This window comes from Corylus avellana, chromosome 4 (genome assembly GCF_965113065.1).
Source record: "Corylus avellana chromosome 4, dhCorAvel1.hap1.2, whole genome shotgun sequence".
Classification (NCBI taxonomy): Eukaryota; Viridiplantae; Streptophyta; class Magnoliopsida; order Fagales; family Betulaceae; genus Corylus; species Corylus avellana.
In genome coordinates this window covers 22,400,794-22,469,432 of record NC_142493.1, presented here as the reverse complement: position 1 = coordinate 22,469,432, position 68,639 = coordinate 22,400,794, and the positions used below count along the sequence as shown (strand labels likewise).

At 35.8% G+C, this 68,639-nt stretch overlaps 8 protein-coding genes, 1 non-coding gene and 1 pseudogene across 9 annotated transcripts; 2 read left to right on the top strand and 8 right to left on the bottom strand.

Annotated features, from left to right (window-relative positions):
• Nucleotides 1–885: 885 nt before the first annotated feature.
• Nucleotides 886–6,384, bottom strand: OEP37 (chloroplast outer envelope protein 37). The gene is made up of 6 exons (XM_059592810.2): nt 5,885–6,384; nt 5,192–5,281; nt 4,922–5,092; nt 4,635–4,729; nt 2,553–2,673; nt 886–1,180 (listed from the first exon to the last, which is right to left on the bottom strand). Exons 1-6 carry the CDS (start codon nt 6,278–6,280, stop codon nt 1,049–1,051), a joined length of 1,005 nt encoding a protein of 334 aa, XP_059448793.2. The 5' UTR covers nt 6,281–6,384; the 3' UTR covers nt 886–1,048.
• Nucleotides 6,385–6,482: 98 nt separating this feature from the next.
• TRNAI-AAU (transfer RNA isoleucine (anticodon AAU)) lies at nt 6,483–6,556 on the bottom strand. Its single transcript has one exon. It is a non-coding gene; the product is annotated as a tRNA-Ile (tRNA).
• Nucleotides 6,557–7,918: 1,362 nt separating this feature from the next.
• Nucleotides 7,919–15,611, bottom strand: LARP6B (RNA-binding protein). Its single transcript, XM_059592809.2, has 10 exons — nt 15,104–15,611; nt 12,954–13,035; nt 12,621–12,715; nt 12,444–12,515; nt 12,067–12,146; nt 11,866–11,965; nt 9,558–9,605; nt 9,402–9,470; nt 8,655–8,804; nt 7,919–8,529 (listed from the first exon to the last, which is right to left on the bottom strand). The coding sequence occupies exons 1-10, from the start codon at nt 15,509–15,511 to the stop codon at nt 8,278–8,280; spliced, it is 1,356 nt and encodes a 451-aa protein (XP_059448792.2). The 5' UTR covers nt 15,512–15,611; the 3' UTR covers nt 7,919–8,277.
• Nucleotides 15,612–17,014: 1,403 nt separating this feature from the next.
• On the bottom strand, nt 17,015–28,153 carry ITPK4 (inositol 1,3,4-trisphosphate 5/6-kinase 4). The gene is made up of 13 exons (XM_059591687.2): nt 27,842–28,153; nt 27,092–27,127; nt 26,548–26,746; nt 26,016–26,042; nt 25,704–25,789; nt 23,880–23,948; nt 23,243–23,445; nt 22,569–22,722; nt 21,317–21,430; nt 19,798–19,860; nt 19,371–19,516; nt 18,986–19,142; nt 17,015–17,585 (listed from the first exon to the last, which is right to left on the bottom strand). Exons 1-13 carry the CDS (start codon nt 27,983–27,985, stop codon nt 17,448–17,450), a joined length of 1,536 nt encoding a protein of 511 aa, XP_059447670.1. The 5' UTR covers nt 27,986–28,153; the 3' UTR covers nt 17,015–17,447.
• Nucleotides 28,154–28,525: 372 nt separating this feature from the next.
• Nucleotides 28,526–33,137, bottom strand: URH2 (uridine-ribohydrolase 2). Its single transcript, XM_059590175.2, has 9 exons — nt 32,967–33,137; nt 32,347–32,462; nt 32,106–32,165; nt 31,297–31,482; nt 31,110–31,214; nt 30,531–30,627; nt 29,658–29,765; nt 29,262–29,397; nt 28,526–28,948 (listed from the first exon to the last, which is right to left on the bottom strand). The coding sequence occupies exons 1-9, from the start codon at nt 33,013–33,015 to the stop codon at nt 28,840–28,842; spliced, it is 966 nt and encodes a 321-aa protein (XP_059446158.1). The 5' UTR covers nt 33,016–33,137; the 3' UTR covers nt 28,526–28,839.
• A 1,487-nt stretch (nt 33,138–34,624) lies between these two features.
• LOC132178227 (uncharacterized) lies at nt 34,625–35,059 on the bottom strand. The gene has a single exon (XM_059590675.2). It carries the CDS (start codon nt 35,057–35,059, stop codon nt 34,625–34,627), a length of 435 nt encoding a protein of 144 aa, XP_059446658.2.
• A 623-nt stretch (nt 35,060–35,682) lies between these two features.
• On the bottom strand, nt 35,683–49,471 carry LOC148586464 (protein FAR1-RELATED SEQUENCE 6-like; annotated as a pseudogene).
• LOC148586465 (uncharacterized) lies at nt 40,657–41,655 on the bottom strand. Its single transcript, XM_088515205.1, has one exon. It carries the CDS (start codon nt 41,653–41,655, stop codon nt 40,657–40,659), a length of 999 nt encoding a protein of 332 aa, XP_088371331.1.
• A 3,342-nt stretch (nt 49,472–52,813) lies between the features above and the next one.
• On the top strand, nt 52,814–56,405 carry LOC132178804 (GPI-anchored adhesin-like protein). The gene is made up of 2 exons (XM_059591359.2): nt 52,814–54,989; nt 56,128–56,405. The coding sequence occupies exon 1, from the start codon at nt 52,890–52,892 to the stop codon at nt 54,948–54,950; it is 2,061 nt and encodes a 686-aa protein (XP_059447342.2). The 5' UTR covers nt 52,814–52,889; the 3' UTR covers nt 54,951–54,989; nt 56,128–56,405.
• Nucleotides 56,406–61,112: 4,707 nt separating this feature from the next.
• On the top strand, nt 61,113–61,647 carry LOC132179660 (uncharacterized). Its single transcript, XM_059592415.2, has one exon. The coding sequence runs from the start codon at nt 61,191–61,193 to the stop codon at nt 61,530–61,532; it is 342 nt and encodes a 113-aa protein (XP_059448398.1). The 5' UTR covers nt 61,113–61,190; the 3' UTR covers nt 61,533–61,647.
• The last annotated feature ends 6,992 nt before the right edge of the window (nt 61,648–68,639 follow it).

The window sequence follows — 68,639 nt, the reverse complement described above, 5'->3', positions numbered from 1 at the left end:
TTTTTCAATGTAATGATGAGCATTATTTTAATCTTGTAAACTTTATTGCTGAAGAACAGCTTTCTGAAATGGAAAGTGAAACTTTTTAATAAAAAAAATCACAATAATCTCTTTTTTTTTCTTTTTTTTTTTGTTTAGTAGGGTGCCAAAAAATAGCTTTGAGGATCCCTTTATACAAAACAAAAGCTAGTTATTATGATGTATTTTTTAACTTTATGCAATCTGCCAGGTGACAGTAAAAAACACATGGATTTACTATTTGTTAGGGCAAAGATTCTGCATACTTGTTTCCCGTTGCCTTCTCTTCTTCTAGTATTTCTATCTAAAATCAATATGAAAACAACTCTTCTGCCTCTGAAATTTCGAGCTCCACCCACTTTTGGGGTTTCTTATCTATTTCCTTTGCTGTAAGGTCCAAGTTTTAGTTGGGATTCTCAAGTATGACAATTGGTTGACATTTGACTAGATTTAACGTTATTTGCTAAGTGGTTGTATTAGCTACCATTTGGTTATGGTGGGCGACAATAAGTACCTTGTATGTTTCCTTCTGGAATAAACAGGTACAGCTAGGGCATCATAGAATTAATGTACGGATTTATTTTATGAGTTTTTTTTTTTTTTAAATAAAAAAACTATAAGAAATCTTGTGAGGCAAAGTGGGCATGAATGGTGGAAACTTTTGAATCTTTGATTGCCTTAAAAGGAGAGGTAAACCAAGCACAACCTTCTGTAAGTGAGCTGTCCATCCCTACCACAATGCTGCAAATATATTAGTTTGAAGAGAAATGATCAGATAGAAAATGTCATGCAGCAAAAATAAGCACTCAACATTGCAGCAGGAGACAGCCTTCCAAGGAATCTTCCTGTCACGACTCACGTGGTGGCTACTAGAATTATGATTTTGAAATAGAAACTTAACGTATTGATGTGCATTATGTAGCAATAAGCATCAGTACAACGGGAGATATGTCCCAAAACTGCACTACCATATAGAACCAACAAGTCTAATGTATAAGAAAGAAGAAGAGGCCATCAAGAAACAGACTTATCATATGTCCCATCTCTTTTTAACCCGGAACATTAAGGCTGCAGATTTAATGTCATCTTGTGGCACTTGGAGCATGAATTGAACTTTCATCTTCATTGGAGCTGTCTTTGCTTTTCCAGCTTCATCTCCAACCTGAAACCAGATCATTAGGAAGCCATGAAAAAACTGAGCTCAAAGTTCCAGACAAAATATATATATATCCAGCAATTTTTTAACATGGCTGAGAATTGATAAACCCTTTGGTATTTTTTTCACTTTACATGCACTCCCAAAACACTCTTAGAGAACATCTTAGTAAAGGGTAAAGTCAAGAGGTGAAGAAATAAATAAAATGGTCAAAGCTGGCCACCTTTCTCATTACCACTTAAGCCAGTGCTTTAAAAAGAAGTGAACAAAAGAATCTCAACCATCCATCCATAAAAATAAGCCAATCATCAAAAGACATCAGAAAATTATCTATCAAAGAGTCCACAGTCCTAACACCATTTTGGAGGGAGAGGAAGAGGTGAAATTCATCTTTATGGTAGGACAGAAAAATCGAGGAAGGGGTGGCAAAACAAAACCTCCCAGGCCCACCAAAATCAATCTGCCCAAAATGGGCAGATTGGTGACCAGAGAAAGAGGGGGGAGGGGGGGCTTAATGTGAAATTGCACTTTTGTCCCCCACTTTAAAGTTCTAAACCATTTGAATGAGAATGTAATGTTAAATTTGATTTTTCACTCTCTCCTTCCCTCCTACCAAATGACATTAGAGGGAAGTGGACACCTCTCCCTTCCCTATCCTTTAGGCTCCCCACTCCACTGTTTTTATTTTCTAACCATCATACCAACCATGGTGTAATAATGCCTAATGAGGCCATATCCCAACCAAAGGATTCAAGACTAGGCTATCGAGATTAGATAATAATTATTAAGATATTCTACAAACATTTATAAGAGGATATGAAACTGGTCTAGGAGCACATCATCCTATGTCTACATCGATCACAGAAAAGCAAGTAATTCTTAGAGTGGAAGCAGTAACACGTGGCATCTAATACTGTCAACAAACTTAGAATGTGTCCCACTTGAGAGCAAGGGGGGGACATTGAGAAAATCTTTTTAAAGCAAGATAGAACTCGGTAAGAGAAAATATTTTTAGAGCAAAATAGAACTCGGTAAGGCCAAGTCAACTATCAGCGATGGCAGCCCTTCTCACATTATTACACAGAAAGATTATACATTGGTTACAACAGCATAGGCATAATTGATCATACTAACATAAGGATGCGATCGACCCTATATCTGTGCTCATAATGTTTATTTGCAATATAATTAAATCAACAGAATAATAGCACCAAAGGTTTGTGAACATCAAATATTTGATATATAATGCTCATAACAAGTATCACTCTGGTAAGCATATTATCAGCTGTAAATTCTCTATACCCCTCAATTAAATTAAAGAACAAGAAAAAAGAGATGTTTTAGCATCAGAAAGCAATGAAGCCTAGCAAACACTTACCCAAAGAGATGCCCAGCCAAGCCGCACCTCCGAATCATAACCAGCTTTAAACTTGAAGTCCTTGCCATACGTGTGCTTGTACACCGCACTCCAAAAGTTGGAATCAAAATTGTACCAGTAGCTGGCCATTAAATTATTATAACAAATCAGGATTTTTACAACCAAGCTGGAAATAGATGGATGGAGAAAAAAGAACAGGAAACAATGAAGTCCAATGAACAATTTACAATAACAATCTGCATCCATTCTCCAATACCATAAGAGATTTTGTATTACTATCTTGTGGTGCAAAAGTATCCTAGCGTGTTGCAAATTAGCAGACTTTAAAAATTAACGCTTAATTCATGGAGTACGTGTCCAATATGTATCAGAGGTAAATACTTTAGCCCTTTTTAACCATCCGAGCTTCCTAAGGATATGTTTTTCCACTTTTGTGATTTAATTTTTCTCAACTGATGTTTTTATAGGTAAAGACAACTCACAAACTCATATGGGATTGAAATCCTTATTTATTAAGGGAGAAGATGTCATTGGTCCAAGGACCACTGCCATTGAATTCAGTCCTGGAACATGTAAATATTAAATGTACGCCATTAAATTCCAACCTCCCTTATGGTTTGGGGCTAACATTTTTTTTTTAATGAATAATAATTTATTTATTTGATAAGTAATCAACATGTATATAAAAAGCATAAGGCGATACGAATAATAATTTATTGAAAGAAAAGGGCAGAGCCCTCGTACACAAAAAACTATAACCACCCTAAAGGCGTCTGAAATCAAAAAAGCTAACAAGATCTACAATATTCGAAAAAACACATTGTTTTGCTTTCATTGAGAGTCAAAATCAAGACCTCCTGCTTACATCCTATTTTCAATATTTTCAAAACAACACTCTGCACCTGAGACTTGTGTTCCACATAGCAGGTATACCCTAACAACAACCCATGCTTACATGTCACTACAAACTGCGACACTATCTTCTTCCTTTCTGTTCAAATTAGATTCCCATCCAAAATAACCTCAAGTTATTTTTTACAAATCACATGGGTTAAATCATACAAAAAAATAAAAATAAAAAGAACTTGGTAGCCGTTGCTAGAGAGTGAGAAATAGTGATCAAAAGGCCCAGGTTTATTGTTTCTTCTTTAAGAATGAGTGTACACTGAATGACCCTAGTACAAGTCTAGCATATAGAAGAGGTGTTCAGCTAAATGTTCAAATATGTTCTTTTATCATTCTAATTAGGGTTACACTTTTAGCAACCTTAGGGCACAAAGTGTCGTTTATGAAAACATGAGGTAAGTCCTAAATATTTTCTAAACCTCATGGCAGCATACAGTAATTTACCCTTATAAATAAGAAATTAAGGATGACAGAAGCCACAAATCAATTAATCTCAAAGCACGTATTGCATTCACCATTTCATGGTCTTTATAGAGAATATTCATACCAATTATGCAAATGAACCAACAATATTAAACACATAATTTAGTAATCCACAATTTGAGAGATGAACTTAATCTCAGGCCATGTCAGCAAGAACAGGTGGGACAGGTGGGCATCTAAATCAGATGTGTTTGGCATTGCCACAGAAGTAAAAAATCACTAGTGCTTTTCCAATGTGCTAAGCCCTGCCTAACACTGCCTATGTACATAGTATAGTGTCTATTTTCATTGGTTGTTTCACATACATCTCATCATTGCAATTTAGTGACAATGAATGGTTTCCATACAAGATTTTTTTGAGCTCTCAGGGCTAAAGACTACATGGTGATTTGAGAATCATCAACCCCATCGTGAGAGACATAATTGCAGCTAAAATTGGTATGGAAAGGGTTTTGAGAGTACTGCACATATGCATCGTCTTATAAGCTTGATCATTAAGGTATTAGTAAGATACTTTTTGCATCCAGGCATAACACAGCACACCTAGTGTGAAAGCTAAGTACAGTGAATAAAACCAAATAAGAAGCATATATATCAGTTAATAATGAGACCACCAGTGAATCATGGGCCACAGAAAGAAAAAATTTCGGTAAGTGGAGGGAGGTATGGAGAGAGAGAGGAAGAGCCTCTAACCTTAATTTGTCTGAAGGACCAAACCGACGCTTGAATGCAAACGAAAATGCATTTGAAGGCAAAGAAATACTTGGGATAAATGACATTTCCTCATCCTGAAATAAGCTCGAACTTTATAGTTTGAAAAAATGAAACCAAGAAAAGATGAAAAAATTTAAAAAGAGCTAAATTCAAACAACCCCACCATTTTCCAGAAGGGTACTGCACAATAGCACACTTCTAGCCATCTGGCACTTGTGTCACTTGGAATTATGGGGGGAAAAGGCAAATTTTTAAAAAAGGCCAACCTTGTAGATGTATCTTAGTTTCAAATCTTCATCGCTGTATTGAGCAGTGCAAACTCCATTCAAAATTTGGCCTTTAAGAATCCCATTTATAGACAATGTTCTCTTTACTTCCTCGTCTTCTCGTTCCAATAACGATACTTCACCAAGGGGAAATTTAAGGGTCGCTCTTGGCTGCAGAATCAGGAAACTAATCAATGCCCTACAACACAAAACTTCAAAACTTTGCTCAAATGAGAAGATGACACAAATTTTGCTAAGGATCATACTCACCGGACCAACGGATGGAACTAGAGATGACAATTCCAGTGCATAGCCGGGATCTGCAAGGTTTGCAACCATGGACAGCTCTCCTTGTTGTGCCTAAAAGTTATGACATGTTAAAGAGATGGAAGAAAAGCATAAAACAGTTTAAATAAATTACAGCAATCCTAGCAAAATGAAAGAAATTCAGCTCAAGAAGCATTAGTTAAAGGATAATTATAAAATATCACGTCAATGTTTTCCTTAAAGAAATTCTTATAAGAAAGGAAAAATCAGGGTTCAAACTTTAAACACCAACAAATTGTATCTTGCATACGAAAAAGCTCTTGAAAGTGAACAATCAATGTCTATGAAGCCAGAACCACATCCTAAGACATTACAACATGGGGCAAGAAACAAAGATCTCCGCTTTTTCAATAAATCTGAAAATCAGAGTCAGCAATCAATCCCACTTGAATCCAAACTTCAATTCTGCGAGGAATTACACTCGAACAAACAAAAACCCATATTTCAAAACGACATATTAAACACCTAACTATAATATAAAAGAAAGAACAGACTCAAATTAAACCCAATCAAGCATAAACCTTTTGAACATTTCCATCAAAGAAACCCAACAAGAAACAACACCCATCTCCAGAAGCCACCCAATATACCATAAAACCACAATTTTAGACAAAAAAGAAGAAGTGTGTTTTGGACCTTGACATCATGGAAAGCTCTGAGCTGCAACCTGGGGCCGACCTCGAGAGAGGTATTGAGAAGGGCATTCTGCTCCTCGATATCATAGTGGATGGAGAGGTACTTGGAGACGAAGGTGACTTGAGGCTGGATGATCTCCCCCTTGCTGTCGTTCTGGAAGGAGAACTTGAGCTTGGCGAGGGAGTTGAGGAACTTGCAGGAGATTTTGTGGAAGAAAACGGAGCTGTCGCTGTCGAACTGGGTGGTCACTCTTACGGGGGGCCTCTGAGGGAAGGTGAATGCGGGTTTGGCGGGTGTGGAGGGCGGTGGCGGTGGTGGTTGTGGTGGTGGTTGCGGCGGTGGGGTTCGTAGGACCAGCTGGTTAGAGTTGGGAGTGGGTGGGTCTGAGTCCACCATTGCTTTGGGCCTTGCGGTGCTTTTTGTTTGTTTTTGAAAGTGGGAACTGGGAAGTGAAGAAATCAAGGAAGGTGGAGAAAGAGAGTGGGCGAGTTTTACGGGGTTGTGGTTTTTAGGCGGAGATTTTAATTATAAAAATAGATTTTCTTTATTTTATTGATTTTTAAAATAAAAATTAAAAAAAAAAAAAAAAAATTCAAATTGGCCCATGCAGGTCTCGAACCTGCGACCTTCGCGTTATTAGCACGACGCTCTAACCAACTGAGCTAATAGGCCGGTTGATGATTTTACGTATGAAAGTAATTATAAAACAAATATACTTTACTTTTGGTGGAAAAGTTTGATTCTAAAGCTCAGGTGTGTTTTTTAACTGGAAGTAGCCTTCCTTGAGAAATATCTTAGTATTACACAAAACTGAATTTGTTTGTATTTGGAAGAGTGATGAGTTGTGGACCACCTTATCCTATAGTCACCTCTTCAACAGAGCTCTCACAAAAGAAGCAAAATTGTACCTAAAGCAACGGAGAAAGGTGTGTGGCTTACAAGCACAAGAGAAGGTTAGGTCTAAAGCAAAGCAAAGCAAAGAAACATATCACATTCATTGCCCTTTTTCCAAACGGGGCCAATTGAAATCTATATATTGAAATTGAAGACATGATAATAAACTTCAAATTAAATTCAAAGTAATTGACTTCAAAGTTGAATTTGGAATGCCGGAGAATAGCATTAGTCTGGAAAACATAGGATACATGAAAAACTTTCTAAAGAGTATTTTTGGCGATACCTAAAACTTTACTAAGAGTTTTCTTAAATAGAAAAGACAATTTGTCTTTAAACGCTGACGACGGCATTGTTAATGAATAGTTGCTTTGTCAGTGTGACACTATTTACTCGTCTTTTTTTTTTTTTTTTTTTCTTCTGAAACTTCATTATTTACTTTAGTATTTTCTTCTGAAACTTCACATAGATTTGTGACTTTACAACTTAAAATTGAAACTTCACATTTCGACAAGGTCATAAGGATTTTGAGAATCTTTGTAAATTAAACTGAGATAGGGATTGATCTCAACCTTTGTATGATGATTTGTGGATGATGAGGTTGAAGAAGTTAGTAAAACTTGAACCTGATCATCAAACTGATTAACTTATAACATCCATTCTTTGCACACGTCTTTTAATTTATCTTTTGTTTTCACTTGAGACATAGCATAAACTACTGCAGTTTGCATGCTAGATTTGTTTGCCAAAAAATGCTCCTGGGTCACTTGCGAGGAAAATTCCTTCTAGACTTGGACAATAATTCCTTCATTATTGAACTTATCCCAACATTTGACATAAAATTTTCTGATACAAATATTTAGTTAAACCATTTGAGAATCCACAGAACTTTGTACTTTCTAGAGAAATTGAGTAATGCCAGAAAATGGGCATTATGTTAATCTACTTGGAAAACAATTGAGAACTGTCTTGTTCCAAAAATGATTAGGGATTACTTTACATACTCATAGTCTTTCATAAAAACACTTTCCTGCTACTTGAGTTTAGTTGAATTCTAAGATTTGGGATCTTGTGAAAACTGGGTTTCAGAATCCAGGGGATGTGAGAGAGAGACAGAGACAGAGAGACAGAGAGCCGGGGAAAGAGAAATGTAATGAACAGTTTATATTGCAATCTTCTTTCTTCCTCACTCACATTTACCTATAGGTATTGCTGGCTCCCCACTATTTTTTTTTTTTCTCCTTTCTACATTAAAAGAAAAAAAAAAAAACAGCATCTTGTTTCTTAATCATTCTTAGTGAATTACATAAGCAAACGGAATGAAGTACTCGGCTTATACTGCTAACTTGACCCCTCTTTCAAACTACAATGGATTGACAGCCCTTGTAAAACCCTGCCATCAACACCACACAAGAAGACAGTTCCCCATCCAAACACACACTTTTGCAGGCACAGATACAAGAAAACCCTGTTAATAATATATGTAGAATGCCGAGTGATTATGCAATATTCACAGCAACTGGCTTTCCCCGACCCATTGAAAATCCTCTCGTGCCGTCTGGCATACGGGGCCCTGGAGGCTGCTTGGCTACTGTTGGCAGCTCATTATTGCATATATTACTTGAAGGGGGGGTTCCCACATGATTTCCGCGATTATTGTGGTGGTGCTGACCCCGCCCGCGTCCCTTGCCCCGGCCACGGCTTCGACCTCTCCTCTGTCCGCCATCCTTCTCATTGACATGCTCCTCCCCCTACACGAAAGAAAAAAAAAAAATCATTATATGCGAAAAAGGGGGCAGGGGGGAGGAAATGTGTCATCCATATTTCTGACTAAAATATTTGAATGTCATGTCATGAACAATACGCTAGCACTTACTGTATATTCATATGGAGGGGCATCAGACTGCTGGTGAGGATACTCCAATTGTTTTTCATTTTGCTGCTGATCAGACGTAGAAGTATCATCGTCCTCAAAGTTCACTTCCCCATCATGCCCTTTTTTCGCTCGCGATGAAGAAGCTTTTGACTGGAAATGGAAAATTTGCAAAGAACATCAATGGACTAATCCCGTAATTGGATACACTAGAATTTCATTCACACCAAACTAGCTCTATCAACTATGACTAGAATTGCATTCCATGGAGCAGAAACTGGACAGAAACTACAGGTACAAACCTTCCTGGTTTTGGGACCAACCAAGATTGCACATACAAGTTCAATTTTTCATACACGCAAACACACTCTTTGTTTCAATTTCTGCATCTCATGACTTGTGTTAGATTATGCCCTTACTGCAGGAAAGATAATTAGGTTAAGATGGACATGATTTTTGGCAAATGAACTACCCTCCTATATTTTTTGTTCATTCATTATTTTTTTTTTAATGAATAATAATTTATTAAAAGAAAAAAAGGCAAAGCCCCTGTACACGAATTGCTCATTCATTATTATTATTTTACAAGTATGAATTGTTCATTTGTTATTATTTGTATTTCAATAATGAATAACCACTTTAGTTATTTGTTTATTATCTTTTATATTTAAGTGGGCGAATTAGTGAATACACTCAGCTGGATTGCAAACAAAGGATGAAGAAGAAAATAGTTCAATATTTGGCATATACCGTGCGTCTAAGCATTAAGCGGACCCTAAGGCCACTCCTCCAGTTTCCCTCATCATTTAGCTCCGCAACCTGGAAAAATATAATTTACTCATATGCATGCTATAATGAGCAAGGAAGAGAAATTACTGTTATATACCAGAAAATAAGAGTACTCACTGCTTTCTCAGCCAGCTCAACAGATTCATATTCCACAAAAGCATGCCACTACATACGAAATGAAGAGTTCCGATATTAGATTCTCATAGCCAACTGATTATTGTTTGTGGATCAAAATCAAAAGAATAAAAAAAAAATGCAACAATTGCACTAAATGCCAAATTAGTTCACCGAGTACGTTTCCTCATAATCTGAAGTTTAGATGACAGTTTATTGTAAACTAGCATAGCTTCCTCAAAAGAGTTGGATACATTTAGTAATGGCAATCATGTAGGGCAAAAGGTGACACATTTACATGAGGACATCATAACAACCACTGAAATGCTCTAGTAAAAAATGCATGGGTGCATAGAGAAGCTTCTTTAAAGCCCAATGAACCCATGGGTCATTGTATCATCAGCACAGATGCACTGATGAACAGGAAAATCAAAATATAAATCTTAAATCTGAATAATTAGGACAAGCATCTTTAATAAAAGGACAAGCCTCAAAGTTTTGCTCATAATTAACATGCAATTCAAACCAGTGACTTTTAAACTGCTACTCAAAACCATATAGTATGAGCCACAACCCAACCAGTCACCAGACAAGCATGTACCTCGTGCCACCAAACAGAACTCACAGTAAATACTTTCCTTTGGGAGATTCCCAGCAGTTACCCTAAAGGTGGTTCCATCTCCTAAATAAAGGGAAAATCGAAAGAAAAAAAATCACAAAAACCTACCTACTGCAGCTTCCCCATAGCTTCCCTATACCTTGGAAATGCTATAGTTGGGTAGAATTGTAGCATTCCCAATGCTTATTATAATCATAAAACTCAATGCTCTCTCTCCTCTCACCTCTCTTATTCTTCTCCACGCAGCCCAACCCTTCTTCTTCCCCTACCCTTTTTCTTCTTCTTCTTCACCTTTGTTCAACCAATTCCCCCCTCCCCTTTGGTTCTTGTAAAGAGAGATTGCACAGGAGGAGGTGAGGTGGAAGGCAGAGAGCTCATTGGAGTCGATGGTGGGAGATGTAATTGTCTTTTCATTCTCAGCCCTTAAGCCAGAGAATCAAAAGAAAGAGAAATTAGTTTTGACCATCAGAACAGGTAGATCGAGCACTCCAAACTAAAATACAAACATAATCAAATAAAAATATTAACCCCGATGATCAAAATGAAAGGCTAGATCTGACCCTCATACCACGAAATCAAAGATACAAAGGTAGAAATATGAGCAAGGATTTACCTTCTCCTGTCTTCTACTATTATATGGGGGGTTAGAGACATGGCGCGAGAGAAGGAAGATAAAGAATCGAGGCAAGTAGGGTTGGGAAAGAGAGAAGCCCATGGTGGAGCAGTCGAATCTGGCTGTTAGCAGGTTGGATACAGCATTATAGTTTGAAGGAGAAGAGGGTGAAAGATGCGAACTTTGTTGAGGAGAGAGAAGGAAGATAAAGAATCGAGGCAAGTAGGGTCAGGAAAGAGAGAAGCCCGTGGTGGAGCAGTCGAATCTGGCTGTTAGCAGGTTGGATACGGCATTATAGTTTGAAGGAGAAGAGGGTGAAAGATGCGAACTTTGTTGAGGAGAGAGAAGGTGAGCATTAAGTGAGTCTAGCAAGACAAGTAATCATTCACCAATGAACAAGCTCGATCTCGCCGATGGGAGAAATGGAAATAAAGCCTCAGGCAGCAAATTAGATCTCCAAAACAGCAAGAAGGAGGATCCAAAACAGCGAGAATGAGGATCTGAAAAAAGGCGTTGATTGGAGCTACTGGTGCTTGGATTCGTCAAAATGAGGAGAATGATCAATACCCAGAAGGTCAAGAAGATGAAATTAAATTTTCCTAAATGTCAGAGAAGGTTAAGATGGCTGTAAAAAAGAAATGAATAAAACTAAATAAAAAAAATATATTTTAATGATATAGAGAATGATAAGGGAAGCCTATTGTAGAGTGTATTTAGATATGAAAGCAAAAAGTATTTTGGTTTCCTATATTTAGGAAAATCATTGGATAGCTGCTTGGAATGCTGTAATAGTAACCCAATGTACCGTACACTTGGACCACCCCCCCACCCCCCACCTCTCTTTTTTTACCGTGAAAGTCCACCATGTGGCATGTCATTGGCAACTAGAATGCTTGGATATTACCCCATTTATATTCAGGAAAAAATGGCATCAATGTTGTCAAAGCTATAAAAAAAACATAATTTCTGACAGAACAGAATGACTGCCACCTTAAAGTTGATGAAGCAGTAGTAAAACTTAACACCAGAACCACAAAAAATAACCTGCTCCAAGGCAAAATGTTGTTTTGCCTGCTTACCTTGTTACTGAAAAGCATACCATCAGATTTTCCTGATCTGGATGCGGAAGAAGCTCCACCATTGGATGTTTGAGGCTGACAGGTACGAATTGTCTTGACACTGCCAAAGGACAACTCAACATCAAGGACAATTATTGCTAAAGTTTTTTTAACAAGCAAGGTATTAGTTTAATATTTTTCTAGTAGAAATGATCTTGGTACCTTCCCACGGCAGAGAAAACTTTCATGAGATTTTGGTGGCAATGATCCTCAGGCAAGTTTTCAGCTACAATTATGCGAGACTGCAAATCAAAATAAGTATTAGATAATAAGTAATAACAAGGTTCAGTTGTTGAGAACTTTAAGAAAAATCAATTTGAACAACAAAGATCTAGCATGAAACTTACCAGACATTGACAAGATAAATGATAACTTTGCAGCAAAATACATGCCATTTTGCAATATATTCAAGTTTTTCAAATTAATCACTCAGGAAGTGGTTGGCTTAAAAGTAACAGAAGAATATTACAAATGAGGAAGCCAATTATCTCTGACGACAAAAAGTACAATGAGAATAAACCAAATGGAATAAAACTTACTTGCAACTCCTCCATGTCCGACTCAGTTAAGGGATGCTGGCGTTTAACTCTCTTTCCATCTTCACTGACCACCTGCATAGCATCAAGGAAATATTAACAAACAAAGGCAAAAATAAATGGATATGAAGAGTCAACAACAGAAAAGTCTATGAAGCAAGAGTGTATGAAGGAACTCACAAGCTTTGATGAGTTCCGCAAAATAGTCGCCAGCTGGGAATGACTATTTATGAGAGCCTTAATCTTCTTGAAAGATCCAACTACAGATATAGGCACTATATAATGACAGAAGTATTAGAAGCTTAAAATGCTTTATGAACTTCCAAAATGGCAAACATTAAGCAAAGTTTACTTAAATTATTACCCTGCAATCAATTGCTTCACCCCAAAAAAATACGTGTATAGTTTGAGTTTATTTGTGTGTTAGCAATTGCAGAAAGATACAGAACTTCCTGTGTAGCATGTATTATGGTAGAAAGCATATCAAGTATATAAGGGGGCAGAGGATATTACCAAATCCTTCAGGATCTTTGTTAATGAACCTCATCAAATGATCAGTAGTAGCCAAGTTTACGTCACTGAAATAATACTCCACCTACAGATTAATATGCCATACAGAAAGATCAGACAGAAAGATTAGAATCAAAGAAATGATTAGATTATTAGAGAAGTTAATAACATAATTTTTAATTCGAAAACACACATAACCATGGCCATTACTAAGAAAATAGAAACATCATCTCAATAAGGAGTCTTACATCATCAAGCCAATTTCATAGTGCAAAACCCGATATCAAATACAATTAAGTACACAAAATATTCTCATTAAATTCCTCCCTCATATAACAACTCTTGCTGGCTTATCGTCCATATCAAAACACGGAGCCCTGAACATAACTTACTTACGGCACCAATGGAAGTCCAAAAGTATTATTTATTGCGTCTCTGTTTTCCCTCCCAACAGGTGTAGAGGAAAACATACAGGAGAATAATACTTTCGTCCTACTTTGGACTCCTGTGCATTAAATTTACTATCAAGTTTTCAAAAAGTTTCAATAGTAGTTTCCGAATTTTCCCTCTAATTTATGAATTCTTTCAACATATAAAAAATGTTGATAAATGAGGTATCGACATTTCTCCCAATTATTTTTCTCAAACCTACTTGTCTACAATATTAGGTTTCAAGATTGATATCTTGAAAAGTTGGAGGGGTCAATTGGGTAATACGCATGCTTTGCATATGTGGAGGCTCGTCCCATTATGTGTGATGTGGTGTTTATGGCGAAAACGGAATGCACGCAGCTTTGAGAATAATGAGAGTGGCATGATTGAGTTGAGGAAGTTGGCGTTACATACTTTGTTCTCTTGGAGCGGGACTTGGTTGAACTCGCATGAATCCACCTTTTCTGATTTCTTAGAGCTCTGTAAATCTTTTTCTAATCAATAGGAGTTTCCCTATATACCTCTTGTATACATGGGTTGCGCCCCTCTACGCCGCTTGCTAATATACTTGTTACTTATCAAAAAAAAAAAAAAAAGATTGCGCCAAGAAGTATGTCCTAAATCCAAAATATCCCCCATAATTAAAGAAGAGCACAGGAACATGCATTCATACACTGAAACTGTACACCTCACGTTAGCTTTGTGAATTATCATAGGACCATTCTATTAACATGTGCGCCTTGCAACTCTTGCCTTATCCTGTAGCAGATACAAACCTCCAGTGTGTAGGCTAATTGCCCTTTAAATCCCAGCAGAAGGTTATCGTAATAAATTTTCTTAGATGTGGAGATGACACAAAACAATTTTCAGCCTACAAAACAGACATCTCGGCTAACTGGGATTCCAAGAATATATAGATAATCTCTTGCTTGAAACTATACAGAAACTAATAGTACTTAAAACTTGATACCAAAGAGCCACTTACTCTGTACATAGAAAAATCAAGTCCGGCCACCATTATCTTTGCAGTACATGATGTACAATTCCATTGTCCAGCACGGCCACTTTCATGTGCCAGAATGATCCTCCGTATTTAAAAAAACAAAAAAAAAAACAAAAAAAAACAAAAGAAAACAAAAATCTGACAACCAACATCAACTTGATGGTATGGTGTCACCAGGCTACCTTCCATAATATCCCCCAAAATATCACATAACTTAATATTTACGTGCTGTATCACCCTTAAAATCTCGTTGTTAAACGAAGCTCTCACACGTGGTTTGCTCCTCATTTCAAATTTGACTACTTGACAACAAACCCAACAGGGGTCTGAACTTCTACAGAAGCATTACCGAAATCCCCTTGAAGATATATAATATAAGATTTGTCCAGAAACAAATACAAGAGCACATCTTTGCTTTGCTAACATCCTAATTCCACAGCCAATATTTACCCGTGTCGACTTGCTGGCTAAAGCACATTTCAACATTATCTATGTCTATATTTCAGTTCTTTAATTACGCTAGTAGAGAGTCAAAAAATAATAATTTTTGAGACAGAAAACAGAGTTTGATGCAATGCCAAGTATTCCATTCATATACACCATCCATGTAACATTACTCTGTGCCGAAAAACAAATATGATTGAAGAAACATAATGCAGCAAAACACGAATCGAAAAAGAAAAAAGCAATTGGGAATTGGTATTTAGATTCAGAGTACCTGATTCAAAACCTTGACAGTAGCCTCCTCGGAGAGTTTGTTTTTGTTGGAAGAAGCGGGAGCGTGATCCGACTCAATCTGAGCTTGCGGAGCCACCTCTTGCTCATAGAACTGATGATGATTATGGTGATGATGCGGATGATGAGGATGAGGCTGGTACTGAACCTGAACCGGAACATGGTGGGGATGAGGATGGTGGACAGGGATCACGTGGGCCTGAATCGGAACATGATGATGAAAGGGCGGAGGCGGAGGCGGCGGCGGGACGAGGAGGCGGGGTGGCTGAGCGGAAGCGCGAGGCGTGGGGACGAACTCCGGGGCCTGCGCGTTCAGGCGGCTAAACGAAACGTTTCGGGACAGCGATGGATCTGAATGCGCAGTTTCGGGGGCAGCCGATTCATGTGCCATATCTTTTCTGGTTTCTCTTTGCTAGGGTTTCCGGGGATAGAGCCCTGTAGAGGGCGTGGAGACAATGGAGAGGCCTTCTCGGACCTTATGAGGAGTCTGATCATCAATTATTTATAGACGACTCGGATGATTTTTGATTGATTTGGGAGAAAGCTCTTGTGGGCCCTACTTCTCCTGGAGAGACAGTGATCTGTGTCTCCTCCTAATAATGTTTTTGTGAGTTGGATTCACCCATTCAGATCCGAGCGTGAAATTTCAAAGATCTCCCATTCCTCTTTCATAAATGGTAGAAAGTGGAAGGCCCCTCCCCCCCTCCCCCTCCCCCTCCCCCTCCTCAAATCCTGGGGGTTGTTGCACCACTTGCGAGACATCGCACCACTTGCGAGACATCGCAGTTGTAAGATCACTCTTTATCTTTAAGGTGGTGATTGTTGGCAAAACGATTGTTGACTACTCCTCAATCCTAAAGAGTGATCCGACCACTCTTTTAGTGTTTTAATTCAAACTGTTTATTTTAAATGAATCACTCTATCTTTGAAGTCATTTCTTTTGATATCGAGGAACCTCTGCAAGGTAGGGCATTTCGAACCCACCTGTACAGAGTAAGCCTTGGTCCCGTGAACCGCACCCTCCCTATCTTTGAAGTTATTGAGACCTCGATCCATGTGGCTTGGCCTTTCAATAGGATACCACCTGCCTAGTGCAAATTTCTTTCTTTGCTGCCCGAAAAAGAAAAAAACAAAAACCACAATTAATGTTTTGGATTTGGTTTAGCCTAAACAAACTATACGCCAATAAGTATTCACATTTCATCTACCAAAAGCCGATGTGACATGGTTTCTCAACTAAAAAACCATTTTTCATCTACCAAATAAATGCTTTAGAGGGACCATGCCACAAGCGTTGGTGAATAAAAGATGGATAACTCGAAGCAAATGTATCAAATATATGTTTGTTTTTTATTGTTTGGATGTACAATAAGGCCAAAGATGACAAATCCAAAACAATTTCTTGCAGACACGATGGACCAACAAATCAAATAGTAAATGGATAAGAAAGGACTCTAAACAGGAAGATATTATAACCCAGTAAAATCAGCACTGACTACCCCACAATTGAGCAATTCCACAAAGCCCTTGTAAGCATACTAAAATGGACAAATCTTTCAAACAAAAAAGGCCAATCAACATTGTATAGAGAGAGGTTAATGTCTCCCCCTTGGAAATCTTTTCTAGGCAAGATTTAGTGGACTCCCAATTTTTGGCTCACCCAATAGCTATTTCATTCTTCATATCTTTATGCTGCTGCTATTCCATGGGGAAGTCGTCCCCAGAGGTTACTAATTATTAAAATAATAATAATAAGTAAAATAAAATAAAAATAAATAAAAAGTTTGTCCCCAAAGGTATAGCTGGAGGCAAAGGGTATCTAGAATTTATACAAGAAAAAAAAATTGTCTGACATGGGGCAGTGAAAGGCGAAAGCCTAACGACCACGGAAAGCTCTAGTCAAATCTACATTATTACTCCAAAATAACTAGTCAATTTAGAACATTCTTAGAATTACTTATAAAAATCAATCTCACCTAATAAGAAGCTAATGTGGAACTTAGCATTCATAAATGTCTTTATAATTCACTCACTCTATGTCAACTACTCATTTTTTCAAAGTGAGACTGGAGTGTTCCGAAAAGAGCTTGCTTGTAGATGGAAATTACATTAAGAAGCTGAAGGATAAATAGCAGTAAAGAAAAGGATATTGACACTTCCTCTGCTCAGATTTCCTCCCAAAGTGCCACGATATGTAATTGCTGAATATGCATCTTATATTCACCTCCAACACAAAAAAGATCATGGTTGGCATCTTAAAGCCAGATGTGATGATATCTTCACTAACCAACATCTGGTCATCACAGTAAAAGAGGAGCTATTGTTGCTTACTTCGACTTTCTTGATTCAAACTTCTTCTTAATAGCGCTCCAAAACGCAGGGATTGCAATATCATCAGGCACTTCTTTAAATGACGGGAGATAATTTACATCCACAATGACATGGTCGCCGGTGCATTCCTGAATCTGAAATTTCAGCACAATAAACAAGGTTACTAAAGAGGAGGAAAGCAAGAAATCTATCAATCACATTTAGTTTTATAACAAGCAAGATACTGAAAATCACACGTTTAGAACAAATCTAAAGAACGTAAAATAATGACCAACATATGGATGCTTATATAACATGAGTAAGTGAAAATCTCAATCTTAATGTTTATCTATTTAACATACATAAAAAAAGAATACATGATTTACTTTTCTTTATTCCAATTTGGCATAATTGATGCAGATTAGGAGGAAAGAAACCCCATCAGTGGACCTCTCTCACCCTGCACATCTAGTAACCCACAAATATAGTAATACTGATTTTGCATAACCATAGTGCTTGACTCTATTTAACAGGAATGTTTATGTATGATATCGATGATATGAACCAACTCAACTTAAACGATGTACTTTTAAATGGTGGTCAAGAGCAAAAGAAACACTACGCCATCCTTGAGATTGGCACCTGACATCCTAGCCCTCCTTCACCAAAGGCCGATTCTGGTTTCCCATTATTATAGTTGTCCCCAAATTTGACTCGCAACAAATGATATATTCCTCTGACTTTGAACCCTTGAGCAGTGGTGTTGAGCTTTCATGCTCTGCATCACCTCTTTCTCCTCTTTAGAGCCAGGTTAGGAACTTAATTTGTGGTGAAATTAGTAGCGACGTTTTCAAGGCCCCAACTTGCAACTATGTTTACTTCAGCAACTTCTCTAGCTCATCTTTTTATTTCATTTATTTATATATTTTGACTGGTATGGTTTTATAGGCAGTACTTCTTGCTTGCCACTCTAATGATACCCTGATAGTCAATCCCTGATTTCAAGATGCCATGGTAAGTAGAACTTCTCCATAGTTTTTCAACTACCTAATAAGTAGAGCTTCTGCATAGTTTGTCAACCACCTTTTTATCCACTGTTTGTTTGACCAGCATTTCAAGATTTCTGTTTGATCAGATTGGTATCCAATGGGTTGTCCAAACATTAGTTAAAGGCAATTTTATTTTTAATGAAAGTACAGGGATTGATTATAGGAAACCTTTTAAGTTATACATAATAGTTCCTTTGGAAAATTTAAACAATTTATAAAACAGCAGATACCAGAATATTGAAGGGCAAGGAAGTCGGATGGAATTAGTGTCTATGAGTTTGAGGAAGATAAGAAATTCTAGGGATCCCAATGGTAGATTTTATGATACAGGTTTGGTCAATTTTAGTTTTTATATTGTGTGTTAATCTACAAGGTTCAGCAATAAAGATATCAGTTATAACATTGTGGAAACTGGAATCATCCTAAAGATGACGAGACAGTTTAATTTAGTAATGATGAAAATGCCATGGAGTATATAGTCAAGAGAACTTGAATGAACTACTTACAACAACATCAAAGCCAAAGATAGTAAGATCAAGCATTCCCATTAGCCAATTTGCAGCATCTGTGACCAGCTCAAGATCAATGCAATGATTAGTGACCTTGGAGCAATTACTATCCCCACGATGCTGGTCTTCACCGCCAGTGGGTAGAGATTTTAAGCTGCAAAGAGCGATCAGCACATTATAGGTCATCCAATACACGCTCTGAAACATATATTGACAAGTAAAAACCAAAAGAAAGAGAGAAACTTTTTGTACTAGATAAATAAAACTTGCAGACCCAAAATGGCGTTGAACCCATCGCTATTGATGGGAGGAGATACCATTTGCTCCAAAAACCCTTGGCCAAAAAGAAAGACGGAAAACAGAAGTGAGAAAAGACACATACCTGTCAAAAACTAGAGGTTTGAGTCCATTACTTTCAGATAATTTCATCAAGATATCTGCATTTGGTGTAGACTTTTTAACAGCATAGAAAACTTTTTCACCCAGGACGTAAAATTTGTACAGAGTGGATGAATGATCTACGTATTCCTGCAGTTCCAGTCATTTCCAAGTTCAGCCAAAAGGAGTAACCCATTCTACTCAACAGTCAACAAATTAACCTTGCTTCACAAGATATTAACCATACACGTGAATGCATTTGACACTTGGGCCCTCACACCCACTTCCATAAGTATGTCATACATAGTTGGAGTTGATACAGTTTCCATATTGAAATAATTAAAGACAATTTCAAGAGTGCCAACTAGTTAGCCATGATAAGGCAAATAGAAATCCTGAAGTCTTCAAAATGCAAGTTGTTTCTTGCTCACCTGCACAACAGCTGGAAGAGGAACCATCAAGTCCTTAAAATCTTCAGTTCTGAATACAATTGCCTGTTATGTAAAAGATTAAGCTATTTAATTAAATTTTAAAAAGAAAAAAAAAAAGTGCGTACAATCATAGCTTGCTTGTAATATACCAAGAACAATATCTAAATAAGAACGGTCAAAATCAATGTTTTTGGCAAGTTGAAGAAATGAACTAATTAGTTTTCTGGACGCATGCACATAAAATCATGGCAACCCATTAACCATTTTGCACCAGGAATACAAGAATTTGCAACGTAATTCCTTTTCGAAATGACATTAGATCAAGAAGTATAAAAGCATATCATGTGCCAGTAATGAATGGTAATTGGAATTGAAGCCAAATGAAGAGAGAATCATTGTTTAAGGCAAAGATCTGGCACAAAAATCGGAATGCAGGTAATGGATAAAAAAGGAACCACAATCAACCTGAAACAGAAAGATGATGTGTGCAAACTAAAAGTTAAAGAGGGCAACAAACTTGCTATGCATGTATCTGAGTTTTCTCCTCATAAACTGCATGCTTTCCGGACATAGAAATTGCAGAATGATGTGTGTAGGTAATTTATACTAAATGCAATCCACGAAAGTAAAAAGCACAAACATCTTCTTACCAAGGAAACTAGACTTTGGATAAAAAGGAAAATACCAAAAACCTGTAGCTAAAAGATGATAATAACCCCACAAACTTAAACTCATAAAACTATGTTCAAACAATGAGTTTGTATCTCATATTTCCCAGTCCCTAAAGCCTTTATTGAACTGAATAATGTGCATTACCAGATTGTAAATATCTAGGTTTATTAGTTTTTCCAATTTTTTGGGCTACAAAATTAACAGAGGAACTGCTGACAACAAATCATGGATTAGCACCAAGCTGCTTATAATGCACTGTAAATTTGAACCAGTACCCCTATTGCCCCTTATAGAATGTAGGGCTTAAAGGCCCCAAAGATTATTATCAAACACATTTTAAAAAAAGAACCTTTTTCTTTTAAATGAAATAAGAACGTAACATTGACAGAAAACATTGACATAAATATAGATGTCCTTGTAACTCTTCTTTGTTCAAAAATTTTGTTTACATAATGCAGAAGCAACTTTTCATGGTAAACATGAACTTAAAAAGGAATACAAATGTTAAACAGTGATGTTATATCTGCATTAAACACCAACACCCATATTTGTGACATAGCCAAATAAATTCTTTAAAAAGTTTCAATTTGTTTACACAATTCCATAACATAAAAAAATTGCTAGAAGATGTATAGCTAATACATGAAGTTTCACAATACTATATTGCTTTGCAGATGGCTTTCCCACATCTTTCCTAAATATGGGTGTCTACTTTAGTCATTGGCAAACCTTCTAGCAACATCGAATTCAAGGTAATTGGCCCTCAATAAAGGGTAGCATGCTGAAAAAACTTGAAAGAAAAACTCATAATACCAGAATCCAAAATGAAACTAGAAAATGTTAGTACCATAGTGTGAGCATTAGCTACACCGCAGGCAACTTGCGGTTTCACAATACTTGGAAGAGATAATTTGGCTTCAGACAGCCTTTGCACCAAATCATGTTCATGGAAATTATCAACCTGCACAATTAAAAACCAGACTTACTGAATTTGTAAAGAAATTCAAAGAATTTTAAAAAGGATCCAATATTTGAATATCAACGGAATAACTTCAAACATTTTTTTCTTGTAAGTAATTCAACCTTATTAGAAAGCATAAAGGGGTGCAACCCAAGTATATATGGAGTACACAAAAGAGACACCCAGTTAGGGGGAGAGAATAACTTTAAACATTTTTTTTTAATAAATAATTAAAATATCATTAAAAGCGTAAGGTGCTCCATGTACACAGGGAGTATACAAGACAAGCCACCTAGGAATAACTTTTTTTTAAAAAAAAAAATTTTATAAGTGCACCTAGGAATAACTTCAAACATTTAAAGCATCAAAAGATTCAAAAAATGAAATTTATCTGTGTCCAATATATGCAGATAATCCCATTAATTATTCACTTAGACAAATACCAGTAGTAGAATTGAAAAGAAAAAAATTGATAAAGCAATACCACCATTTTTTTTTTACAGCATGATTCCTCATCTTTTTCTTTTTCCATCTTTTTATTTTCTTTCCTTTTTCCTTTTCTTTCTGACAAATTCCATGAGTTGCTATTTCACTCATGCCCAAGTACTTTAACAGAACACAATTATTACCTATCAAAAAAAAGAAAAAACAGAACACAATTAGACCATCGTTGTTGCCTTTAATGGTGTGTGCATAGATTCATCATGGATGATCATATAGAGATAAAGTTGCAGAAGAGTTATTCTGAAATAGTATTGTGTTTCTTTGTGTATCTTAGAAATAGCAAACTAGAACTAACAGTTTTACTTATGAGCAATGCAAGATCCATTATATTACAGAGCATATAACAACTAATAGCATTGTAGCCCAGTGATAGATATCCATTCTAAAATGCAGGTATACGATGCAAATTATCATGGATACCATACTTGTGGATTTAGGAGCTATCTTGTCATTAAAATAAATAAAAGAAACAGTTAAGTAGTAACATAAAATTATGGAAGACATCTACACCTAAAAGTTGCCAATTACAAAAAAGTTTGCATAGTATAAACAAGTAAATCATCCAGGCTATTTGTTATTAATTTGCAGTAGCAGTTGTTACAAGCATAACAAAAATACCATCAAGACATAAGACCTTGAGAAAATGGGGGCCCCTGATGGTACAGTGGCCTTCAGTATTAAGAGCCTCCAGCCCAAGGAGAATCTCTTGAATTTTCAGCCGATCCACTACAGGGTAAATGTTATTAAATGGGTCAATCACACAGCAATCCGATTGATGCTCCATATATCTGTGTGAGAACAAATGTTTAAAGAAAAAACCTTAGAAACTGTATCACATAATGCCCCTTCCCTTTGATACTAAAATAAACAGATATGCAACAGTCTGCAAAGATACCTCAAAGTTCCCTATAGATATATTCTTTTGGGAACCCTCTGCTCACAAGCTCACAAGAAAATTCAATATGATTGCTGCTTGGCTAATATTCAGCTAATTACGCTATTTCGTTGCACAAGTTGTCAACTCCATTTCAGGCATTTTAGTATCAGACAACTCAAACAAGGCAGAACCCTTTTTTCTCTCTCTCTAACAAGGCAAACATTTAACTTTGGCCAAGGAGGAAACATAACAAGATTAATGGTGACATAATCACAAAAAAAAAAAAACTCCTACAAGCAAATAATTTAATGGAGCTTCATGTGATAAATCATCAATAGCTGGCATTGGCATGTTGGTTCCACCCCTCCCCCCAAAATTACCCTGTTCATGTTAGATGGTGCAATGACAGTTCTATGGACCAGAAAAGTCACCTTTGCAATTCCTGCATGCCCCTGGTGTAAGATATTCTTTCAGAGAAGTTTGTAGAACTGCTCAATTCAATGGATACAATTTCATCAGTTGCTTTGTGGAGAACTATGTCAACTTCTTGCAACTGAGGTGCTAAAGGAAGCTCAAAGGTGAGGGGCAAGAACATCAATCCATTTTGAGTAGGATACAAAGGGAATGCACCCCTCTGCAAAGATCAGGAGAACTCATAAGCTTCAAATTGCATGAATCCAAATAGTACACATAAAAGACTAGAATTTATCATGAGAATAACTGCAGACATGAACATGCAGAGTGCTAGCAAAATCAAATCAAACAAGATCTCTTGGGCCAAAAACCACTCAATCAGATAATTACAGTATTCGGATCCATCACATTTCATATAACCATCAAGTCTACTACTTTTATTTCAAGAAAAAAGCAATGTCCTGAAGTCAAAGCCGCTTTGAAGTATAAAATTCTAAACACCAAATTCAGTTAGTTCCAATATCATCTTAACATGACAAATAAATCTGGGAGTATCCTGCTTTTGTGCCAACTTCACCAGTTGTACTTCTTTTATTATCTTTTAACTTTTTTCTAACAACTACGATTTCCTTCATTTCTTCATAGAGGGCTCACCTTAGCAAAATCTTCTTCACGAGAAGGTTTCATAACATATCCAACAGTTGCAGCACTGCTGCGAAGTGCCTGCTTGCAATGCAAAACATTAAAAGAAAATTAAAAGGTCATGAACATGTGTAACATAAAAAAGAATATACTCAGAAAAGAGATAGCATTATCTAAACCACAATACATGAATTATGAGATACATTCGTATAACCTACATCATAATGCAACTCGTGCTCTTCAACTTCTCAATTTATATTCTATATGGTTAAAAAGGACTGTGGCAAGCTATGGTAGCCACAAGACATTTATAATAATACAAACCTAAACCTTCAGGAACAGCAGAAAAGTTCATTATATGCTACCAAAGAATATGAAAGAGCCAATATCCCCGATCAATTAATAAAAGTCAAATTGACTCCATTTTTTTTTTCCAGCCGGGGGAATACACACACACACTCCACCAATATGGCTGACAAAGTTAAACAAACTGTTAATAAACACAGCCACCCAATGGCTAAACATCATGGTCCAAAAGTTTGAATGGGCCACAGTAAGTGACAACATTGCACCTAAGAATGCAATGTTGCATGGCTACATAGACCAGCAGTTTGAGTTGAATATTGAAATGTTTCAACAAAAGACTTCTCAGTGAGTGAAATCCAGGTATGTAGCACATTAAATCTTGACTATACTGAAATGTATAACAGACACAATGCCAAAGGATAGTGGAGATCAAAACACTTATTTTTCACTTTCTGAAATCCAAATACACTGCAAAACTCGAACACTTTCAGGCTCATCACTCATTTGTTGGTCATGTGTTCTGAAAATTGAGTTCAAAGAGGTCATAGAAAATGTCTTTTTAGCTTTAGGAACTCAAGAAAGTTTATTTCTTTGATATCATGTGGATCATGAATGATTTTGCTACTCTAATTGTTATTTCCTTGGCTTAGAAATACTGATTCTTTAAATATACGCATGGTATTCAGCCCAATAATATTATTTTAGGTTAATTTCTTATTATTTTATCATCTCTTTATTCCCGAAAAATTGAAAAAATTTTGTGTTTTGAGATGAACCTGTAACACCCCAGTCTCATATTAGGAATATGAGTAACCCACATAGAGTGGGTGGTTTATAAAGACACTCATGGATACTAAGTCTTACATTGCTTACTATGTGAAACTGTGCTTTATAAGTAATTTTAGAGAAACTCCAAATTGACTAATCTTTTTTGGGTAATAGCGCAGATATAACAAGCGCTTTTCTTGAGTTGTTACAAATAATATCAAAGCCACCTAAGAATGCCATGTGGTACTATTAGCACCGCATGACATCGACCTGACGACGACGTCAAGGGTTTAAGGGGGGAGGGTGATTGTAGCACCCCGGTTCCATATTCGGAAGATGAATAGTCCACAAAAAGTTGATGGTTTATAAAGACACGAATGTGTGCTAAATCCCACATTACTTACTTTAGGTAAAACTAGGCTTTATAAGTGAGTTTAGAAAAACTCCAAATTAACTAGTAATTTTGAGATGATAACACAGATGTGGCTAGTGCTTTTCTTGAATCGTTACAGAACCTATGGCATGCTCAAAAGACATGGATTTAGAAACAAATGCCATAGTTGGATATTTATTTTCCTCGAAAATCCGCCAACCAAAAAATTAAAAAAATTGTCAAATTTCCAGATGATGCACATTTCAATATATATATTAGCAAGTAACATATATTTTGTCTCTCCATGTTAACTCTTTAAACATTAAAAATATAAAAATAAAATAAAATTCTCCATAATTGGAATAGTGACATAGGAATAAGCTCGCAACCTTTCGATTCAAGTGGCATACAGTCAAAGGCAACTCTTCTAGCTTGTTGATATAAACCATGCTTGAATACTCACATGCCCTACCACCTTCAATATCTCAAAGCAAAGGAGCAAATAAATTTAGCAAATAATCTAACCTTAATTGATTATATAAGAGACTGTCAACTTTTCACTGAATAAAAAGCACATATAAATGACAAGATACAAATATAAATATAGAAAACGAGTATATACTGGCTAGAATTAATTATAATTATGCCTAAAAAAAATCAGGATCATATGCATTATGGATACAGAAGAGGGCGGTGCACACCATCTGCTGATTCTTGCCCAGGAGATCCTGTGATAGAAGGTAAAGCCAATTAGATAGTTTCATTTTAATATCTGGTAGAGACAATTAAAATGGATTACAAAGTCCAAGAACAGAGTCAACAAATTTATGGCCCACTGCCATCCCAATCAAGATAACTGATTTCCAGATTGAGACACTCCTTGTACAACTGCCATTTGCAGCTTACAGGGCCATTTCTGTCTACGACCCAATATAAGTATCCAAACATAAAACCAAAAACTCCTCTTAAATCCCATCTTTTTGTAAAAGAGATCCAAAAGATCCCACACCAAGATAATCACAATCAACTAGATGCTTATTTTGAATTTCTTTGTCTCAGAGAATGCCCAAGACATGTTCCGTTGAGATACATTAAATCTTGATGTTGAACTCCAGAATAGTAGTAGACAGTTAATGCTTTCCAGGAGACCCAGTATATCCATATATATGTCGCTCAACAAAACAAAATTCTGAGGCTCCCCTACTGGGGGAAAATAGGTATAGTGGTACTCACCTAGAACAACGACCAGCCAACCACAGTTGCTTAGTTTAGGAAATACTTCCATCTTCTTGTCAGAAACTAGGTACAAAATACTGCTTCCAATGTCACCCCAAGCTAGAATAATCTCATTTTTAGCATCATCTAAAGAAGATGCATTTAAGATAAAACAGTCATACGAGTATAGTGTCGCCATCCTTTTAAGAAGACTCACCTATAACAAGAAGAGAGAATTGTTATCAGCTTTGTCATCAGGATAAAAGAAATGCTCTGTGGACCACTAGGAAGTTCAGTTGCGGCTTGAGCCAGTATAAGGATATCGTATTCAGCAGTTCAATACTTAATGACAACAGAAAGGAATAAAATTTTTGTACCAAATAAAGGATGATTCTTTGAATAAAAAGAAAGGTACATCTTGAAGAACAATGATGGTCTGGTACTCAAATTTGAGTAATGCTACAGATTTTTTGGCGTATAATCAAATAAAGAGAATGATGCCGAAGTTATGTGGTATTGCTATATATATAGCTTGTTACATGAGTAGTGCAAGATAAACTACCTTATGATCTGAGAGATCCAGTCCATAAGAAATCCCCTGCAAAGACAAGGCAATGCTTACCAATCAACATGATTTAATAAAGGAGTTTTAGAAATGCAGCGCATATAAGACATCAATATCTGAGGAAGTGCATTTTCTACATTCCCCTCTCTGAGTCAAGGGTTTAGAACAAACCTTATAGAGAGCATAGTTTAAATTGCAGTGATCAGAGAAAACAAAATTTACTACAACATATTGTGGTTCACCTTTTCTTAATAAGACGTTTACACTAAATGGAAGGACAAGAATAAAGAACTGTTTAGAAATGATAGACACGTATTAATACTCAAGCCAATGCAATCTCATCATGGAAATATCAGCAAATTTGGTGAAAGAATAGATTATTCAACAAATGAGTGCAATTGTGCGCTTGTGTGAAAACAGATATCAATAATATAACATGCAGTTGCAACTTATAAGAAGTAGAAATTGCAACAAAAGAAAAATACAGTGATAATTAACCCATTGCGATAATCAGAAGCATTTCAATTATAAAATTAAAAAATATATGTTTATACATGCAAAAATTAAGCAATTAACCATAAAAGTTGATGGGTCTTAGACGTTAAATATTTTTCTGCAACGATAGGAAAAAATAAAAGGGAAGAAACAAGAAGAACAGCTTAAATAAAGAAAACCCAGAAAGTTAGCAACACTATATTGCACCAAGAACAATCAAGTTACAGAGAGAGAGAGAGAGAGATGGAATACCACACGGATTTTGGAATGGCGGAGCTTCCGAAGAAGAGACTCAGCGCCGGATTGTAACGATGAGTTCGCAGGAACATCGTCGTCGTGCTGAGGGGCTAATAGTACTGACTCGTCCAATATCACTCCTCCTACTGCCGCACCCATCTCTCTCTCTCTCTCTCTCTCTCTCACTTCTAACGCTATGTTTTTTTAATTTTTGGGAAAGTAATCTGTATGTATTTCTCTCTCTCTCTCTGTGGAAATCTCTGCACAGTGAAGTGGGTGTTTCTTGTATTTCTCACAAACTTTAGAGGAAGTTTGTGAATTTGATGTTAGTTGTATAAGTTTTTATGGATGTTTCTTCTTAGAATTTGATTCCATCAATTTTTGTTTTGGATTTTTTGTTTGGTTGCCGAGAAAATGAAAATATTATAATATTTTTTACTAAAATTTTCGACGAAATTAGTAGATATCGTTTGAATATAAACAAGGTAAATCAATTGACGTCGTTTAAATTTAGACGATGTCAAAATGCACGTCGTTTAAATTAAGCGACATCATCTAATTTACGTCGTTTTGGTAAATTCTAGTCTACTTTCTGTACAAAAAAGCGACGATCGAGGAAAAATTTTCCCGACTCCGAGTACGGGCAAATGACATACGACGAGAAATTAACGCCAATAGTTAACAACGACAAGAAATCCCTGTAATCAACAGTTGGACTTGAGGTAGAATTTCAACAGTTGTTGGATCAGCAGGAGATCATTATTACAAGAAAAATAAAATTATAATCTTATTGTTGCCAATAGATGGATGAATACTGGGGCAGTGACCAAATCAGATGCCCCTATGTGAAATATAACCACAGAAAACCAGCAAGTACTCAACCAATGTGATGTGGGATATATCTGAACTGAAATCAAAGGCAAATAGTTGCACCCAACATAGCTATATGAACATGGTTGGGGACTGTTTTTTGAATGAAGTTTCCTGAATTATTGATCACTCCTTTGAATACTTCAGGAGTCCATAAGCCGCTCCATGATCAATTTCACAACGGCGGGAGCATTAACGGTGACCGCAACCTTCACCGTAGGTTTATCAGTCCATTCAGTTTCTTCACCAAACCTAGTTCATTGCAAAGAAGGTAGAAACAAATGAGTCCGTGCATTCAGAAGATTTTATCTTATTTTCCTTTTCTTTTAAAATGACTTTTATTTACTTTTATTATCATTTGTAATAATGATTTCAGGATATCAAGAAACAATCTTAACTCAATACTGTTTTAATCATCCGACCCATGAGTACATCAGCACCCCTTCATCTTACACAAGAATGGCATTCGAATGCAACACGAATCAAACACTAAATCATTTCAGCCATGTGGTCTGCAAAAGGCACAGCTCAATCCCTGCTGATTTAAGTGGAAGAAAGGTCATACCTTTTATGTTTGTTGTATAATATTGTTACTCCCCTTGTGATGCCTGAGGTCTGGACTCTAACGACACCCTCTGTGTAAGTGAAAAGTGAGGGATCAATAGCTGCAAGTAAGACTGCTGGATCATGAAGGTAAACTCCTACAACAAGATGAAAACAAGCATCAGTCAGTAAATGATAACCTACCAACTTCTCAGCATCATTAACTCGTTTAAAAATGGATTGGTCGCTCAAGACCTTTGGTCTCTGCCCGGACCCGATGAAACAAATGGGACCACTTCTTATGGACTCATTGAGAATGATTATGATATAGTTCTAAAATAATAAATAATTATAATTAAAAAAGAAGAAGAAGAAAAAATAATGATTCCCATTCCTCAATGTTTTGAATTAAACAAACCTTTTGTGCCGTATGCATCACGATGATAAGAGAAGTACACCTCTAAGATTTTGCACAAGTACTGAGCAAATTTTCCATCTGAACTTGCCAACTTTTCTCTATCAGCATCTATAATGTGCCAAAATTGAAGAAAGATCACAAAGTGAAAGAAGAAAACAAATAGAATCATGTAAGAATTACAATTTTGAACTTTTTATTTCAAAATTTTATTTGGCAACTCGACCAAAAAAGCTACAATATTTTTTACTTTGTTAAGGGTATGGGGAACAGAGAGAACCATCTGGGATAAAGGTCATGGATATGGTTTTTGAATAAGAAATGTAACTTCTCAAAAGAACAAAGATGCATATTTCTTAATGTTTTTATACAATCTATAGCAGCACCAATTGGTGGGAATAAGATTTTTTTTTCCCGAAAGTTCAATCGATTTTAGATCATTTATGAGAAATTCTATACCTTTGAGAATATTCACTATCTTAGAATGACAAGATTGCTATTGGTTTGATGATGAAATAATTGACAAAAGAAACCCTGGGTGATAATTATTAAAATCATCAAAGTAGGTTTTCAAAATAGGATGGAACCTAATTCAATAGGCTAAAATTCATCTAAATGATAAAAGAAGTAGACTTCTTTTTTTCAATGAGTAAGAGAAATAGAAAATTGTAACAATTGGAGGATTCTCAGTCTCATTGAAGACAAGGCTCTAAATTTACCAACTGCGGAATAGAATCCATATCATTGAACAGAACTATTAGGATATGAGTTAGAAGGCAATGATATGATTCTAATATATAGAAAATGGTTGATATATCTTCATTCATATACAAAATTGTGAATAACAACGAGTAGCACAAATTTGCCTAAGAGTACCTGACAAGACAACTTGATGAGTAACATTTATTCCCACAGCTAACACATCTGCTCCACTTGTAAAAACAATATCTGCAGCATCTGGATCGCCAAAAATCTGGTCACCAAATATAAGTGTTAGAAAGGGAGAGATGGGGGGAGGTGCATGTGGGTGAAGGGACCAGTCAAGGACAGCGGTAAAAGATCTATTCAAATAAAAATGACACAGATTGCTCCCATAAACTTTACTTCCAAAGATTTTTCTGAGATAATAAGCTCAAGGAGATAGTAACATATAAGAACAGGTTTCTAAGATTCTGAGGACAAAGGTCTCTGCTCTTGATAAGTTCAAGAAGAGAGTAACTCATCAGATCAAGATTTCTAAGATCAAAGACAAAGGTATCCACTCACTCTCCTTCCTGCTCTTCCTAAGTAGGGCAGATAGAACTTTGAGCCACATAAAACTGGCATGACCATAACCTCATTTGCGGGTTTTGATGGGCAAGCAAGTCTAACAAATCATTGAGCTACATACATTATAATTATATGAGTTGGAGTTTCAGAAATCAGAGCCGAATACATAGATTTTGAGCAACTTACATTGGCCTCTGCAGCTGGGTTCACATTCCCATTTACCCCAAAAGCACCACCAAGAACAACAATTTGCCCAATATTCTTTAAAAATGAAGGATCTTGTTGAATAGCCTATACCAATGGGTAATCTGATTTGAAACATAATCGATAATATTCAATATTAGAGACCACATAAATCATCAGGAAATCTAACCAATGCAATATTTGTAAGTGGGCCCAATGCCACCACTGTAATTTTCCCAGGATAAAGGGCTGCTTGCTCAATGAGAAAAGCAACTGCTGACTGCTCAATTGGCTTTCCTTTTGGTGGGGAGAAATTTTGGTTGCCAAGTCCATCCACACCATGGACAAAATCAGCAATACGAAGTTTTGTACCTTTCTGCCAAACAAACAAAGATGAAATGAATTGATGAACCAGAAAATTCAAGTCGTACATCACTGTCTACTTGTACTTGAATATTTCATGAGTAAAAACAGTGGCAGCAGAGTTGCAATATGTGACCGAAAATACAAAATCTACAATAGAAATTCTGCTTGGAACAAGTTTAGCTGCTGTCATGTAAACTTGAAGTCAGCTTCTTCAGGGAGGTGACCAACTTAAAATGATTTTTCCAACGGACTATGATTTTTGTTGCAACAAATGAAGCGGAAACAAATCCTTCAAAGAAAAGGGATGGCATGTTACTGTAATCATTTAGAATACTATCTAGACACGGATGACATGTGATAAAGCAGTATGAGTTAGACGAATAGATGCTTTCAGTCATCATGAGGCATATAAGTGAGAGTATTATGGGACAACACACATTCCCAATAGATTTCCCTACATATTTTCCAGATGCAAGAACAAACTGGTCTTCTAAACTACTAAAATAGTTACAATGAATATACACAATCACATAAGAAAAAGAAAAGCCGCTCAAAGATAGAAGTCATGAAATTGTCAGAAGATTCAAATCTGAGCCACTACTCCATAGGATAATGTTTTCAGTCTGTACATACAGTAATTGTGACATGAGATCCTTCAGCCACCGGGATATCAGTTCTCCCTGCAACTTCAAGCTACATCATAAGCATATGAGAAGAGTTAACACAGTTACCAGCAAAAGAAAGATAAAAGGGCAATTCAAATAGTTCGCCTGAAAAAAAAAAAAAAACTAATTCAGCTAATTAAATGGTACGATGAAGAATAACACGTATAGATTCAAAATGCCACAAATGGAATAAACCCCATTAACTATACCAAATGCAAGGCATTTCTCGTGGCCAGTGTCGTATAAACATTCCCATATATAGTTGTAAGTCCAATCACCTCCACCTCTGGCGACCGTAATGCCAGAAAAATGGCCATGGCATCATCTGCATGCATCACCAATTCACATAACTTCACAAAAAATGATTAAAATAGAAAAGATCATAAATTGCTAATGAAACACATTAATCCAATTGCAAATTTGCGTGGAGCAATTTCGTTTCCTGGGGCACCATATCGTTTAAAGTCCAAAAACTAATAGGATTTCAGACAACTGTACTCTCAGAAACAAAAGACCATAAATTTGAATGGAACCCATTTAGCCAATTGGAAAACTGAATGAAGCCATCTGATTTTCTGGGGTTCCAAATGATAAAAAGCCCGTGATTTGATTAGAATCCCAATTCATTTTCCGGCTGCTGTATTCTCTCAGTCAAAGAAACAGAGCATGCCTGACTTCTTTGAAAAAAAATCTTTGAATCACGTGGCTATCAAAATAGGCAAAAGAATCCATGAAACGTAGAAATCTCGGACGCCCAGATGATTTTTCTAAGGTCCAGAAATTTGTTCAAAGAAAACGGGATTCATTGGGAAAATAAAAGCTGGCTTACCAATGCCAGGGTCGGTGTCGATGATGATCTTCTTTGGTTGAGCTGCCATGACGTATGATCCGAACTGGGTAGTACTACTGCGGATTCACTGATCGATCGTAATTTATTCTGGGGGTATGTATATGTACTGGGAAAGTGATCGGTAGTTGGAAATCGCATCGTCAAAGATTTTAAGGTGCTGGAAAGGTGTATATGATGTCAATATTAAAATATTTTTAAAGAAATTTAATATTATAAAAGGGCAATTCTAATTGTTCGCCTAAAAACAATATCCAATTCAGGTAATGAAAATGGTACAACGAAGAATAACTCTCTTTATTATCTTTCTATTTCAGTGAAATATTACTTGATTATTCATATCTCTGGCTGGAACCCATCAAACACGTATATTCAAAGCGCCACAAATGGAATGAACCTCATCAACTATACCAGATGTAAGGCATTTCAGGTGGCCAGTGGTGTATAAACCCGCATTTATAAACATTCCCCTGCTTTTTTCATCCCTTATTTTAATTGTGTTAAGTAGATTTAATGGTTTTATTATTATTATTATTATTATGTGACATGTCCACACAAGAGAAGAGAAATTGGTGAGAAAGATTCGAACTAGTAATCTCGGTTTTATGAGGTGTGATTTCCAGTCGATTATTAAATATCTCAGATATGCCATTTTCACATTCCGTTACATTTACTCAGAAAACATTAGACAGGCGATCCTTCAGTTAGTTACCAGTTAACTCAATACGAAGAATTTTCATTAACCCTACCAAAATAGTCAAAGGTTTGTTTTGGAGACGTTACACGAAGTAACCATGTGTTCAAAATGGTATCTATTTTAGATGAATACCTCAGTCAATACACATCGTAACCAATCACGGGATTGACATGTGAGATAATTGATTAGTCAATACATAATAAATTTATGATTTTATCCCCAAATTAAAAAATAAAACAAAATAAAAAATAAAACCTGAAGAAAAAAAAAGAGAGCATCCCCTCACCAGATGAGGAAAATGATCCTCTCCATTTCAAATTCCCTCAATTTCTTTTATTTAGTGTATTTTGAAGTGTAGTGTTGTCCAAAATTTTTAATAATAGTAGTGCATTAAATGCTCTACCCTTCAAAATACACTAAATGTAAAAAATAGAGAGGATTTAAAATAGAGATGATCATTTTCCACTAGATGAAGAGCGATTGAGTGAGAAGTGACCTCTCATTAATGAAGTGAACTCCATTTTTATACTTTTTATATACATTTGTAACCAACTACTCATAATTGTTGGATGGTGGTCTACGGTCTTAAAATCCACCTATGAGTGAAAGAAATTGGCATAGAGAAGTGAAAGTATATGTAGCATTACTTTTCATAATTATATTTATTTTTATAATTTTAATATAATAATGAATGTTCTAAAATAGGTTTTATCATACAACTCTTTACTATTGGATATTTGGTTTATAGATAATAGTTGGATCAAATTTAATTTGACTGTAAAATCTTTACAATTGATGACCAATTTAAGGACAAAGACAAGATTGATTGTTTTTTTTGAAAATAATAATTCACTTCTCATTTATCAAAATCAAGCTAAAGCAATTTACTCCATTTGAACAATATCACAGATACAATCAAGTATCTCATTCCTCCATACACAATCTATGATATGTCTAGTTGCCATTTTAGCAAAAGTATATGGGTTGCACCATTTACATTCTGACGTACATAATTGGGTTTCCAATTCATCAAAGAGGTTAAAATTAGTTTTGCATCCTCTACGAGCTGTCCATACCTGCTTCCATTTTGATTCCCATTCTGTAGCGTCTGTATAATTGTCTGTGCATCTCCCTCTATAATGACGTTGCTCACATCCATTTCTTTGCAGAACTGGGCTGCTCTTACTATGGCCATCGCTTCTGCAGTAGTCGGATCTAGCCAGCCCTTTTTCGTAAAACTCCCAGTGGCAAGGACCCCTCCGTCATGATCTATGAGGATTAATCCTACCCCCATCCTCCCATTTTTTCCATCCACAGCCGCATCACAATTGATCTTGTACCACCCCTGAGGAGGTCTCGTCCACTTTTTGATTTCCATCTCTTGGTTGACTTCTTCCTCATTTTGTGGTGCATTACACCTTTTAAAATCCTCCACTGCCGCATGTGCCGATCCGCTTACTTCATTTGGGGGTGTGAACAGACCCTCATGGATCCACCTATTCTTGCGAAACTAGATTTTCCTCGCTATTTCCACAAAAATGGTGAATTCTTCTTCCTGGCTTTTCTGAAAAATACCCTCCGCCAATAGCAAAAAATCAAAAGGTGGGGGGACTAATTTTTGGAATAGCCGTAGCCCCACACTCCACACATCCATCGACAATGGACAAGCCCAGAGTATATGAAAAATAGTCTTAGCTTCAAGCCCACATATGGAACATTTTGGATCATCAACAATTTTCCTCTGAACGAGATTATCTCTAGTAAGCAAAAGATTGTGACATGCTCGTCACATGAAGTTTTTACCCGAATTGGCCATTTTCAAGCTCTATATACCCTACCAGATTGGCATGTCTCCCATCCGTCATGAACTTTCAGCCTTATAAGATGGAGAAATGCTTCACCTCATTAAAAATGCAATCTGTTAGCCATAAATTTCTATGTGGCATCAATTTTTTTTTTTTTTGTCTTTTTCCCTTCCAATAGCACCTTCTCTCTCCACTGTCAGCTAAAACTTTTTGTTTCTTCATTTTTCTCCTCTTCACTCCATTTCTCCCTCTCGCCATTTTCTCCCTCTCTTAGACGCTCTCTCTCTCTGTTTCTCCCTCTTTGAGCTCTCATCGGTGTTGGTTGACTGGGTTTGAAAGCGGCGGTGGTTTGGGTCCGGCGGAAGTTTTGCTCAGAAGATGTCATCGGCTTGGATCCGGTAACGGCGTTGGTTTGGGCCCCGGCGGGGGTTTTTGCCTAGAAGACGCAGGAAACTTGGCTCCAGTAACGACATTTTTTTGGGTCCCAGCGGGGGTTTTGCCTAGAAGACGCCGACAGTTTGGCTTCGGCTGGTTTCCGTTTTGGTGTTTTCCATTTTGGGTTCTTTCTTTGTCTGTTTGGTGTTTTCTGTTTTGGGTGCTTTCCGTTTTGGGTTTTTTTTTTTTTTAATGGTAGTTGGATAGTATGATGGTTATTGCTGATTTGAAGAATTGACTTTGGGATGTTATTACTTTTGGGGATTTCGGTGTGGAAGGGCCGAATTAGGGGTGATGGTTTGATTTTTGGCCTACCATTTCCTTTGATTGCTTTAAAAATTTTCCCATAATCATATGGTATCATAATTTCTTCTGGTTTAGCAGAACAAATGGCATTATAAATCCATTTTGGATTTGTTGGTTTGAATGTCCACAAGATTCAAAAGGTTGCAGATAAAAAAAAAAAAAAAAAAAAAAAAAACAAACAAACAAAAAAGGTTGCAAATGCTGTGATGGTTATTGTTGATTTGAAGAATTGATTTCTACCATCAGATATGGCAGAGGCTTCAACTTACAGACATGAACAAAAGTTTCTTTTCACTCCGTTTCCACCATCAGATAAGGACTTACTCTATAAACACAAAACATGAAAGTCTCAAACGTTAATTGAGATCCTCCATTGTGCAGAACATAACAATTGGGCAAATCATTCATAGAACCCACTTTCTGATAGAACAAATGAACCAACAATAACTACATAAGCCAAAATGACAAATGTTTTCCTTCATTACAAAAATAAAACTAAACTCATGGATGAAACAACCTCAACCCAAAAAGAGAAACACCCTCACCAATAAGTTATTGGCATATTACATGATCTTGGAACAAATTACATGTATCAGACGATGGATACTTGAGAGCTCATCACTAGTAATTGTAGGCAAGTATTGTTGATGGTTGAGAAAGCCATAAACTTCATTGAGGATTGGCTGCACATGCACTGCAATCATTGGGTCTGTTGGGATTATGGCATTTGCAACGTCTATCATCCAACCATTTTTTTTGGGGAATGTTGTCATTGATACCATATGTTAGATGCCGCAAAAGGTAAAGCAATACTAATTGGCTCAAAGGAAGAGGATCTATAGATAAGATACACCGTAGATCAACCTAAAAAAAGAAACATCAATAACAAATGGTTGCAGCGAGTATACTTCCATAAGTAACATAACGTAGTGATAAATTTGTAAACCTGAGAGCATAATGAGTATACAATAGACACATCACTTATTCGCAAGGCTGCATCAAAAGCTTCTTCATACTTGTGTTGGCTGACTAATTTTGAGAACTCATTGGTTGGATCCACCTAACGCACACATTAACAAATTTAAATAAATGCAAAATCATAATTAAACACATGTGAAATCGTCATATTTCAGTAAATCACCCGAGTGTTGATGAACTGGTCATGCTAATCACCAGTTGTAGGAGGCAATGAAGGTTGGCAAGTTTTCACATCATCTTGCTTTGCTTTGGAATTCTACAGTTAATAAATATTTGTGTAAAGTGTACAGTTAAGCAATGATTGATTTTGCAAGTAAAAAGAAAAAAAATTATGAACCTTATTTCTTTGTCCTTTCTTTTTGACATTATTGCTGCTTAATGCCTTCTTTTCTAATTAAGATTTGTTGGCCGCTTTCTTTACAATAGGCACCATCTTACCTTGTGATTTTTTGGATACTTTCTCTATAGCAGGTACCGTTCTTAGTAACCGTGGTCTCCCTAGACGTTTAATCTTAATAGGAGAAAGCACATTTCTAGACTTTAAGGCACGATATTTCTCATTTAACATATCAAGATTTTTCATCACTTCCATGGAATATTCCACACTTTCTAATGTAAGCGATGCTAATTCTTCAAATTTCACGAACATTTTGTCATATCTTTGGGCACTAGAGCTACTCACAAACACATCATTACTACTCTTAATCAAAGTATATTTTCGTTTTATATCCTTCCTCCATCTGTCAAGAATATATTTTGGTGGCAACATTGTAACTTTCTTTGTCACTAGAATCGAAATAGAATGCTTGCATATGATACCTCCGAATTCAAAGTTTGCACAAGTGCACTTCACTTCAAATTTGTCTTCATTGAAGAAAACAATAAATGTTTTGTCGGTCATGTGGTTTTCATAAGGTTGACAAGTTTCAACCACTTGATAGGTAGAAATTGCACCTTCACTTTTAAGAAGAGAATTGTTACAATGCACACTTGTCGCAAATTGTTCGTGAACTTCTTTGAACTTTGCGTTTGTGTAAACATATTGAAATTGTTTCTCTAAAGATAGGTTGGTTGCACATGGAATTGTGCGATTACAACAATCGAAATCAGAACGCGCCTCATTCTCAACCATTTTTCTCAAAGCATTATCAAACGGATCAACAAATTCCTTTAGTGTGGTTTATGAATGCACGTAATCATCAAAAAAGGTATTCATGCTTTCACTCTGCTGCGTTGTAGTCATTCCCACCCAAAATGTATCTTTCATATATATTGGCGCCCAAAAAGTCCGTTCACTATATAATCCATTCAACCACGAGTTATTATGAAGCTGATAACTCTAAATTAATTTTTTCCAATTTTCCTCAAATTCATCAACGTTAAAAGAATCATACACACAAGTATTTAAGGCACTCTTAATGTCTTCGTAATGATCATGTGCACCAAACTTTTTCAGAAAATTTTCTCATAATGTGCCATAGACAATATCTATGTCGAGTTCTTGGAAAAACTCCAGCAATTGCATTTTTCATTGCCCTAGCCTGATCCGTTAAAATTGCACTTGGAGCACGGTACTTCATGCACTTCAACCACAACTCAAACAACCAAACAAATGTGTCTGTATCCTCGTTTAATAGTAGTCCTGCCCCAAAAAGTATTGACTGGCCATAATGATTCACTCCTACGAAAGGAGCAAATGGCATGTCATACCCATTTGTCAAGTAGGTCGTGTCAAATGTAATGACAACCCCAAAGAATTCATGCGCTGCCCTACTTCATGCAACAGCCCAAAACACATTTCGCAACCTAACATCATCATCTATGTCCATCACATAATAGAAGTCATTATTTATGTCTTGCATTCTTCTGAAATAATCACAAAGTGCTTGACCACCTCCTTTGCCAAGCCGAAACTTTTTTGCCTTGGCAATAAAATTTCAACAATCTTTCTCCCCAAAGGGAACATTCTCAAACCCCCACATTTCAACAACTAATGAGTTAAAATTCTTATTTAAACATATTTCAGATCTATCATTAAGATCAAGCCTTCTTTTTGTAGCATCATGAATGGTCTTAAAACACCTTAAAAACCTTGCTTTTTTTGGGCATAAATGATGGTTATGCTCAATCACTACTTTACTCAAATACCACGTCTCATCATCCCATAAATTTGCACAAATCCTGGCCTTACACCCAGTTCTATTAGTTGTTGGTGTTGCTTTGGAAGCATTACTTTTTCTGCACCACTTTGAGCCATCACGAAGGCAAGTAAGGATCATATAATTTGGGTGACCATCTGGTGACTTTTTAATCATTCTTTTTAACACACCAAAGCCAACTTGCTTAGCATACTTCTTATAATATGAGATTACTTTTTCATGTGAACTAAATGTCATTGACTTTTGTGGTTCTTCAACTTCATCATCTCTGAAAATTCTAAATCGACTCCAATTATCACCTACTCACACGTCTAGGTGTTTTACAGAAAATAACCAGAAAGCAGATCTAACTTAGCAGTTAAAAGATCAATCAAATACTGATATGAAATATGCAATCAAGAACACAGAAATTTGGTTACGAAGAGGAAACCATTTAGAGAACTCTCTAAATGTAAAACCTCTCCGGGGAAGCCAAACCCAGGAAATCAATTCACTATATAGAAGAATAAGGAATACAAGAAGAATAACAAAACCTTTGACTCTTCCTTGCACACGACAAGTGACCCACTTGACTTCTACCTCAGTAGCCCTTTCCAGAACATCTGGCACGATTCTTCTAAAAGATTTCCTTTCACTGGAACTCTGATTGGCTTCACGTATTTTCTCTTCAACAATAATCTAAAACAAATTCTCTCTCTCTCTAAGCACCCTGATTTTGCTCAATAAAATACGTACATATAAATGTAGCAAAATCGTGTTTAAATAGAAAATAACCCTAATAAGTCAGCCAGGTTCGGACCCTGCAAATCTGAGGTCCGGACAAGCCTCATAAAATGAACTTTCGGGAAATGGGGTCCGAACCCTGCTTCTGGCGGTCCGGACCTCCCCTTATACGACACTTTCTGGAAATGGGGTCCGGACCCTGATTCTGGAGGTCCGGACCCCTCCTTCAAAACATGGTTTCTGGTTTTTGTGTCCGGACCCGGCTTCTGGTGGTCCGGACATGCTCTAGAAGCTGCTTCCTAAACATTCTCATTTTCAACTCCATACATGTAAACCGAATGAGCCAAAACCTAAACTAACAAACTCCCCCTTTGGCCATTCAGGAACAAAAATAATTGTAGTAATGAAAATGACACATCAAAATAACTCCCCCTTTTTGTCTCGGAAGGACAAAGGAAGCAAAAAAAAACTAGAGTTGTAAATAAGAAACCCAACAACCAAGTTTTAACCAGACAACAACAACAAAAAAAATAGTCTTGCCAGAAACCAACCAAAACAGGAGGGAAAAATTATTCTTGCCAAAGGCTTTCCTTGATGGACTTTACATCTTTCTCCAAATTCGTTAGGCGAGTGTTGATGGCTTCAATGCTTCGGCCTTGAGTTTGAAGTAAGTCAATTATTTTAGTTAATTGACCTGACATGTCTAATGATCCCGAGGAGGACGCAGCTGTAGACTCTTGAGCAAGTGGAGGCGCCTGCGCAGCTGGAGCGTGAAGTCGAAGTTGGGCATTTGACTTCATCACAGTTGATTTTCCAAAGGAACCTTCAGGAGCTTCCATATGTTCATTTGCAGCAATTTTTGGCAAAGTGGCGTGCAGAATCTTCGTAATGAGACCGCCATAAGGTAATGCAATAGAATGATCTTCATGAAGCTCGATCATTGTCAGTACTAAATGAGTGCATAAACAAAACTCAGCACGAGTAATGATGCCATAAATCATCATTGCTCGTTCGATAGTCACATGACTATGTCGAGAAATTGGCCAAATATTCTGCAGTACAATCCGAGTTAACAACCTCTCTGGAGCCCGTATATAGCCAATCGGAAGTTTTTTCAGGTCTTCATCCCATACAAGCTGCTGACTTGGATTAAGAACCGCCATGATTTCAGCTTTTGTTGGTTGTGGATCATCGTCCAGAAATGGAAGCGGCTTCTCATTCGTCAGTGGGATCCCAGTAACTTCACTGATCAGCTCAGTAGTGATATTGAGAGTTTTCCCAGAGACCTTGGTCTTGAATGACGGTGGACCAACCAAGTCAATATCGTCAATGTTGTAGTAGAATTCCCGAACTAAACGAGTGTAGGCACTCACAGGAACAAACAATGAGGTCCAATGATTTTCCTGGAAGATGTCATGAATGAATCGGAACGGTTCCACTGTAAGATCATTTTGTTCCACTCCACGCTCGATCACAATTTTGCGGGTCAAGATCTTATCTTGTAAAACTGATTTTTCTTCTCGAGTGCGCTTTCTCCTTTGTGTAGATTCTGAAATTGGATACACCATTTTCTACATTGACACCCAAAAAAAAATTATATGGCAAATTTATATCACACAGTACTAGAAGATGGAGCCCATAAATGAGACAAATGCACAATACCTAGATGACGCAAATTTAACACAACACAAATTACTGAGTGCATGAGGAAAAAAATGCAGATCAATGCAACAGTACTTCATTGAGTCATTCTAGTGAACAGTTTTATAGGCATTGAAGTATTGAATATAGCATGAAAAAAAATCCATGAATTTTACACAAAACGTTCCTAGTGCCATGCCAATCAATATTGAAAGGCCAATAACAGTGAAGTAGATCAATGTGATTGAAAAAAATGGAGCACACATGCAAATTTGATTCTTTGAGGCATTTTATCAAACACGTTATAGGCATATAGATATGAGCATGGATAAACATATACCAATAAGAGAAACCGAGTCCTAAATACATAATAGAAAGTGTATTTGGGAACAATTATGTGAGAGAGAAGGAAAATCAAATTCAATCAACCACAACAGCAATTCGGAGTATCAACTTCAAACCCAAACATGTCCATCCGAAATTTTGATTTGAGAACACAAAAACTGAAAAAAATACAAGGAGAAATAAACATACCGTGGATTGTTGAACGTTGAATGTAGGTGGAAGAGATGGACACACAGAGGAATAAAAGGAAGACCACAAAGAAAGAAGAAAAAAAATTGAGAAAAAAAATGGTTCTGTCGATACACCCAATGCAGTGTATCGACCGAACCGCAATAATAAGCGAAAACCAAAAAAAATAATAGAAAATTAATTAATTAATTAATTAATTCAATTTTTTTTTTTATTAAAAAAAACAGAAACTAAACAGAACTTGTTTAGATACCTAATAACCCATGTGTGTTCTAATGAAATCTGAACATTTCGGAGTGGTAAACAAAATTGCACTTACACTATAAATGTACCAAATGCACGACACAACCTTATTCTGTGAATTCGGTCAAGTAAGCAATTATCAGAAATCTCATGTGATGGTGTAGTGTGTGAAAACTCCCATTAAATCAGATTTCATCAATGAAGGTAAATCTAGGCAGACATTTTGTAAAGGAAGACAAACAGTCTGATTCAAACCACAGTAAAACCTTATATTGTTTAGGACCTAGATTCCCTCATCCGATACACTCCCCCTGAGACTAATCATTTACTTTCACCATGTCCTTTAGTAATCATCTATTTCCGCAATGAATTTGATCACTGATTCTTTTTTTAGGGACAGACAGAAGCAAAACGAAGTCATTTGAGCTTATTTTATGCCCCCCTTTTTTTTTTCTTTTTTTTTTTTTGGAAAAATGTTGGAATTTTTAGGAGCTAGGTTCAACTAACGGGTTGGTCAAGTGGATAGAATTGACATTACCTATCTTCCAAGCAAAATGTTGGCTCCAAATTCCCAAACACATAACAAAAATCTAAACCTAATGGGGGTAAAAGGTGCACAATTCTGAACATGAGAATAACTAACTCTTACTCCTTTAACAGTCCTCAAAGAAACAAGGTATATCATAAACATTTGGAGCAATAGATGTAAATTGCAGAAATATTTACCCCACTCATATGTAAAAGATTCATTTGAGCACAAGACATGAGAAACTGAGTATCCAACAATTAAAAACAGGCTAAAAATAAACAAAGTAACGACGAAAAAAAAAAAGAAAAAAGGAAAAAAAAAATAAAAAAATAAAAAAAACAATAAAAAAATTGCCCTAGAACAGCTATAGACAAATATCAATATGTGCAATTTCTAGGCATGTTCTATGTATCCAATCATGAGAGATCGCATACACCAATAGCATTCCTGAGATACTCAAACCTAGATCCATCTAGGGGTTTTGTAAACAGGTCAGCTAATTGGTGTTCAGTAGGCATAAATTCAAGAGATACCACCTGAGTCTCGACCAAATCACGAATGAAATGATGACGAATGTCAATGTGTTTCGTGCGTGAATGTTGAACTGGATTCTTTGAGATGTTCATGGCACTTGTATTGTCACAGTAGACAATCATTTTTCCTTGATCAAATCCATAGTCCGGAAGAAGTTGCTTCATCCAGATGAGCTGTGTACAGCAACTCCCAGCAGCTATATATTCGGCCTCAGTAGTAGAAAGAGAGATGGAGTTTTGTTTCTTACTCATCCAAGCAACCAAATTCGTTCCCACATAAAAACATCCGCCTGATGTACTCTTCCGATCATCAGCATTTACAGCCCAATCAGCATCAGAATATCCTGCAAGTTCAAGATTTGTATTAGTAGAGAAATAAATTCCAAAATTGATCGTGCCATTTACATACCTGAGAATCCGTTTAACAGCTGTCAAATGGGATTCCTTTGGATTAGCTTGGAATCGAGCACATACACCCACACTGAAAGATATATCTGGTCGACTAGCTGTAAGATAAAGGAGACAACCGATCATACTTCTGTATAAGGTTTGGTCAACGGATTTCCCAGCCTCATCTGCACTCAGCTTAATACTCGTACTCATGGGTGTGCGAGCATGACTTTTTCCATCCAACCCAAATCTCTTTACAAGATCTTTGGCATACTTTGGTTGAGACACAAAGATACCTTTGTTGGATTGTTGAACTTGAAAACCTAGAAAATAGGTTAATTCACCAATCATACTCATTTCAAACTCTTGTTTCATTTCTGTAGAAAATTGATGAGCCTGTGAGTCAACTGTAGAGCCAAAGATAATATCATCTACATAAATTTGGACAATGAGAAGTTGACTGCCTTTCCTACGGATGAACAATGTACGGTCAGCCTGTCCTCGGATGAAACCATGTGCAAGAAGATATGTTGTCAGACGTTCATACCAAGCTCTCGGAGCTTGTTTCAATCCATAAAGCGCCTTTTTCAGTTTGTAAACATGATCTGGATAAGTTGGATCCTGAAACCCTTTTGGCTGAGCTACATATACTTCTTCTTGAAGAATGCCATTAAGAAAAGCACTCTTAACGTCCATCTGATACAATTTGATCTGGAGATGACATAAGATGCTCAACAAGATTCTGATAGATTCCAATCTGGCTACTGGTGCGAACGTCTCATCAAAATCCACTCCTTCAACTTGAGTGTATCCTTGAGCAACCAATCGAGCTTTGTTTCTTATCACTGTACCATGCTCGTCAGATTTATTCTTGAAGATCCATTTAGTGCCAATGATATTCTGATCTTTTGGCTTTGGAACCAAATTCCAAACATCATTCCTAACAAACTAATTGAGTTCATCATGCATAGCTACCACCCAACTCTCATCTTCTAATGCCGCATTAACCTTCTTTGGCTCAAACTGAGAGAGATAACAAGAGTAAGTAACTTGATTGACCACCCTGTTTCGCAGTCGTAACCCTTCATTAACATTTCCCAGCAAATTTTCTCTAGGATGATTAAGTTTGACTCTGGAAGATGGTGCATGAGAGATCACATGTGGAACTGCTGAAGGAGTCATGTCTTCAGTATCTGAAGCTATTGGAGTATGGACTGCTGAGCTGTTCGGACTAAGAGGTTCATGAGTTTTATCAGACATATCAACTTGCTCCCCCTCAACCTGAGGCTCTTCTTCTGAAAAATGGTCATTGGTAGTTTCATCATCGATGACAACATTTACTGATTCCATTACTGTCTTGGTTCTTTTGTTATACACACGACTAGCTCGACTTGTATTAGAGTATCCAAGAAAAATTCCTTCGTCACTCTTTGCATCAACCTTCCCCAAGTTTTCTCTATCACGAAGAATGTAACAGGTACTTCCGAACACCCTAAAATATTTGACAGTGGGTTTCTTTCCTCGCCATAGCTCATATGGTGTCTTGGTAGTTGTAGGTCTGAGAAAAACTCGATTAACAATATGGCATGCTGTATGGATTGCTTCTCCCCAAAAATGTTGTGCCAAATCCTTAGCATGTATCATAACTCTAGCCATTTCTTGTATGACTCGATTTTTCCGTTCAACTACTCCATTTTGTTGAGGAGTTATGGGGGATGAGAATTCTTGTTTGATACCTTGCTGAGCACAATAATCTTCAAAACTTGAATTCTCGAATTCTCTGCCATGATCGCTTCGGATCCGCTTGATGAGACAGTCTTGTTCATTTTGGATTTTTTGAAACAAGATCTGAGCTTGTGCAAAGGCTTCAGATTTTTCTCTTAACAGAATTACCCATGTATATCGAGAGAAGTCATCAACGATCACCATAATGTATTTCTTGCCTCCCAAACTAGCTGTCCGTGTAGGGCCCATGAGATCCATGTGAAGAAGCTCTAAGTTTCGAGAGGTAACAATACCTGAGATCTTTTTGTGAGGAGTTCTAGTTTGTTTCCCCAATTGGCATGGGCCACACTTTCCTTTATCAGCCTGATGAATCTTTGGTAGATCAGCTATGGCTTCTGTCTTAGAAATTCTGACCAGATCATGAAAATTTAGATGCCCCAACCGTTGATGCCACAATTCTCCAGTGTCCAGGGTTGCCTTATTGCATTTTATTTGGGAATTTGAGGAGAGACAATAGCAATTGTCAGCAGTGCGCTTTCCTCCCATCAACCATTTTCCTTGAGAGTCAAATATGCTGCATTCTTTCTTGGAAAATTGGACCACTAAATCATAGTCACAAAATTGACTGATGCTCAATAAATTTGCCCGGAGACCTTCAACATACAGTACTTCTTGTGGAGTAGGGGCACCAGAAATTTCCACAATTCCTTAACCAATCACCTTCGATTTGCTCCCATCTCCATAAGTGATGCTTCCACCTCATTTGCCTTCTTTAAGCTCTTTGAATAGAGACTTATCACCTGTCATATGTTTTGAACAACCACTATCCAGAAACCACAAACACGAGTTAAGCACACTTAAGGCAGTATGAGCAACAAGACATGGATGATCCTTCTTTTTAACCCAGACCTGTTCCTTTTGAGGAGGAACTTGCACATTTTTGTCAATTAAATTAGACATATCTTTTATATCAACAGAATTTGACAAAACAGCTAACTTTTCACTAATAAGTTTCACTTGAGCAGTTAAAACTTTTAGTTGATTTCCAATTCCAGGTTCATCTATTCTAGGGAAATTCTTCTGAGACCATGGTTGTTGAGCCCTAATTTGAAAACAGTTTGGTCGAGTATGACCTTTGACACCACAGTGAAAACAAGTAGGAATGAAGTTAGTCCTTACCGGAACTTTGAATTTCAATTTATTTTTCTTGGTCACATCTTCTGAACTTTCTTGAGGTAAGCAAGAATTCTCAATTTCCACATTTTTCAATTTAGGTTTCACAAACATGATTTTTGAAGTGGTTGCAACATTTGAAGAAGATGCATTAACATGTTTATTAAAACTCAATCCAGTCCTATCATGTGAATATTTCTGATTTCCTAACATTTGATTCAATTTATCACTAGAAAACTTCTTTAAATGATCATTCGAATCATTCAAGTTCTTTTCCAGAAATTTCACTTTAGCAGTCAGCATGAGATTTTCAGAAGTCAAAGTGTTTCGAATAGCTAAACATTCATCCATAGATTTCATTAATCTTTCTTTCTCAAGTTCAGCTTCTTTCAGATTTTTCAGATTTTTCCTATTCAGCTTGTTCAATTTATCACATTCCACAAACAAGTTATTATAAGCAGTTTGTAAATCCACCTCATCATCAGATTCAATTTCAGATTCATTTATCATGTGAGGTGAGTTAACAGTCTAATAATAATTATCATAAGAAGCAGTAAAAGCTAAATAATTCACTCCTCCTTCAACATCTTCTTCGGATTTTTCATCATCCGATTCATCACTCTGAGTGACATTGAAAGCTTTACCTTTGGATTTTTTCAGATTAACACATTCAATTTGAATATGACCCCTACCCACACATTCATGACATTTTCGTCCACTAGTGAACTTATCTTTCTGATCATTCTCTAAGTTTTCACGTGGATTATTTCTAAACTCACCTGTAGGTTTCACAAGAGTTTTTGAGTCACGATTTTTAAACCTTCCATTCACGGGTCTAAAAAATTTTCTAAATTTTTTAGCAAACAGGGCAAATTCTTCATCATCCCCAAAATCCTCAGCAGATGACCCACAAGAATTGACTTTAACATTTTTTGCTTTAAGAGCAATGTTTTTAGTTTTCTTGAGTTTGGGTAGAATTAGTTCAAAAGTCTGAAGGGAACCTACAAGTTCTTCTACTCTCATAGTGTCTAAGTCTTTGCTTTGTTGTATAGCAGCAATTTGGGGAATAAACCTCTCAGGCAAGGATCTTAAGATTTTTTTCACTACTTTAGCATCATCCATTTTCTTTCCCAAATTAATGGTAGAGTTTCTAATGGCACTAAGCTTTGAATAGAATTCATCAAAAGTTTCATCTTCCTGCATTCTAATCTCCTCAAACTGAGAAACCAACATTTGAATTTTTGAAGTTCTAACAACCTTAGTTCCTTCATGTGTGATTTCTAACGTTTCCCAAGCTTCCTTAGCTATTTCACATCTAGAAATTCTAGAAAATTCCTCATTTGAAACAGAGATGTAAATAGCATTTATAGCTTTGTCATTCGCAGTAGCATTAGTTTTTTCTTCTGTTGTCCATTCAGCTATTGCTTTGTCTGGACGTGTCCATCCAGATTCAACAATATGCCAAACATTTATGGATTTAAAATAAGCTCTCATACGAATTTTCCAAAGCGTATAATTTGTTCCGTCAAAGACGGGAAGAGAATTAGGAGCAACCGTAAGAGACATTTGATATGGAGTCTTGGATCACACTCAGGAAAAAATTCCTTCACAGAGTGAACCCGCTCTGATACCAATTGAAAATTCTAAATCGACTCCAATTATCACCTACTCACACGTCTAGGTGTTTTACAGAAAATAACCAGAAAGCAGATCTAACTTAGCAGTTAAAAGATCAATCAAATACTGATATGAAATATGCAATCAAGAACACAGAAATTTGGTTACGAAGAGGAAACCATTTAGAGAACTCTCTAAATGTAAAACCTCTCCGGGGCAGCCAAACCCAGGAAATCAATTCACTATATAAAAGAATAAGGAATACAAGAAGAATAACAAAACCTTTGACTCTTCCTTGCACACGACAAGTGACCCACTTGACTTCTACCTCAGTAGCCCTTTCCAGAACATCTGGCACGATTCTTCTAAAAGATTTCCTTTCACCGGAACTCCGATTGGCTTCACGTATTTTCTCTTCAACAATAATCTAGAACAAATTCTCTCTCTCTAAGCACCCTGATTTTGCTCAATAAAATACGTACATATAAATGTAGCAAAATCGTGTTTAAATAGAAAATAACCCTAATAAGTCAGCCAGGTCCGGACCCTGCAAATCTGAGGTCCGGACAGGCCTCATAAAATGAACTTTCGGGAAATGGGGTCCGGACCCTGCTTCTGGCGGTCCGGACCTCCCCTTATATGACACTTTCTGGAAATGGGGTCCGGACCCTGATTCTGGAGGTCCGGACCCCTCCTTCAAAACATGGTTTCTGGTTTTTGTGTCCGGACCCGGCTTCTGGTGGTCCGCACATGCTCTAGAACCTGCTTCCTAAACATTCTCATTTTCAACTCCATACATGTAAACCGAATGAGCCAAAACCTAAACTAACAATCTCTATCAATCATCTCGGGTAATACAACATTATCTTCGTTATCATCAAACTCTTCCTCCGAATAAAGCACCAACATGTCTTCTTTATCCGTGTCATCATTTGGAATATGTGTACACAAAGATTCAACTTCATCCTCATTGTCCAAGCGTGAGCTTGAAATGTCCATTTAAGAGAAGAAAAGGCAGTCCCAATTAATCCTACAAACGTATAATTAGTATAATTATTTGTCAAGAAGAAAATGTCCAAATGGAGTAATCATGCCTAACATCATTCCATACTTTTAACCCTTCATATCTTATAAATGAAATCCATTCATGTAAATTCCAAGAACCTGTCCATTCAAGTGCTTGAGTTGAACCAAAATCGTAAGCATCTGCTTAATCACTAAGCAAAGTAATCACCTCAATTATCCATAATCTTTTTCTTTTTTAAATTCAATTCGTTATCCAACCCATATGTTCATCATCATTGAGTTCAACTTGAACTTGCAAAGATAATCCCATTTTTCAGCAAAAAATTGTAAAGATAATCTCATATATGCACAGAAGAAACACAAAAAAAAAAAAAAAAAAAAAGAAGGCAAAATCACATTGCAGTAAATCCCATTTTTCACCACTCAGCACAAGCATAAAATTATAGCAACATCATATTGAAGGAAAAAAATCATATAGGAATGTTCAACGAATCATATTATAGTAAAAAAATAAAAATAATAAAATAAAAATCATACCAGATCCAAACCTCTGCCGTACCCAAACCAACACTGTTACCGGATCCAAGCCGATGGCGTCTTCTGAGAAAAACATCTGCCGAACCCAAACCACCACCACTTCCGAACCCAGTCAACCAACACTGGTGAGAGCTCGAAGAGGGAGAAACAGAGAGAGAGAGCGTCTGAGAGAGGGAGAAAATGGCGAGAGGGAGAAATGGAGTGAAGAGGAGAAAAAGGAAGAAACAAAAAGTTTTGGCTGACAGTGGAGAGAGAAGGTGCTGTTGGAAGGGAAAAAGACAAAAAAAAAAAAAAAAAATTGATGCCACACAGACATTTATGGCCGAAATATAGCCTTTTTAATGAGGTGTAGCATTTCTCTATAAGATGTAGAGAGCTCTTTTGTAAGATGGTAGGCACTCCTAACCGTAAAAGAGCCCGACGCCATTCCCCTCCATATTTGCATATCTCGTTGGGATGAACTTCCAATCGGGATAGATTGTATTAATTGCACCTCCTCTTGTCTGAAGTTTTCTTGGAGCAAAGTATGGTTCCACCAACGTGTATCATCATCAATGAGAGCACTAACCATCGACTCTCTATCAAGGGTGATTGGTTGGGACTATACAACATAGGTGGACGGCATTGGAAGCCACTTGTCCCCCCAAATCTTAACACTTGTACCATTCCCAATTCGCCATATTAACCCCTCTTTGAGTAACCCGCACGACCGTTGTATACTTCGCCATACATAGGATGGTTGGTGTCCTCTTTGGGCTTCAACAGCAGAGCTCCTCGGATAATATTTAGCCTTTATAATTCTGGAGACGAGACTGTCCTCATTCTTCAGAAACCTCCAACATTGTTTTGCCAGTAGAGCTTGATTAAAACAGAATAGGTCCCGAAATCCCATTCCTCCTTTCTTTTTTGACATTCCCAATTTTTTCCAACTCATCCAATGAATCAGTGACTCATTTGTCTGATGATCCCTCCAAAACTTCTGCATGAGGGAGTTGATCTCCGTGCATAAGGCTTTAGGCATTAAAAAAACACTCATACTGTATGTGGGAATAGCCTGAATGACCGCCTTTAAAAGTATCTCCTTACCCGCTTAAGATAAAAATTTTAGCTTCCAGTCTTGAAGCCGTTTCCACACTCTATTTTTGATACTTTGGAAAGCCCGTGTTCGGGATTCAACCACTAATGCGAGTAGACCCAAATATGTATCGTATCGTTGTGCGGCCGGAATCCCTGAAGCTTCTAGGATTTGTGCTTTACTCTCCCTAGGGGTATTTCGACTAAAAAATTTGCCATTTTTTTCTCGATTCAGTCTTTGACCGGATGCTTTCTCATAGGTAGTTAATAAAGAGCTCAAACGCCTCCAGGGCTAATATCCGCTTGACAGAACAACATGCTATCATCTGCAAAAAATAAGTCATTTATCCGGGGCCCTCTCTTGGACGTCAGAACCCCTACTAATAAACCACTCTCATCTGCCCGGGTCAACAGCGAACTAAGGGCTTCAGCACATAGTAGAAAAAGATACGAAGAGATGAGATCTCCTTGTCTTATACCTCAAGCGGGGAAAAACCTCCCAACCGGACTTCCATTTACCAAAACTGCATAGTTAGCTGTACGAACACACATCATGATTAACTTTATCCACTGTTCCACAAAACCCAATCTTTGCATCACTTTTTCTGAAAAACTCCACTCCACCTAGTCATAGGCTTTACTCATACTGAGTTTCACAGCCATGCAACCTTTCTTACCATACATACGAGTGTGCATAGTATGAAGTGTCTCATAGGCTAAGAGAATATTATCCGTTATCAGCCGCTCGGGTATAAACGCGCTTTGAGCTTGTGAGATAATATGTGGTAAAACCACCTTCAACCTATTAGCAAGCACCTTGGAAATACTTTTGTACAAGACATTACATAGGCTAATAAGTCGAAAATCCGAAACACACATAGCATGTGCAGTTTTGGGAATCAAAGCAATATACGTGAAATGATCACTTATATCACTTATATCAAAGGTTTAAGCTGATAAAAAGATATAAATTTAATTATTTAATCAATACTTTAACATTTTCCCTTACGTGTGAGCTTGAACTTCTGTTTAATAAATGATACTCAATATGTATAATATTTTAATTAAATGGGGGTAATTGATGGAGTCAAAGTTCGAATTTATAACATTTCACTTTGATACCATGTTAAATAACCACTTATTATAAAAGCTTAAGTTGAATAAGGTAAATTTAATTATTTAATCTGTACTTTAACATTCACCATGTCAGATTTTGGGATTGATATGCTAAGCCTCAACCCTATGGTCCGTCCATTCTAATATCTTTTTCTCATTGCTCAATGTTCTTTTTGTTTTTGTTTTGTATTTTTTTTTTTTTTGTCTTTTAGTGTTAAAATCTGTTAAAAAATATCACAAAAGATAGTTCAATCAGCTGAAGATCATAGCTTATAAAGCGAAAGTCCTAAATAATTTGAACAATAAATATTAAAGAGTTCATATAAATTTATTTGTTCAAGTAAATAATTGAATAATCTAAAATTTATTTAAGTCTTATATTAACTCTCGACCCAAATAACAAGAAATAGCTTGGGTGCTTGGGCTTAATTGTGGTTATGGAGCTGAGAGACCTGGCTAATGAGTTGAGAGTCGTGATAAATTACTCTTCTGGCCTCGGTTATCAGCGCAAGACAAGACAAAGGTAATTCACCAAATTGGAATAAAAGTGAGGGGTAAGTTAGCCAAAGCAAAAAAGTTGCCCCCCCTTCCCCTCCATTCATTTTTCAAATAATTTGGCAGCAACAGTACAGTACAGCAGTAGATCTCTGACTCTCTTTGCACAATGAACCGGTCGTTCTCGTCTAAGATCCCGACGAAACCCTCTCCGGCACTCGCACCGGCGAAGATCGAAGGGAGCAATAAGAGGAAGAAGAAGCAGAGTTCCCCTCGAAACCCATTGCAGGATCTCAATGCCTTTTCCAGCAGCATCAATAGCAATAGCAGTGAGGCTTCTTCTCTGTCCATTGAAGCTCCCGGAGGTTGCCTCAGGTTTTTTCGCTCGCACCATTCTTGTTCATCTTCTTCTTCTTCGTCTTCTTCTAATTATAATTCGAAAACCCCTATTCAGAGACCCAAAACCCTCTCCAAGATCCCCAAATCTGCCCCTAATGCAAGGGTTTCAAAGATATCCAAATCTAAGCCCTCAAAGGAGAGCAAGCTGTCAAAATCAACTATTAAAGAAAACCCAGATGGACCCATATCACAGAAAGCTCATAAGCTCAAGAAAAACCCACCTTGCCTGTACCAGTGGCAATCTGGGAAAAAACCCAGTTCAAGAACTGCGGAAAAGTTGGAAACTTCTTCCGTTCTGAAAAAAAGTGGCGATTCTGTGAATAAGCTGGCTAATGGGTCTGAAAAAGAAGGTCTCGTGAGGGTGGTTGGTGATGTAGGTGAGGCCACTGAGCTCAAACCACGGGGTGCTGATGCAACTTGTACTCCTTTGAGTAAGACAGCAAGTGGTTTAGGTTTGGATTGTGAAGTTGGTAAGGTTGTGGAGGAGAACTCAAACAAGAGCAATAGTAAGACACCTCCTGTTCAGGCCTCTGTGTCGCCTGAGATACAATGTGGAACATCCGTGGTGTCGAACACAATAACGCCTGCTTGTTATGGTGCTGGCCACATGATTTCTGGGGTCAGTGACAAGAGGAAATGTAGGCCTAGAGGGGTTCTAACTGTAGGAGAAAATGATTTCGTCTTTGGTAAAGTTAAGCCTTTTGATAGTTTTGATGATGATGAAGGAAATGTTATAGGGATTGGTAATGATTCAATTGTGATCCCTGAACCTGCTGAGGCTTCAATGCATTGGCTTTTATCTCCATGTGATGAAGAGGGTGAGGAACGGAAGGAGAATTCTGAAAATGGGTCATGTAGATTTCGGAGATTAGGAGGGTCTGCCACCATACTCCATTCTCCTTCCTCACCTTCATCTGGTCATGGGTTTTCTTCAGATATATGTAACAATCGTAATACAACAACCACTACTAGTAGTAGTAGAAGAAGAACTTCTTTAATTTCTCCGAATGGACTTCCTGAATTGGAAGGATTAGCCATTATGTCTTCCCCCCATGCAAGACCTAGTTGGGAGGCTGTCATATTAAAAGAAGGTGGAGCAAACAGTTATGATCTTGAAGGTGAGAATTCTCCATTCTCCATGGACTCTTTCAATAGTGGAAATGTCATGCGAACTCCACAATCAGACTCAAGCTCAGGTAGACTTGTTGGCCTATCATGGTTAAATGAAGACATTTACAAGAAACAGCACTTTGAATCTGAACTCAATTCAGTGGCTGAAGTTCTTCAAATGACAGGCTTATCTCCCAACAACCATGTATCCATTGGAGATCCTGTTGATTCAAGCTTCCACTTTGATTGTCTAGCTACCTCTTCCCACTCCGTTGATCTGACCCAATTTCAGAAAGTTTTGGATGAACGGGCTTCTTGGCTTTCTAATTCTACTTCAGATAACGTCTCACAATCCCAGATGAGAATATCATGGAGGGAAGGATTAATAAGCCAGATATATGAGATGGATGAATTCGATTGTTGCAGATGCTTGTCAGATGAAGAGGAAGATGCCAGAGGCTGCAGGGATGAACGGTTAAAATCCCACCGGAGTCCTGAGCCCATTGTTGATGTAACAAGTGATCAAATGTTAACAAGCAACTCCAGGTCTATTGAATTTGTAGATAATGAACCAAGAATTGACAGGAAAGGTAAAGAACAGTTTCCTTCTCAGATAATATGTTCCTGTGCAGAATCCATAAGCACTGATGGAGGTGGCCTTGTTGCTTCAAGGGATTCGGATTGGCCTCAATGCTATGAGAACCGCTTGTTTGAAGTATAATATTTTTATCTTCTCTCGAATGCTTCTAATCCAATTAGAGTAAGTCTGACTAACCTGAGTTCAAAGTGGTTTTTCTTGGCGGTGACTGAGAATTACTACTTGAGGACCACTCTTTTCTTTATTCTTTCAGTGTTTTGATTATTGTATTTTACTTCAATTTGCTCCAGTTAATTCTTAGCTATTCACTATATTATGTGGAATGCATTTTGAGTTCACCAGATCTATAGTGGATAGAAAATTCATTGGAAGCTTAGGAATTGCGCTAGTTTCAAAGACCAGATTGATTTTTTTTCTTTTTTTCCAACCAATAGATAGAAGAGAATTATGTACTCAAAATGCAAATCTGTGGACCTCAAAAAAGAAGAATTCAACTTCTTTATGTTCCTAATTCATTATATTTGATAAGTTTCCAAAAAATGAACATAGAGAAAAGAATATGAGAATGTCACAATTGTCACAGCTAGTTGGAATTAGCATTTGAAACCTCAACTTACCATCTATGTCATGCAATTTAGTTACAAATCATTGTGGTACTGGAATTCTTGCTTGATGCTAGGCGTGGAAACTAGGTTGGCATTAATGAAAATCACATCTCCTTTGACAAATGGTAAGTGAGGGACAAAAGCCAATGGGGTTTATCTTAAATGGCACCTTCTCCCCCTAACAGAACATGGTGAGCAGTGAAGTCTAGGGTTCAAGATTCACTGATGCATGTATAACTTACAATAAAGAAAAGTTTACTTATTTCATCATCGTAATTATTATTTATACTATTATTATTGAAATCATTATATTATTGTTATTAAAAAGAATAATGTTACACTTCACACTTATTTTATCACACCACACACACTGTTGAGGTGGCATGAGCTGAATGGAGGTAGAAAATTTTGTTCTTTTAAGTAGTCATTCAACTTATGCCATGCTTAGCCGATGTGAGAAAATGGGCGTGAATAATAGAATTATTCTATTAAAAAAGTTCATGTTTACAAATTGCAATAGCCATTCTCTGTACTCCTGTAGTTACATAGATGTTTTTAGTAATCAATGTAGTTTGCCATTAAACATTCTCAATAATCCTTACTATTCCTCACTTCATTCAATACATTAGAATGTCCTCATATGTATGTTGCCAATCTATGACTTTATGCCATAATATAACTATATCTCTGCACAGGCCTTGAAAACTACGATCAAAACATAATAGAATTGAGGGGAGAAAATGAGTTAAAGCATTAGGAAGAAGTTCAAGCAGAAGCAATTGAGACAAGATGAAAGTAAGGGGCTGATCAGTATCCAATTCTATTCGATAAAATGCTGTGATTTGGAATGGAAGGAAAAAATGGTTAAGATTTGATTAAGATTGAGGATTTGGGAAAAAATGGTCAAGGAGGGGAACGAGTATTCAAAGTGACTTGGTAATACTCCCGTCCCACATTGCGAATATGAATTGTTCATATGAAGTGGATAGATTTTAAAGGAGCTCATGAGTACTAAGTCTCACATTTCTTTTAGAGTGATAGTGCATATATAACTAATGTTTTCTTTGAATTGTTACAAATATATAGGGGCTTATGAGGGACAAATTATAACACTCCAGTCCCACATTGAAAAAAGATGAATTGTTGTTCATATAGAGAAGTGGGTGTTTTTTTGGTTGGACTCTCTACTTCCAAGGCAAGGTAGGCGTGTATGGGCTGGTCGGTGTATAAATTGAATATGGGTTGTGAGAGGTTGAAAGTTCTGATAATGATATGAAGAAATATTTTTTAACGAGAAATGATTGGTGTCAATATTTTGTTTATATCATTTTACAAATTAACCATTAAATCTGTGGACTTATGTAGATCTCACATAAGTCAATAGTAAATCCCACAAATCTAATGGTTAGTATATTGAATTTGTAAAAAAATATGAGAAAAATATGATTAAATTATTGATACCAATCATTTCTTTTCTTTTTTTACGAAGAAGAATGATGTTAAGTAGGAATGCGATACAGGAAAACATGAGTATGTGGACAAAAAGGTTAAAGAAATCCATCTGCCAGTCCAACTATGATAGAATCATAGAACAAGCAACCTATTCATCCAACAAAGATCCAAACACTCAAAGTCGAACCAATTACTAGTGCAATTTTTTGTTGTGACGTGGGCGTGCAGAATAAGACAAACTAAAATGCATACGTGGGATGGGAAACATTCGACTCTAAAAGTTCCGTGTGCTCGGTGACATACCAGAAGTTAACTTTAGGGAAGCCCATACGCATTGATTTTTTTTTTTTTTTGAGAGGGAGCCATCATTAATATATATATATATATATATATATATATATATATAAGAAAAAGTTACATATTTATATTTTTTTTCCCTAATAATAAGGGTAAATAATAAGGGTAAACCAATGAGGCCAATTGTGATTATCTTACATGGATATGACCATAGTAGCACTTACTCTCCGGGAGCTGCACAAGAGGGGCCTAAACAGTAGGAATTGCAGGCGCTCCCTCAAGTCCGACTGAGTCATAACTTGACCCAGTCCCATTAGGGCATCAATAGGAACTAAGGTTATTAATACTAATCAAGTATATGTGAGAGTTCTTCATTGTGGAGATTCGAACTGATGCTTTAGTACATGCCTAACCACTTAGGGGATTTGCTTAAGCTATTGAACCAAGTTACTTGATTTTGATAACCAGCTTTGCTTACTATATACTACTCACTATTTTCACTTGTAAAATTGTTGAATTTTATAGATATAGCTGTAGTGGGCGAGGAAGAGTCTTACAATCAACTAGATTACTGCTCCAAGGCTTAAGAAAGGTTTTAGCTTTTGAGGTAGGCTAAACTTTTGTAGTAAATAAGCCAAGTTTGGGGTTTTGCCATTGAGGCACCCTTTTTGTATATATGTGAAATATTAGTAGCAAGATGTACATGACAATGATATTTTTATATAAATGAAATTGGGTTTATCTTAAATTCCTTTTCCTTCTTCAAAATTCTTACTAATTTAAGCTTTAGAGTAATTTCTGTTGACACACTCGACAAGTTATACTTGTGCCTACTCTCTTATCTTCGTTGAAGAGTTCCTTGGTCTATAGATTGGACGTGATCAACTACATCAGCATGAATATCTAATGAGATGTTTAAAATTGTATTAAACACTGAAACGGGATCCACATTACAACTTGTTGAATTATAATATGAATTTCTGATCATGCAGTGAGTAATATTGTTTGGAACACCATGGAAATGACTTCTATCCTTCAATTGTTTTTTTTTTTTTTTGTAAACTAGAAGAAAATAGTTTGCTTCAAGCATAAACTAAATGTCATTAAGCTTATCTACACCTTTTGCCTTGTCATCCTCAATCTTAGTTTGACATGATCAAGAACCGCACTCCACAATTTGCCTATTGGCTGTAATAATCATGTGGGTCCTACTATATCTTATTATATGGCAATTCTCTTAGTTGCAATTGGGTTATATTATTATATATTTTTTTAGTTCTATTATTCATGATAAGCCTTATAGAAAACTTCCAATTGGATTAGGTGAGCAAGAAAGCCTAGGATTACACGGCTTCTGATAGTTTACTTATGAGGAATGATAGGGACCCAACTTTTTTGCCCAACAAAAGTTTAATTTTTGCCTTATTTATTTTTTAAAAATAAAATAAAATAAAAAATGAAAAAAATGTTTGAAGCAACCCTATCTATTTTTTGTCTTTCTTTTATTTGGTATTTTTTAAAAAATGAAAAATTGTATTCTTTTCATAATAATGTCATTTTTTTTTAAGAAAATGTCATTATTATGAAGAAAAATACTTTTTTTCATTTTTAAAAAAATACGAAATAAAAGAAAGGCCAAAAATAGATAGGGTTGCTTCAGACATTTTTTCCATTTTCCATTTTGGTTTTTTTAGAAAAAAAATAAAAGGTAAAAGTTGGACTTTTGTTGGGCAAAAAAGTTGGGCCTTTAACATTTCTTTTTACTTATAAGCTCCTGGTCCTACATCTAAAAAAGCAGAAAAAGATTTATTTCATCAGTACTTCGAAAAAAAAAAAAGTAAAAAATAATATTAACATACGACAAGGAGAACATTAAGAAAATACTAATAGTTTGGTTCACGGAATGTGTATTTCATTAGGAAAATGAATATTTATTACTGGAATAGAGGAGGATGGAATGAAATAGTTATTCATATTTTTTAATTTGGTAACAACACATACTCTAACTGGAATTGAATCAAAATTACAAAAAACCCCCTATTATTTTTTATTTTTTTTCAACTCATATTTTAAAAAAATAATAATAAAAAATAAAGTGAGTGACCAACCACAGAACTGGCCGCCCTAGACGCCTCTGGGGTGGTCCCTCGAGGCGTCAGGGGTGGTGCGGCCACCCCTGGCCTTTTTTGTGGGCCGACTACCCATTAGGATGGTGTAGCCACCCACTTTATTTATTTATAGATCCTACTAAACAAAAAAATGATCATTCCAATCAAGGAGTATATTCTGCAAATCAGATAAGGCCTAAAAGAACACTTAAAAAAAAATAAAATCCGTAGCATTCATTTACTTACAATATATAACACATAACTTGTTCAAAATGAAAACCAACTTGTATATTAATATAATAAATATGTTGCAGAAGATTATCATGCCCAAAAAAATAATAATATCACAGTTGAAAAAATGTGATTCTTAGTCAGCCACAACTGGTGAATAATTTTCATAGACATCATGATGTTCAAGACATCAATTGGTCAATATGCCTAGAAGGGCTGACTGAGTACTTGTAAGAGATTTGAGTGGGATTTACAGCCCACGTCTGCCGCCACGTGGCAACATTAAAAAACGTCTTATTTCTTTGACGGTGTAAACGGATTGGACATGGGTGAGTCATAACAGTAATATATATGTATATATATAGCTTGTTATATTCAAGTTATTAATTAAAAATGGAATTTAATAAAACTTGTAGACTTTTTGCGTATCCAATTACATCAATCTATAACTACTACTTAGCGATGATGACGATAATTACAATAATGCAACTCCAAAAAAAAAAGAAAACGTAACGTTCGGTTCGGCAGCCTTAATAGTCTTCTAGATCCTTAAGGAGGCTTGCCCTTTTTTTTTTTTTTTCCTTAATTAAAAAGGCAGAAAAAAAAAACCAGTTGATATTCTACTTTATGTAACCATAATAGCATTTGCTCCCTGGAAAGCCGCATATAAATAACTTAAATTGTGAGAATCGCTTAAAGATTGAGCTATAGTTTGACCCAACCTTATTATAATATCGGTGGAACCTAATGCGGCTAATACTAATGAATAATGCTACACTTCTATTTTCTTATACAATTTTTCAATGTTCATAGGTGGCTTTTAAAATCACAATTGGATTTGAGAGTTCAATGGTGGTTTTAAAAATCACCTATGGGTATGAAAAAATTGTATAGGAAAACGAGAGTAAGTGCACCATTCCTCAGTACTAATAGGATTGCAAATTCTCATTTTAAGAGTTGAATTCGTAGTTTTCTTGAGATAACTGAACTACCACCACCACTAATAATAAGCTTGTCGTCTTTTCGAGGTACAAATTCAATGATGGTTTTAAAAACCACCTATGAGTATGAACAAATTATGTAAGAAAACGAGAGTAAGTGCACCATTCCTTAGTATTAATAGGATTGAAAATTCTCATTTTGAGAGTTGAATTTGTAGTTTTTTTGAGACAACTGAGCTACCACCGCCACTAATAATAAGCTTGTCGTCTTTTAGACCGTACCTCGAATAAGTTCATCGCAGTGTTAATTAACGAACACATAATCTAACCAAATATGCCACCTTTATTAATCTCTTCTCATAATAATTATCTCTATTTATCATACCCCTCTAAATGCTTCTGTTTTGTTGTTCATTTTTATGTTTTCAAAAGATTAACATAAATGAATTGAATAAAAAAGGTCGTTGCTTTATGAGATTTTCCATTAAAAAAAAGAAAGGAAAGATTTCTGTGGGCAAATGATTATCTCCTCTGTCAGGAGCCAAAAATCAAAATGACGTGTCAAAGACTTGCTTGCTTCTTCTAAGAAAAGATAGGAGAAGTATATATCACACACCAACCCTCCCAATAGGCCCCAAAGTCCTCTTCATATATTGCCTCTCTCCCTACCTCTTTTTCCTCCAGCAAAAAGAAAGTATACCCAGCTAGCAAAAATCGGCCGCCACAGAAATGGAGGGTCTCATCCCCATGGTCTACAAGGCAATCAAGAAAACTAGATTTCGCCGGCAATACAGCCACCTCTCCTCCGAGGCAGCTCAAACCTACAATATAGCCGACTTCTACACCACTGACCAGAGCCACCTGTACAAGATGTCTTCATCAACCGAAAAGATTGGTGGCTTGCATATCGAGAGCAACGGTCACCGGCGACACAAGTCCGCCGGAGCCTTTTCTGTCGGGTTCTCGCCGGCTGAAGATACGAGAATGGAATTTGCACGCCCTCCTCCCAACCCCAAGCAACTTGTGCGGTTTAGGAGCCATCGTCTCTTCTCATGTGTTTCTGGTGCCTAGAAATGCAATATCCCCCTCTGGGTACCCATGTAATTGTCACAAATTAATATCCTTGTCTTCTTCTTCTTCTTTTTTATAGATTTGTTTGTTAAATTCCCTGCAATTAGAGGGAGGAGATGTAAAGTACTTCTATGCATAACATGCAACTTTATCATGTCCAATTTTATTTATTTATTTTAATATGGATGAGTTAGAACAAGAACATTACAATTATAAAGAAAGATCGAAAAGAAAATTCAATCTTGACGATAATTAAAGTCACAGTTTTTAGAGAAAATTTTCAAAAACAATAAAAAATAAACTGCCAACAAAATTGGTTGTAGCGATCTGTCATTGTTACAACCACCTTAATGTTGACCGCACTGGCAACGGAGTCAAAAATTGAATTCGACCAAGTATTCTCCCAAGACATGATTAATTTTAGAATTCGAATACAGTTGCATTTGTTCGGTTGTGCTGTGTTGCCAGCGTTGGTTGTGAATTGACCTTAAAAAAAAAAAAAAAACCAATTTAGTTCGGTAAATTATATAATCTTTTGATGTACTACAAAAACCGATTTTTACTTTTTACTGCATAAAACATAACTTGTTACACGTACGGATATTAGATTGGGTAAATTATTTACCGTGCTTCAATGTTTACAAATTTGTACAGAGGACAAAATCGAGATTTTGATAGAACATAGCATGTGCAGTCTCGGAATAGTGTATGCGACATGTTTAAAAAGTACAAGCCCTCTTGCGCAGTACTTTCATTTGTCATTTATAGTAGGGACGGAGCATGATTGAGAAATATACTAATTAAAGTATGAATAAAAAATATATAAAAATTGAAGATTAAATTAATAAATATATATATAAATAAAATCAGTATTGATTTAGTGTTAACATAATATAAACAAAAAGAAAATATATTTCAATTTTTAAGTATTGAATGACCTATCAAAATTGAATTCGACATTCTTTTAAATTGAACCAGTACTAAATTTCGTAATGATTTCTCTTTCAATGTGCACCTTCAAAGAATCGGTTAGAAATTTATCTTCGATTTTGTTGTAAATCTTAGTTTTGACAATATTCATAGCTGAAAACACTTGTTCTATATATAGTTACAGTAAAAACGGGAACAATCGGCACTCGTTTATAAACAACGACACCAGCTAGGCGCAATGTACTAGTTACAAAAAGAGAAAAAGATTCATCAAAATTAAAATTTTCAAAACTTGGCCTTGAAGAAGTGTGAATAATCATAATCCGAACACATCAATAAGTTAAAAGTTCTTTGTAAACACTTGAAAGAACGGGAGCCTCAAAGCAACAAGTTGAACATGAGCTTTAATATGTAGTTATATTGAATTTACTCTTATAGTCTTTAATTTGTCATTTATTTACTTCAATTTACACGATATACATATAAATAGATAGGGAAAATATCATTTTGATAGTTTTTAGGGAAACTTTACTTTGACCCCTTGAACTTCCACTCGATTTTACAAACCTTCTTTGAACTTTCAAATCTCTCATTTTGGACCCTTGAACTTTTAATTACTCTCAATTAAAATCATTCCGTTAATTTTAGCAGTTAAAAATACAAAAAAAAGAGACCAAAATATCATTAATTTTCATTTTTTAAAAAATAAAAAAATGTTTTGGAAGTTGAAATTTTATACAAAAGTTAGAGGTATAAACGTCATGTAACGTTTAAAATTTGACGGAGGGGTCCACATTGAGAGTAATTGAAAGTTTATGGGTCCAAAATGAGAGATTTAAAAGTTAGGGGAGTTTGTAAATCGAATAAAAGTTCAGAGGGTCAAAGTGAAGTTTCCCCATAATTTTTTAATATCATTGTCAATGTCTTTTGTAAATTTATCATTAGATTTGTAGAATTTACATGTGAGTCATAGAGATTTAACAGGTGAATTTGCTCATCTTTTGTAGGAAGATGAATAAGAGACGGAGAAAAGATGGAAGCCAAATATTTTAATAAGATAGTTTAATATTAGAAATTTAAAAAAGTTGAATTTAATGTTAACTTTTAAAAAGAGAAAAAGAGAAAAAAAGATTTGAGTAAATGACAAAAAACAATGTAAAAAAGATTCACAAAATGACAAAAATAATGAAACACCAACCATCAATCACTTTGGAGAAAAAGATATTCAGCAAAATTTTTGCCTTCTTCTGTTGCAAAAGATGGCGACGCTTCTTCACTTTCTTTGCTTCCTTTCACGTTTTTCTTCTTTGGAATAAGTAGATGGCGCCCTTGTCAATGGCTAAGGCCTTGTTTGGCGATGGCCATGCCAAAATTTCAACTCCCCATTATCTTTTATTTTTTATATCATATAAATCACTTTTTATTATTATTCAAATAAAAAATTCATTACAAAACATTTTTGTTTTGTTTTGTTTTATTTTTTTTTTTCACCTTTTTATAAAAAAATTAAAAAAATATTTTTACCTTATATCACATCAATCACTTCCAAACCAAAAACTACCTACAATGTCCATTACCAAATGGGGCCTTAAAGTTTTAAGATATTCCGTTTGGTAATAAGTATTATTGTGAATTTTTTGTTTGAGCAATAAAAATAAGTAATTGATGTAATATAAAGTTCACAAGATATTTGAAAAGTAAAAATAAGTTTATTGTAGTCTGGTAGAATAGAGACCGGACAATTAGTAGAATAGGGCAAGACAATCAATAGGACAGGGGCCAAGTCTAAAACTTTGGGCTATATTTAATTATTTATACTAAACTATAAACTATAAGCAAATTTTTCAAAAGAGGTGGCTAGCCACCCCCCTCCCCCAAGGATGGACCCAATACCAAGGGGGCTCCTGGTTTTCAATATTTTTATTTTAAATTTTTTCATTAAGTTATATATATATACATATAGTCTCTCTCCAAATGAAAAGTTTTGGTTTGGTCCCTCCACCCACTTCGTCTCTATTCTATAGAAATTAGACTAAAAAAATATGGGTAAAAATATCTCTATTTTGCTAATATTTTTTGAACAATTGAATATGCAAAAAAGTTAAGTGCTTAAAAAAAATTAAGGGTTAAATACTCTTTTTCCCCCTAGGATTTAAACACTTTATTTTTTCTCCTTTTAGGTAGGGGTGCAAAGGCGGTTACGGTTAGCGGTTAGTGGTAATAACCGCTAACCGTAACCGCCCTAGCGGTTAGTAAATTTCACTAACCGCAACCGCTAACCGCTAGGCGGTTAGCGGTTAGCGGTTAGTGGCCGGTTAGCGGTTAGTGAAATAGATAACCGCCCGCTAACCGCTTTTTAAAAATTGGGCTTTTTTTTTTGTTGGCTTTTTGGGCTTATTTTTTTAGGATTTTTTTTACCCTCATTTTTTTTTTTTGTATTTTTAATATCTTCTTGGGCCCAATTGCTATAAATATTTGAATTGTCATTGGATCATATGATTAAGTGTTGATCTTATAAACTTACAAACAAACAAAAATACTTTAATTGTAGTTATAAGTAACACATTGTTTAATCCAATGTCAATTACTTAATTTGATATTATATGAATCACATTGTCATTGTCATTGTACATGAATAATTGATTAAGTATTGGAATTGTAATTGGATCATATAGTTAAATATTTATCTTATACATTTATATTATTCAATATGCATATAATATAACTATAAGCAATTATATATATATATAATTCAAAATTGTTAATTTTCTTCTTTTTTTTTTCTTTCAAAAAATGGTTAAATTTCTTTTTCTAAAAAATGTTCAAAAAATACATTAATACTTCAATTGTGATTATAAGTAACACATTGTTGAATCTAATGTCAATTACTTAATTTGATATTATATAATCATATAGTCTCATTAAATTATATCATATGATTCATATGATTAATTATTTAAATTCTTATCATATTTACTTATAATCTTTTTTCTTTGAATTGAACTTAATATCTAATGGTAAATGGTAATGTTCAAACTCCTAAATCCTAAATTCCTAAAGTATCTAATAATGCTTTAATTAAATTGTAGACTTGTAGTTATAAGTAACATATTGTTTAATTCAATTGAATCAATTGTGATTATCATTGTACATGAATCATATGATTAACTTGTAGACTTATAACTTATGAGTTATGTCATATTATATATGTATTATTTATTATTATATAATCATATGATTTAATGATCAAGTCATCATGTGATATAATCATATCAATTATAGTGATAATATATAAATTACTAAAATTATAATGATAATACATTAATACTTAAATTATGTTTATAAGTAACACATTGGTCATTGTTTAATCCAATGTCAATTACTTAATTTGATATTATACGAATCATATCATCATTGTACATTAATAATATGATTCACTTGAAGTCTTGAATAAAGTATTTGAATTGTCATTGAATCATATGATTAACTATTGATATTATACATTTATATTATTTATATACATATGTAGACTTATATAGACTTATAGGTTTATAACATACATTGGAAATAAGTCTCTAGATATTTAATTGTTGTATTAGTATGAATTAGTATACTTATGAGTTATGTCATATTATATATGTATAATTTGTTATTATATAATCAAATGATTTAATAATCAATCTCATGTGATATAATCATATAAATTATAGTGATAATATATTAATACTCAAATTGTGATTTAATTATTTTTTTTAAAAAAATTGTGATTTAATGATCAAGTGATTATATGATATAATCATATAAATTATAGTGATAATACATTAATACTCAAATTGTGATTTAATTATTTTTTAAAAAAATTGTGATTTAATGATAAAGTGATTATGTTATAATTATAAATATTTTTATAATTATAATTATAAAAATATATTATATAAAAAGGCGGTTAGCGGTTAGCGGTTACGGTTAGTAGACCCAATAACCGCTAACCGCTAACCGCTAGGCGGTTATGGCGGTTAGGCGGTTAGCGGTTAATGCGGTTAAACGGTTAGGCGGTTAGGCGGTTGGCGGTTATAGCGGTTAGCGGTTAGCGGGCGGTTAAAAACCGCCCGCCTTTGCACCCCTACTTTTAGGGTTTCATTTTTATCAAAGGAGGTACATGTGTTTTTTCATAAAAAGGGAGATAGTACGTCCATTAAAATTGTGTCCAAAACTTAACAAAACGCCACATCAGAACCAATCAAAAATCGCCACGTGTCATATAATTAAAATTTTTTTAAAAATTAAAAAAATTAAAAAATTATATTTAAAAAAAAAAAAAAAATTGTGGTGGCTTTAGCCACCCCCTTGGCTAGTTAGGGAGTGGCCAGCCACCCCCATCTGCTCGCCACCCCCACTGTTGAGCCACCCCAAAATCGGTCAGATGGGGGTGGCTCGGCCACCCCATGGCCAAAGGGGGTTGCCGAAACCACCCCCAAATTTTTTTCCCATCTGGCCGTGCCACCCCCAAACCCCCATGGCCAAAGGGGGTGGCCAACCACCCCCCAAATGGCCAAGGAGCTACCCCCAAATTTATTTTTATTTTTATTTTTTAAAAATACATATTTTTAATCTTTTTAAATAATATATTTTTAAAAATTTTAATTATATGACACATGGCGATTTTTTATTGACGCTGACGTGGTGTGCTGTTAAGTTTTGGACGAAATTTTAACGGAGGTACCATCTCCATCTTTATGAAAATCATAAGTACCTCCTACTATAAAAATGAAATTCTAAGAGAGAAAAATAAAGTGTTTAAACCCTAGGGGGCAAAAGAGTATTTAACCTAAAAATTAATTATATTTTGTTTCTGATAATTATATTTTATCTCATTGAGCAAATCAAACCACAAATTCATTTATTTTTTCTAGTATAAAATCGAATTGGAATATTCATGTGAATGTCATGAAAGATACTAGAGAATGGAGTGCTAACTCGAAATACCATGCATTAATCAACCAAACACTAGAAAACAAAATAAAAGTCATAAATTTGCATAAAGTGGTTAACCAAATGGGCCTGAATTTGTTTTATTCAAAGCTATATGACACGTCAAAATCATTCCATTTCTTATTTCTCCAAATAATTGTCCAATTTCTACCCGATCGAGTTCATCTCAAGCATGATTTTGGGATCAATTAGTTATAAGTTATAACACCAGGCTTGATGTTGTTTATTATGAGGAAATTGGGATTGGGAAGTGGAAAGTTTCTCATTATATTTAAATAATCTGATAATTAAGGAATTGAGTCATGTATCTAAACCCTTTTAACAAAATCCCAAAGAAGGATTTTTATTGGGAGGTAATATAGGGTAAGAAAAAGGGAAATAATAGTACATGGGTAATGGTAATAATGATAATTATTTTTAAGAATAATTGAAATGTCAACTCCTTTTAGTAGGGGTGAAGATGCGGTTACTGACTAAAACCACTAATTGTAATCGCTTAGTAACTCTAATAACCGCAAACTGATTTTTAAAAGAAAAAATGATGTTGTTTTTATGGTAAAACGATAACATCATACTATATACGATATCATTTTTAGATTTTTATACATTTTTATATATATTTAAAATTTTAAACACAAAAACAATATTGTTTCATATATATAGGTGGTTAATGGTTTTTCCTAACCGCATTTGTGACGTCCCATATTGTCTGGGTGTGGATAAAATAATGTGTTTATATGAAATATGCTCTCTAAATGGTATATGCCTTTTGGGAATAAACTCAATACTAAAACCGTGTGGGCTTGGCCCAAAACTAACAATATCATATCATATCATTTAGGGTGGGGACCGTGGGGTGTTGCCACCTGCAAAAGTACGGTTAGCAGTTAGCGGCCCGCCTTTTCACCCCTACCTTTTAGCATCTCCCTTCTTCTTTTTTAATTTTTTATTCGACTTTCTCCAATAATATATTTCTTCCTCACAGTAAACTTTTCAAATTTGATCATCAAGTTCATTCCACACAAGTTTTCTTCTTTTAAAGATAATGGGCTGAAATCTTGGGCCTTCTTTTTTAATATTTAAGGAGTTGTTTCTTTCTTTTGACTTGATTGAAACCCATTGAAAGTAGCCCAATTCAAACCAAAGGCGATTTCTTGCATTAATACATCATTTTAGACTTAAGTT

Excerpts from the sequence above, each read along its gene's own strand:
- OEP37 (XM_059592810.2), bottom strand. The coding sequence starts at position 6,280 with ATGGTGGACTCAGACCCACCCACTCCCAACTCTAACCAGCTGGTCCTA. Across the intron at positions 5,282-5,884 it reads GAGCTTTCCATGATGTCAAG|GCACAACAAGGAGAGCTGTC; the intron begins GTCCAAAACACA and ends CATAACTTTTAG. Across the intron at positions 1,181-2,552 it reads TTGGCTGGGCATCTCTTTGG|GTTGGAGATGAAGCTGGAAA; the intron begins GTAAGTGTTTGC and ends ATCTGGTTTCAG.
- LARP6B (XM_059592809.2), bottom strand. The coding sequence starts at position 15,511 with ATGGCACATGAATCGGCTGCCCCCGAAACTGCGCATTCAGATCCATCG. Across the intron at positions 13,036-15,103 it reads CTGTCAAGGTTTTGAATCAG|GTGGAGTATTATTTCAGTGA; the intron begins GTACTCTGAATC and ends ATTAATCTGTAG. Across the intron at positions 11,966-12,066 it reads GTTTTCTCTGCCGTGGGAAG|TGTCAAGACAATTCGTACCT; the intron begins GTACCAAGATCA and ends GTCCTTTGGCAG.
- ITPK4 (XM_059591687.2), bottom strand. The coding sequence starts at position 27,985 with ATGGGTGCGGCAGTAGGAGGAGTGATATTGGACGAGTCAGTACTATTA. Across the intron at positions 23,949-25,703 it reads TATGCCACTTGAATCGAAAG|GCACTTCGCAGCAGTGCTGC; the intron begins GTTGCGAGCTTA and ends CATTGCAAGCAG. Across the intron at positions 22,723-23,242 it reads GGCATGCAGGAATTGCAAAG|ATATATGGAGCATCAATCGG; the intron begins GTGACTTTTCTG and ends GTTCTCACACAG.
- URH2 (XM_059590175.2), bottom strand. The coding sequence starts at position 33,015 with ATGGCAGCTCAACCAAAGAAGATCATCATCGACACCGACCCTGGCATT. Across the intron at positions 32,166-32,346 it reads CGAGAAATGCCTTGCATTTG|CTTGAAGTTGCAGGGAGAAC; the intron begins GTATAGTTAATG and ends CTTATGATGTAG. Across the intron at positions 31,215-31,296 it reads CACTTACAAATATTGCATTG|GCTATTCAACAAGATCCTTC; the intron begins GTTAGATTTCCT and ends CCATTGGTATAG.
- LOC132178227 (XM_059590675.2), bottom strand. The coding sequence starts at position 35,059 with ATGGAAATCAAAAAGTGGACGAGACCTCCTCAGGGGTGGTACAAGATC.
- LOC148586465 (XM_088515205.1), bottom strand. The coding sequence starts at position 41,655 with ATGGTGTATCCAATTTCAGAATCTACACAAAGGAGAAAGCGCACTCGA.
- LOC132178804 (XM_059591359.2), top strand. The coding sequence starts at position 52,890 with ATGAACCGGTCGTTCTCGTCTAAGATCCCGACGAAACCCTCTCCGGCA.
- LOC132179660 (XM_059592415.2), top strand. The coding sequence starts at position 61,191 with ATGGAGGGTCTCATCCCCATGGTCTACAAGGCAATCAAGAAAACTAGA.